The 72,089-nt window shown below is 35.1% G+C and overlaps 3 protein-coding genes and 1 long non-coding RNA gene across 4 annotated transcripts; all 4 read left to right on the top strand.

Moving 5' to 3' along the window:
• Positions 1 to 15,660: 15,660 nt before the first annotated feature.
• On the top strand, positions 15,661 to 21,077 carry LOC123526697 (heat shock 70 kDa protein 12B-like). Its single transcript, XM_045305943.2, has 5 exons — positions 15,661 to 15,687; positions 15,983 to 16,279; positions 16,791 to 17,009; positions 17,293 to 17,428; positions 19,817 to 21,077. The coding sequence occupies exons 1-5, from the start codon at positions 15,661 to 15,663 to the stop codon at positions 20,869 to 20,871; spliced, it is 1,734 nt and encodes a 577-aa protein (XP_045161878.1). The 3' UTR covers positions 20,872 to 21,077.
• Positions 21,078 to 26,221: 5,144 nt separating this feature from the next.
• On the top strand, positions 26,222 to 38,145 carry LOC128559920 (uncharacterized). The gene is made up of 3 exons (XR_008372764.1): positions 26,222 to 26,363; positions 31,257 to 31,334; positions 38,113 to 38,145. It is a non-coding gene; the product is annotated as an uncharacterized LOC128559920 (long non-coding RNA).
• A 938-nt stretch (positions 38,146 to 39,083) lies between these two features.
• On the top strand, positions 39,084 to 48,112 carry LOC128546410 (uncharacterized). Its single transcript, XM_053516905.1, has 4 exons — positions 39,084 to 39,463; positions 45,391 to 45,509; positions 47,286 to 47,376; positions 48,006 to 48,112. The coding sequence occupies exons 1-4, from the start codon at positions 39,400 to 39,402 to the stop codon at positions 48,110 to 48,112; spliced, it is 381 nt and encodes a 126-aa protein (XP_053372880.1). The 5' UTR covers positions 39,084 to 39,399.
• A 1,967-nt stretch (positions 48,113 to 50,079) lies between these two features.
• LOC128559919 (tubulin-specific chaperone B-like) lies at positions 50,080 to 51,663 on the top strand. Its single transcript, XM_053553052.1, has 2 exons — positions 50,080 to 50,235; positions 51,468 to 51,663. Exons 1-2 carry the CDS (start codon positions 50,124 to 50,126, stop codon positions 51,593 to 51,595), a joined length of 240 nt encoding a protein of 79 aa, XP_053409027.1. The 5' UTR covers positions 50,080 to 50,123; the 3' UTR covers positions 51,596 to 51,663.
• The last annotated feature ends 20,426 nt before the right edge of the window (positions 51,664 to 72,089 follow it).

Raw genomic sequence — 72,089 nt, 5'->3', positions numbered from 1 at the left:
CTTGATTGTATTACATTATGTGATTAGTTCATCTGTTTGTTAATATTGTATTTGTAGTGTGTTTAAAATGTTTCGCACATGCAATAATAAATTGATTAATCCAAGTTTCATTTATACACATAAGGTGAAGTAACAGCGTTATGCTATTCTGTTTTGAAAATAGGTAGAATTGTTTAAATCATGAAAAAGTAGTCGATGGATTAACCCATGTTTTACATTTGAGATAAACAGACTATGCTTTCCTAATACATGAATTATGGATGGATTTATCCATCTTTTTCAGTTTTTTTTTTTTTGCATTGTTTGAAAATGGCTGAAATAGTGAAAGGATTAATCCATGTCTTTGGTTTGGTTGTCAAGGATGGTTTGTCAGTGTTTTTTTTCTAGAAAGAATGGGGATTGATTTATCCATGTTTTTGAATTAAAATTCAACTGTGTGTATATTTTCATTGCGTATATATAAAAGTAGTCAATGAAGAATCGATTAATCCATGTTTTCGTTAGTTTTTATGTTTTACCTTACAGTTTTGCGACAAGATGCAGTAATGCATGTCTTTGAATTAAAACTCGACAATGTTTCTTTTTTTTACTGTCCTGTCTATACATACATATGTTTTTCAGTTTTTATATTTTACCTTATACATGTAGTTTTGAAAACATTCAATATGACTAGATAAATTAATCCATATTTTTGATTTTGCGTTTGAGGTGTTAACCAACAATTTTTCTGTATGAATCAGGGATGGATTAATCCAGTTTTTCCTTTCAGTTTTTATATTTGAAAATATACAGTGTGACTAGATGGATTAATCCATGTCTTTGGTTTTGCATTTGAGGTGTTAACCTGCAACTTTTCTGTATGAATCAGGGATGGATTAATCCATCTTTTCCTTTCAGTTTTTATATTTTACCTTATTGTTTATATATATAAAGTGTTCAATAAAGGATGGATTAATTCATCTTTTCCTCTCCGTTTTTATACTTTACCTCATTGTTCTGAGAACAAACAGTGAGACTAGATGGATTAATCCATGCCATTGATATTGCATTTGAGGCGTTAACCAACACGTTTTCTGTATGAATCAGGAATGGATTAATCAATCTTTTTGTGTCTGAAGTTCTATTGTATGCATTAGATTATAAAACAGATGAAATTACAGACGGATTAATTCATGCCATTTGTTTTATATTTGAGATGGTCAGCAATCATTATATTTTCTGCATGATATAGGGATAGATTAATCCATCTTTTTTCAGTTTTAACAACACATGTTACAGTTTTGCAGAAATGAGAATGGATTTATCCATGTACATTTGATACGTTTGAGTTGCTCTAGAAACTGTTTATGTTATATGAAAAAGGGATGGATTAATCCATCATTTTAGCAATAACAAAAAATGCATGTACCACTTTGGAAAACATGGAAGAGAGTGGATTAATCCATGTGTGTGTTTGTTTTTTTTTTTCAGGCGCCCTCGAAAGGGGTTACCCCATTTATTTTTCCCGTCGATGGCGTGATAGGGGTCGGGGAGCCGCCTATCAGCCTTACAATAAATAAATCATTATCAATACACATACATAATAATGCAAGCAATAAAATTACATCACAAATGAAATGTAACACATATAATTTCATATCTCCAAGAGAAATGTTAAAGTAATACGGAAAAATATAACATTGAAATGTAACAATTCATAAGCGTATCAGGTATATGTTATGTAAAAAACATCATTTCAACAAGCAGTATCAATAGTCGCCTTTTAAATCATGCTTGTCCGAAAGCGAAAATGACAAGGTACATAAGACGAATAAGAGTTGAATTACTTCCCTTAAATTATCTGAAAAAGTTTTAAAAATCGTGGAACGATGTTGTCCTCTTTATCAGAAAAGTTGAAATGAATTTGATCACAGATATTAGTAAAACGTTTTCTATAAAAACTTGTTCTTGATTGTATGTTATTATTGAATTTGCAATTATTTCGGTATTTCCAAATAGCCCATTTCGTTTCAAAAATGACAGTGTTTATTAGTAGATTAAGGTTGGTATGATTATGTTCATATAATCCAAAAAGTACCGCGAGTTTAAAACAAGTGATATCAATATTTAACTGTATTAAGTTATTTTTCAGCCTTTCTTCTATAAATTTCCAAACATTTTCTGCAAAGCTACATTCCCACATTAAATGAACTAACGTTTCTTCGTATAATTTACATATGCAACATTTTCCGTTGGACAGACTCATAAGAGAAAGTTTGTGTTCTGTAAAAACAATATTGTGAACGAATTTCCACTGAAATTGTTCGGCTTTATTTGATGCGAAAGAATTAAAATTTGTGCCCAAACATTTGTCCATGGCAACGTGACGTTTAACTTATTTTCCCATTTATATTCTACCTTAAGTTTTGATTCTTTCTGGTTCCAAATATTGGAAATTAGCTTAATCTTAAAATGTTCCGGTTTTATAAAGTGTCCAGTCTTGGAACTTAGTCCAGTGCCATTTAGGTTCATAGGTAAAATATTCTTAATATTGAAGTCATTTTCCTTCAAAGCATTTATGTACTTTTTGGGGATACTAGATTTGATAATTTGCCATTCAGCGATCCAGTTTCGTTTATTTTCTAACATATTTAACAACACGTCTGTACTAACGAAAGTATTGCGCTCAAAATCCCAAATATCTCTTAAAAACAATATGTTACTTTTTATGTAAGAACTAAAAAATAGGGGTTTATTTCGGTACTTGATTTCAGAATTACAAAATATGTATGTACATTTAACATCAGATATCGACAGTGGTTTGAAACAGTTTCTAAAACGGACCCAATGTTCAAGAGCGATTTTGTAAAAGTTACTTATTTTCAATTTGTAAGGTAAGTTTTCAAAAGATGAGCATTTGCAGAGAAAATAATTTTCATTCACTTTTCGATCATAAAGGCGGAAGAAATATTTCCCTATATCATTCCAATTTTGTTCCTTTGAGTGCATAATTTATATAACAGTTTAACGTTAAAACTAGCATACATATTTGATATATTGCACATATTAAGACCTCAGTCTATACTGTCGCAAACGAGTTCACTTCCATGGGGGGTAGGTGGTCTACGAATGTGCACATCGCAAACTATATATCAAAATGTTTGTAAGAGTCTTAAGTTTCCAAAACCAGTTGATGCCAGAATGCAAGTGGTGGGCAAAGTGCTCAAATTCAAGATGGCCGCCAATATGGCCGCCGAAAATTAAAAATCATACTATACATATTGACTAGACAATGTATTTCAAATTTAAAGGCATCGTCCTAGTCTTATACTAGTTTCTGTTGCAGAATAGATTAAAACATATTATATTTCATCTTTAACTAAATTGAAATAAATTCTTACAAAATATGATGGATTTTGCATGCAAAATGATCAGAAAAATTGTTGTTTTACATACATTCTTTTAATAATTCTACCACTTTTAACTACTTGATTATATTTTACAAGTTTTATGCTTTATAATGTTCAGAATTTCATAAACTATATCATAAGTATTTGACATGACAACTTTTAATTAAATTATTATCTGTTAATCCAGCAATCAATGGCTAAGTAAACAGCTTAGTGGGTGGGGTAAATCTATGTACACTTACATAAAATGTGTGTAATACTTTAAAATTCATATTAAGTAAAGGTGCAGGTTTTTATGCCCACGGCATCTACTGATGAGGGAGACATATAGTGATTGTCCTGTCCGTCCGTCCGTCCGTTCGTTAGTCCATCCGTCCGTACGCGGTTAACCAGATGGGACCGTTTCGTCTAGCATCAGTACCCTAACTAGAATGACTTGATACTAATGCAGACGTAACCTGTGACCATTCCTCATCTTCAGACATCACCTGACCTCAGTTTGACCTTGACCTTGAACTATTACATGAATAAAATGTGTCATATATACCGACATTAGTAAAACTAAGTTACATAATTGGTGTGGGTAATCAGTAAATGATGAAAATATATCATTTTCACATTATGATACGGTTCGAACTTTAAGTTAACATATGTTTGCTAAAAGTAACTAAAACAGGCTGAAATGTAAATTCGAAGATTAAAACAGCATCTAATAGAATATTTCTTTAGCAATTACATAAAATACTGATTTAAACTTATTAACTGTTTGCTAGTCGTTTTCTTGTAAAACGAGAAAGTAAAAATGATTAATATACAACATACGTAATAATGTCTTCACATTTTATGTTCAGTTGTAAGCTTGTGAGATATGATAATATCAGTAAAATATGGAATACTGCTCTGCAATGACATCTTTTTAAGATTTGAATAAATAACCTTTAGAATGTTATTACATTCTAAAATAAAAACATACACTGAACACATATTGACTGATACAAACTGACACAATATGATTTAAGTAATCTACATGTAAGTCATGGTTTTGAAACAGCAACATCTTAATTTTATTTATTTGTTATTTAAGAAAGCATATGTTTTCTCATACTTTGTAGTATGAGGTAACTATAGCAGAACAAAATGTAAAAAAGCCTTAAATTGAAGAAGGTCTTTGAGAACATATGCAGGAAGCTATCTAGGCACTTTTTAATGGGGTATCTTTGTATACGTCAAATACGCACAACTCATACATAAACTGTATTTGCGATTTAAAGTTTACTTGTAAAACGTAAGTAGTTTCTGTAAAAATAAAATGCTTACTTACATCTGTAGAAATGAGTTCATCTTCGGGATCGCATCACGCGAATATTCAGAGGGGCCAAGCCCCCGCCTCCCGTATGTCTGATCCAGCAATGCATACATCTTCGAACCTTACGGGTGGCACGAGGGATCATACCCCTTACCGGAATACAAATGAAATTAGTTCATCTTTGGTATCGCATCATGCGAATATTCAGAGGGGCGAAGCCGCGCCTCCCGTATGTCTAAACCGACGGGGCAAGTACCTCCGCCTGGTACGAATACGCCCTCATGAGCTTTTGTGTCAAGTTATCGTTTGGGTGGTTCCGGGGATGTGCCCCGCAGCAGGGTACAATTGTACCAGCATCCAAGTATATGCCGTTTTATCCTATGAGTGGGAGTGGGGTACTTGACCCTCATCATGGTACAGCTGTACCAGTTTTGGGTACGGTACAATAATCTAAGGCTAAAATATGGAATAGGCTGTGACCGCCCGACATAAAACAGTCCACTTTGGTACAACCACCCAATTATAGGGGAGGCACAGGGCTGCAGGGCCCTACAACTGGTTCAAATGTGCCAGGAACTGTGCTCGCACTACATCTTACAGGTGGCACTTGGAATCAATCCCGTACACTTGACGGGGGCCAGAATGCTATTGTTAGACCACCCTACCATATGGATAGCATGGGCGATCACCCCCCTCCTATGGACACAAATGTACCCGCAACAGTTTCTGTACTAAAACCCACAAGTTGCATTTGGAATAATATCCGTCCACCTGATCAAAACGCTCTGGTTCGACCAGCCTACCCTATGGTTGACACCGGGGTTCAAGCCCCTAGAATTAGTAGAAATGTACCGCCTATGGCTCCTGTACCACATCTCACCGGTGGAACAAACGGTGGTTCGATCCTTTCCACATGGAGCTAGTGACCATGTTGTTGCACAAACACCCTACTGTATGAGTGGCACACTTAGTACAAATATACAAGCTCCCTCTCGCGTAGCGCAACCCAGGGGTAGTCATTTGTGTCAACCCCTGGCACCCGGAATGGGTATCGTTGGGGTTCAATCCATTCCAACCAGTATAGCTGGGTCCGGTCTGGCCTCAATCCCAAATACTACAGTTGCTGCACTGCCATCTTACCATACGACTGCGTCCTTTGCGCAAATGCCCGCTAATGTATCTTTAGTGGTCTCGACACCATACACTATGGCTCTTCAAGGCCACCTGATGCCGTGGCTACTCCCATGATCCACACCCAGCTTATGCAAATATGCATGCTAGGGCACCATTCCAAGTGCCTGCCACAAGGGCACAGATCTTACTTAGGGTAAATGTGTCGATTGCGGCTCAGATCATGTATCCTTGGGTAGGTTCTGGTCTGTTATATTCGGATTCAAGAGTTACAAGAGTTACAACCCCTTATGAACATCAAGTGAGTGCTGTGATTTACCAACCAATGGTTCCATCTTGAACCATGAAACCTGGGCCCCCATGGTCTATTGGGGACTCAACAGCTGGCGCATTATGTGCTCTCCAGTAATTCTGGTTTGCAAGACTATAATAACTCGGGTGTGCGGTTTATGAACCAAAATGGGGTTGCCCTCGCACAGCCTTCTGCAAGACCAAAAGAAAATTCCAAAAGAGGCTTTAAGCTGCCAAAACTGCAACCATATGATGGCACCTCAAGTTGGCGAACCTTCCGTCATAAGTTTGAAACATATGCACGTTATAATAAGTGGGGGAAGAACAGACCAAATTTCATATAGAATTGAACCTTTCCGGGAAGGCAGTGGTGTTCTCAAACTCAATCAGACGTAGGCCTAACATCTCCTATGCAGATCTAATTATAAAATTGGAACGGAATTTTGGGGATTTAACACCCCCCCACCCCCCGCCCACACACACACACACGCACTGAAAGATATCTAGTCAAAACTTCAGTCTGTTACACAACGCCCGGATGAGAGCCTTGACGATTGGTCAGATAGGGTGTTAGAATTGGCCACTGAGGCATTTCCATCCGTGGACCAGCCATTGATAGAATCACAGGCTGTAACCCGTTTTTGTTATGGAATGCGGGACGTTAGTGCAGCTGAACATGTGATCCACCTCAAACTAAATTCGGTACGCTCGTGCTAAGGAATTTCAACAGTGCCATAATGCATTACAGGGCAATCTGTCTCCGCATAAGGAATGTCCAAATATTAAGGCTAATAGGGAGTAAATTCCCAGACGTTCAGAGAGGTTTGCCTCCAGTGCAGAATCAGACAGTTCAAGTCCGACTATTAGTTCTAAAGTCGCTCCAACCCCAACGCAACATGCCCTCTCAGAGTTACTAAACAGTATGATTAAAGTCCAGGAGACCGCTAGCAAAAGCCAACTTAAATACCAAGAAAACGCTACTAAGCAGCGGACAGATTTGTTGAAAGCTATGTCTGAGATTACCGCCAAAGTTGATCAATTATTGTCTCCCTCTCCGTGTAGTCCCGGAAGAAATAAGTCTCGGGAAACCTGTCCGGGTTGATCAGGTAGTCCTTAGTCGGAATGGGGGAGGCTGCTTTAATTGGGTGGGAAGTCATTGGCAGAAGAATCGTATTTTGCCTAGATCTCCAGGGAGATGCTTTAGTTGTCAGGGAGATCACCTGAGAAGCGATTGCCCTGAACTGAAGGAGCAGAGTGATATGATGTAAGATATTAAACCAGGGAGGTTACCATTTTGTATAGTGTATGTTCTCAAGGATCTATTTCTCCCTGCATTTACCACATGGTTGGCAGGGAATGTCCAGGCCATTTTGAGTATTCACCAGGTCACCTACTGGAAATAATTAATTCCCGATAGTTTGTTAATGCTGGAGTCGAACGTTCAGTATTTTGTCCTATGGGGGTTTTCCGATTTGGCGGCCCACATTTGTTGGGCATTTTGTCCTATGGGGTTTTCAGATTTGCCAGCCCACATTCGTTTGGCATTTTGTCCTTTGGGGTTTTCAGATTTGGTGGTCCACATTTGTTGGGCATTTTGACCATGGGGTTTTCCGATTTGGCAGCCCACATTTGTTGGGCATTTTGTCCTATGGGGTTTTCAGATTTGGCGGCCCACATTTAATGGGCAGTTTGTCCAATGGTGTTTCCAGATTTGGCAGCCCACATTTGTTTGGCATTACTGCCCAGACAGTGGCAGAAATTACTGGAACGTGCACAACGGGTGTTTTGACCCTCACAGCCAAAAAAGCTCGGGCCCTTTATTTCCATTGGAAGAGCGGACAGTTTCGTTATTTCCCGTAACTTTGATGTAAGGGAACGATTCCCTTGATCTAACTAATTTAATTAAGCAGTGTTTATTCACTGTGTATTTGGTGTAGGGGAAATATTCATTTATTAGATATTTGTATATGAATATTTACATTTATAACCTATATCTGGTTTGTATGTATATACCTATGTTCTGTTTCGTTTATTTTATAAATGTCAAAAAAAAAACAATTACAGTTTACTCTATAAATCACAATACAATTAAATAATCAACATATGTACGACTGTTATAACGCAAAGAAATCAACAAGCTATAGCATATTCTTCAAAGGTGTTGCTGCCGGTATAAAATATAAGTCATAGCAAAAACATTGCGGCAGCCATCTTGGCGGCCATTTTTTAAATAAACTTGGTACGTTTCGTCTAAATATATATTTCGTACTTTATACATTGTTTTGATAATGAAACTATAGTATGATGTATACAAAACTGAAAATGATTATCAAATTGAATTTATTTTTTATTTTACCTGTTATTGGATATACATTGTATTCTATATTGAATTACCCCACCCACTTATAAATTATATATTATCAATAATTTGAATGTATCCTTTAACAAAATAATAATGTTATCACAATTTATTATCACTTGTTCAACACGGGATTGCATTGTGTAAGGAACAACAGTAAATAGAGGAAAACAAACAAAGTATATTGACCGTAAATAGTATTCATCACATTTAAGTCCATATAAAATTGGTATAAAATGTGTCAGAAAGTTGTATTTCATATCGATAAATGCATATAATTTTGCAGATTTATAACTTTAACATTTTTATAATAACTTCAAATTAATTCACAACAGTTAAATGCTTTTATTTTGCAATTTTATGCATTGGGTATCATTTTCATGTATCAGCGGCCATGTTGGCGGCCATCTTGAATTTGAGGACTTTGCCCAGTGACTAGAAACTGGCATCAGGCAATTCTGAAAACTACATATTCTGACGAACATTTTGGTATGCAGAAGTTGATGTGCACATTCATAGACCACCTACTCCAAGTTTTAAGCTATTTATTTGGCCATATTTGCAGCATGATAATTGAGTTAACAATATAGTGTCTTTGGACATAAACGGTCGTTTATCGTCCCAAAGAAATTTGCTCATGATAGATTTAAGTTCTTCATTGTACTTTGTTGGAATCCCTCGTGTTTCTATTTCAAAACTGATAATTGACATTACATATGTTTTAATATAAAAGCCTATCCTTAAATGTACATCCTCTAGATTTCCAAATTTGAAGACAATTTTTTTTTCCATCCATATTTCATTTGTGTCAAAATTATAACCATGGCATACCTAATGTTTTTATGTAATTTTTTGTCCACTTAATACGTTTAAATTTTGGTGTTTTTCCTTTTGACTTACCGATAAATATACCTGTTGTTTTATCTTTGTTCATTTTTGCTCCGGATGCTTTTTCATATATACACAGATTTTGACATATTTCAAAAATTGACTCTTCAGTTTTATAGAAAAATTGCGTGTTGTCAACGAACTGATTTAATTTTGCTTCAAGTTTTAGACCTTTTAGCGAGGGTAAAGTGTATATTAGTATCCTGCCTTATAGTACACGCCATAGGTTCAGCTTGTAAAATCTATAGGAATGGCGCGATCGGGCATCCTTGTTTTAGAGATCGAGATATTGAAAGATAGTCTGCAATAAAACCGTTTGTTTGTATTGTTGTTTTCGATCCTATAAGGCACATTTAAATCCATTATCTAAACTTTTCACCAATACCATATGCCTGCAAGCAAATATCTACCCATTCCCATTCCACTCTATCAAAAGCCTTAGTTTAATCCAGAAAAATAATAACTCCATCTTTATCTTCAAGTTCAGCGTAATCTATTATGTCCTGAATAAATCTATTTGCATCTGAAATTTGACGTCCTTTAATAAAGCCTTTTTGATCATTATGTATCAGTTTAGATAACATAGGTTTAATTCTTTCTGCTAAACATTTTGCGATAATTTTATAGTCCACATTAAGGAGTGTTAATGGGCGCCAATTTTTTAGGGTGTCCCTATCTCCGCTTTTATACAGAAGCGACAAAACGCCTTTATATTGTAAATCCGACAAACAAAAGGAATCGAGTATTTCCGAAATGACATCAAGAAAATCTGCTTTTATCAAATACCAGAATTTCTGGTACCATTCTGCGGTTATTCCGTCTTCCCCAGGTGATTTTAAGAGTTTAAATCCCATTATTACATTTTTCACTTCGTCTTGCCGGATGTCTAAATCTAATAAGATTTTTTCGTTATGATTTATACTTGTATTTAAGTTGGAAACAAGATTTTTCGCAGACAAAAAAATCAATCCCTTCAGATGTGAAAAGATGTTTATAGAAATTACATTTTTCATTTAAAATTGAATTGATGTCATGTTTTACCACACCTGATTCTGTTTTTTTTTTTACTTTGTCCACAGTTTTTGTTTTCCTCTTTTATTTTCTAAAATACCCCAGCATCATACAGAGAATGTATTGGCTTATTGTTTTTTAGGAAAATGTCATCATTGTCTAAATAATGAAAACCATTGCCTTTACAGTAATCAAGGATTTTTTTTGTTGACATATTTTGCGTCAGAATTCATACGCTTGACTGGAGCGCTACAGCCTATCCTCGGCATAATGCTGGAGTAAGCTACAGGACATTTAGGCCACTTTCTTCTGGCTAAAACAAGAGCACGCTTTGCTTTCTCTGCAACTTTGTTTTTCTCATGCCTTGTTATATCGTTTGTCCCTAAGTGGATTATTATGCCACTTATAGCACTATCCTTTGGTGGAATAACTGACTTAATTACACTTTCACAATTGTCGAGAGATAAACCTGGAACAGATTTATTTTGAATATTGTTTTCCCAAATGTGAAGCCTGTTCGTGTTCGAATCGCCAATTATAACGAAAGTTTCCATTTTTGGTGTGTCATTTAACACATTCGTAATAATGTGGGATGGTGCATTCTCGAGTAATGACGGAGATTTTGGCGTTTCATTCAGAGCTGAAGAGTTTCCATGCGTAGTTGATGGTGTGTCCACTTCCGGTGGAGAAAACGATTTGCCATTGGTTAATGTATTCCAAGGGCAGTCAGTAGCTTCCTCAATTGCGGACAAAAAATCTTCGGGCGCTCTAAAACGATTTTCCTCCATTTCGACTAAATTTTCATTCCGGCCTTCCAAAATTTCGTGCGCATATTCACCGTATCTCTCATTCGGGCACTCATTTTGAGAGTAACCTTCTTCTTTACAAAAACGGCAAATTATGCCTAACGGACAATCCCTTTTAACATGGTCATCACCTTGACAGTTATAGCACAATTTCTTTGAGTGATTTTCAGTAAGCCGATGCTCGGGTCTATATTCAGGTTTTTCTCGACATTTAAAGTACGGATGCCCTGTAGCGCCGCAGTATTTGCACGCAGTCCTATTATTGTCAGCAAATAGTCTAACGGCAAAATTACCGATTTCAATTACCGGTGGTAATAATGGAATGCAGTTCAAAATTTTCAAATATCTTGATCCATTTTCAATATCGGTGCCTTTTATTTTTCCATGGGTGATACTGTTTTCAATCACCTCCCCAAATTTTGACAGGGCTCGCGATAAAATAGAGTCAGGCATTTCAAAGGGCGCGTCTTTTATGGTCACACTAGTTATAATTTTCTCAACATTTGTTATGTATATATAACGGTTTTGTAAGCACAGCCCGTGCAGAATGACCTTATTTTTGACTTCTTCTGATCTCAATGTTATGATACATTCTTTCTCGGTGATTTGAATTAATCCATGTGTTAAAATTTACATTTTTTTTGCAGTATAATTTAGAATTTTCGTCAGTAGATGGTATGAAATGATGGATTAATCCATGTAGAGTTTTTCCCAGTGAAATGAAAAAAGCATGCAATTTATGTCTGTGCTTATAAATGCTTTGTTTCTAGAAGCATGGATTAATCCATGCGTTATAACTATTTTTATTATTTTTCGTTCATTTTGTAATTATACAAAATTCATTTGAACTGAATGATGGATTATTCCATGTTTTGTTTTCTGCTTATTTATAAATGATAGATACTTGATTTTGATTAAGAAAGAAAATATTGTCATTTATGAATTAATGCTCTACATGAAGATAGATTAATCCATGTTTTGTGTAATATTGTTACAGATGGAATAAAATAGTAATGAAAAACAGCTTGTTTTAGTGTCTTTATTGCATGTGCATGGACTAATCCATGTCACATTTTCTAAATATTTTGACAGTTTTAATCAGTTTCAAAAGTGTCCTCCGTTTTTTCCCCCCAAACTGGGATTTTTTTGTCAAATCTCTTTTTATAAAATCATCAGTTGACTGCTACTCGTGTAGTAATACAAAATGTCAATCAATTGTCATGTGATAATAAGTACCACAATGAATAATTATAAACCTATGTGACCCCCATTACCTGGAGAGGCGATAAAATAAGATAAAATGTACAATTCATAAACCTTAAAGGGACTTACCCATACATTTTAGGCGAAAATTATTTTCTCTTAAAAATCCATAAAAACTAAGTTCTCTGAAAATTGCAAGTGGAACAAATTTATTGACATAAGATGTTTGCAAGATATTCTTATAAATAACCAAAAACATTGAACAGAATGTAGTAAACCGTTGCAACCCTTTTGAAATAACTCTGGAAATTTGAATTTTTTCTTGCATTTTTACGAATATCTAACTTTTATTTTCACCCATTTAATCATTTTTCAGTATCATATATACATTCTATGTCAAACTTAGTAGAAACGAACATGTTGAAAATTTTCACCCAATCTTTGGGCGAGTAGCTTTAAACTTGTTTACATTTTATCTTTATTTACAGCTACGGTCGTAAACCTGGATATATTATCTGCCTTTCTGCTATTTTACGAAAGGAAGGTTTTTAAAACAATGATCGCAATATATTCACTTTTACCTAAAACAGAAAGAACCTATATATCTATTGAGTTGGCATCTTAGTTTCATATGACGTTCTTAATTTCTATGTAAGTATTTCTAATTGAATTGTTCACATCATTTTTTTTTTGCAGAAAGAAATTTAAAATCTTATATTTCAAAGAGAAAGAGGAAGTAAATTAAATTAAATTGGTAATATTTGATTTATCTAGTACTGTAAAGAAGTGTGAATGTTAAAATTGTTAAGAAATGCTCATGGCATTTGACTTTTATCAATAGATTAACACAAGGGATTCCTTAGAAAATGTTGTACTTTCGTTTTAGTTGTTTATAACAATGAACAAAACATGCCCAAGATATTGTTTAAATAATAATGAGTACAATGTATTTGCTTAAACACAACACTTATAGTATTTAAAACTATTAAATTCTTATGTATGAAACAGTATTTGAAATTGCTAAAATGCTAATGTAAGAAAAAACACAACGTTGTGAGAAGATCACCATCATATAAATACGAAAACAATAATTATTCAGTTTCAAATTGATCAAATAAATAAAACTATAACAATCCTTGACAACCGATGCTTCAATAGACAACATATCTACCCATCGCATGCCAAAAGAAACAAGTAAACCTAAGTCCTTAATGCCGACCTATGCGTCATGAATAATCTGTAGTTAATGTAAGTGACCGATAGAGATATTCCATCAAACAATACTTGTTGCTCGGGGGAGTACAGAGAATTGCTCTTGTCTACCTGTCCGTCCGTCCATTCGTCCGAATTTGTGTCGTGCATATCTCAAAACATATTTGATTTAAAGTCATCAAATCTCAATGGATATGTTATCAGCATATACACATGTGGTTTTGTTTTGAATTTCACTCAGCCAGACCAGAATTACTGCATGACTTAGTCAAAAATTTAAACAGCCGTCCGAATTTGTGTCGTGTATATCTCAAAAACATATTTGATTTAAGTCACCAAACCTCGTAGAATTGTTGATCAGCATGAGAAGTTGTGCACTCGGGGTTTTGTTTTGATTTAACTCATGGTTTTCAGAATTATACCCTTTGACTTAGTCGAAATAGGCAGAAAAGGAGCAAAAAGTCTGTGTTGCATGTATATAAAAACATACTTGACCTGGTGTCGTGTCATGAAACATTATAGAAATGTTATTAAACAATTGCAGTTGTGCACCTAGGGTTTTGTTTGGGATTTCACTCTGTCAGGCCAGAGCCATGGCCGCTTAATTAGTAAAAATATCTGTATCAAAGAGCATGTGTCGCAAGAGTTTGTATCGCACGTATCTTTTAAAAGTGTTACACTTAGGGTCATGAAACATTATAGGAATATTATTGAACATGTGAAGTTGTGCACCTTGGAATTCATTCCAGCCAGATCAGATGTTTGCCCATTGACTTAGTCATAAATATTTATCAGGGCCTAAAATTTACGTAGCAGGTATCGCAAAACATTTGACATATAGTCACAAAACCACAAATGGATTTTTCAGCATTAGAAGTTGATGTCTTGTTTGGGACATCGCGCAGTAAGATCAAAGACATAACCCTTGATTGAGTCAAAATATGCACGAAAATCATAAATGATTGTGCCGCATGCATCTAAAAATCATTTGTCCGAGAGCCATAAAACATTAGTGCATTGTTATACAGCTTGTGAAGTTGTGTACCTTGTGTTTTGTTTGGGTTTTCACACATTCAGAAAGGAGTTATGGTCCTTGACATAGTGTAAAATACCTTAAATGCGTAGAAGTTTGTGTTGCATACATCATTTAAAAATACTGACCTACTACCATGAAAAAATTATGAATATTATTAAGCATGTGGCTTTATGCAAATGCAATTTTTCACCTTGCAAGACTAGAGGTATGGTCAAAGATGATATGCATTATAGAATGTCAATCCCGTTAAAGCAACCTTTTTGACAATTTTCAGTTTTCATATATTGTGTTAGAGTTCATTTATGTAACAAAAAGGCCCATTACGTAGAGTTAGATCCCTATATCAAATGTATATTTTATCACTTTTTGTGAAATTTTGAAATTACCTCCCTTTAATATAAAAGTATTTAAAAGGTGGTATATTTCTTTTGATTTTAGTGTAATTCTTAGTTAAACATTTGCATTAGATACATATTGAGATATTTCAGTTACAGCGTGTAGTTTTGGAAATCACCTTATCACACTGGCCATAGCTTTCCAAGAAGCGGTGGTTCCAACGCCGCGGCGGTGAAGGATTCGTCGCAGAAGCGGTGGATAAATATGGCCGGCTGACTACATTAAGGTAAGTTTTCTAATGAGTTTTCCTATATTTATTCACGTTTGAATGAAAACAACCAGTAAGACAGGAGCCACATGTATACTCTTCCAGCCACAAACACAAGACTGCGTTGAAATCACATTTTGGTTGATTATCTTATATGCCTGCAATAAGAATTCATCGATTACTAAGAAATAGTTTTTGTTTGACATTGTCATACATACAATTTGATGCAAACGTGCTCAGGGGTCGCTTTTTACAATATTTTACTATTTTTGATAGAAATTCTACAAAAAAGACAGTCTCGTCAAACTGTACAGAAGTGTATTCATTAATGACAAAGAATTGCACTGAAAAAGTTTTTGTGGCTGGAAGAGTACATATGTGGGCTCCTGTTTCACTGGTTGTTTTCATTCAGACGTGGATAAATATGCGAAAACTCATTAGAAAACTTACCGTAATGTATTCAGCCGGCCATATTTATCCACCGCTTCTCCGACGAAAGCTATGGCCAGTGTGCTAATTTCAATCTGTCTTGGTTGCGAAACCGAGATAGGCAAAGGGAGGTAATAATAATTTTATAAACTTGCATTTCTAATTAATTTTGGAAAAACATGTAATTACAAATCTTTGAAAACTATACTACAGTAGTGGTTATAGGTATATTATTTCTTTGGCAAAATTTGTTTATTTAATTTATACCAATGCTAACAGGGCTGCAATAGTCACACAATACTTATTTTAATTAACAGACGTTGACTGACTCTCACGTGCTTGCTGTAGCGTTCGACTTTGGTACAACATACAGTGGCTATGCCTTTTCATTTCTGGACGACCCTTTAACGATACGGACTAACCAAGGTTGGATTGCAGGCAGTGATCAGCTGATTTCGCTGAAAACGCCAACATGCGTGCTTCTAAATCCTAAAAAGGAATTTGACTCCTTTGGGTTTGAAGCTGAAAATAAGTTTGCAAGTCTTGCCGAAGACGGACAACACCATGACTGGCTTTTATTTCGAAGATTCAAGATGCTCCTTCACAGTAACGAAGTAAGAGAACAATTTATCATTTAAACTTGTGAACTGAACTTTGCCGAAGTAATGAGTTTGTTCTTAAATTGCATAAACTAAAACGTGAACGTTCCTTCAGTTCTAACCTTCCGTTGGTTAACGTGTCAATAAATACCGTTTGAAAGAAAACTGTTCAGGAGAAAATATCAAACAATTCCGGCAAACTTAATTGTCATAATCGGTTTCTACTCAAATAAACGTGATTTTCGTTAAAATGTTACAAATAGTGCCGTAAAACATGAAAACCGTTTAAACCTTTCGCCCGCTTCGCACACGTGAATTTCACATTTAAAATAAATTTGAATTAATGTAAACAAATAATAGAATGAAGATCGTAGCACAAGATGTGTCTATGTCATACATCAACACGTATCCTTAGTCTTATGTGGAGTGCTGCATGGGCGACTGCTTTCTTAGAATGTGGCTTTGTGTTTTGGACTGTTGTCTTTGTTGTTGATAAATAGTATTTAGTTTTATTGTACACAAACAGAATCTTTCAAGAACGACAACAGTTGAAGATATCAACGGGAAGTCAATGCCAGCAATGACAATTTTTGCCATGTCTATTGGATATTTAAAGCGACATTTCCTGGAAGCACTTAACAGACAGAAAACTGGGATAGTGGACAGCGATATAAAATATGTCTTGACGGTGCCAGCTATATGGAATGACAACGCTAAACAGTTTATGAGAGAAGCTGCCGAGCAGGTACACATCTCTCATTTTGGACAAATAAAGTGACAAAATTTACTCTGTAAAAATCCTATAAGCAATATTTTTATTTGTCGTTATTTAATCTATTTAAACATAAATGTTGAAATCAAATATCTCTCAACATCGAATAGATGTGAACAAATACGTTCCGGGCCACAGGGCACATAACAGACAGTCGGACCGTTATCAACAATAACTAATTATCGCGGTTTTGAGCAATTTTGGCTACGTTTTTGTTTCTGTTTTTTAATCCACTTATGGATAAATCTTATCACAGGCAGGAATAGAAACCAAACGCTTGAAGCTGTCTTTCGAACCAGAAGCAGCCTCGATTTGGTGTCAGATTCTCACGACGGAGGCAAAGGAAAGTCTTTCCAAGTCGGGAACTCAGTACATGATCATTGATCTTGGAGGTAATAATCTTTTCTTCGGTTGGAAACAATAAATAATTGACAATGATATTATGTATATGTCCTCGATATAAGTTAAGCATTTAAATAACGATGTCATAATCAGAATATTTCAAGATTAAAACAATATTCAGGTTCATACATAAGGGTAGAGTCCGACTGAAACGAATATGTCTAACCAAGTTTTGGTCATACATGTACGCATTAAATGTTTATTCTAATATGCTTGTCTCTTAAGGTACCGCCTCGGTAGCCTAGTGGTAGAGCGTCCGCTTCGAGAGCAGGAGGTCGTGGGTTATTTTTGAATTATTTGACCATGATTAATGTGAACCGAATATTCCCCGCTAATTATAAGACATTATTTTGAATTATCTAACATGTCATATGTTTCCATATAATATTTTAAGAAATAGAGTAACAGTGCCATTTTAATAAATTTACCCACAGGTTGTCATTAATTGATAGAATGATTTTCATTTCCGTATGCCGAATCTAGATAAATGACGTTACGCCATCACTTCTGGTTAGAGACCACCAACTGTTTTCCCATAGACTTACATTGTAACATTATGGCGTGTACGGCCTTCCATACATCGAAACATGTATATCTAATTTCAAGTTTTTCAAGAACTATCTTAGTTCTACCAAAATATCGGACGAAAAACATATGAATAGTGATACTTTATTTCAGTAATTTTCGTGTGAATGAGATGACCCCCTGTTTACATCATTGACATGGCGGGAGAAATTCGTTTGATAAAACTTTTTTTCAATACACATAAAATGTAGCAAATTTTGTCAGAATGTATAATAAAATACTGTAAATGCAGTGAAAAAATATCAATTTTGAAAAAATAATCACTTCCTGGGTTTGTTTACATGACTGACCAATCAGAACGCACAGATGTTACCTTATTCCCAGGTATACATTTACCTCATTCCCAGTAAGTTCCCTGTACTTTTTTGAATTGGTGGTCTCTGACCTATAGATGAATGTTTTGTGTCACATTTTCCAATTTTACAGTGATATTGTGAAACATGATCCAATACCAAATGTCTTACAAAGTTTCATCAAGAAATGTTCAGTTTTAAGAAAGATATGGACAGTTTACTGAGGTCACCCCCTGTCGATTTATATGCCCAGACTCAGTCCATGTCGTCGTCAGATTGCAATTTTTCGTGAAAATTTCAGTTGTCTGCTATTGATTTGACTTGGAAGCTGAAATACGATTCATTCCGTAAAAATAGAAATAAGGTCTAATAATTTTGATCATTCACTTACATTACAGAGATAAAAATGGTCCTTTTTGTCAAAAAAGCTCAGATAAAAATGGGCACACCTGTTCAAACAAGGGGCCAAAATTAAAAAAAGTCAAAATTCGCGCTTATTTTTGCATGAAAACGTCTTTCTACATCATTTACAACAGATCTGTGGCAATTTACATTACCTGTGATGACTTCCGACGAAAGTCATGTTTTAGCTCTATTATAGGTTAGAGACCACCAATTGTTTTCCCATAGACTTACATTGTAACATTATGGCGTGTACGGCCTTCCATACATCGAAACATGTATATCTAATTTCAAGTTTTTCAAGAACTATCTTAGTTCTACCAAAATATCGGACGAAAAACATATGAATAGTGATACTTTATTTCAGTAATTTTCGTGTGAATGAGATGACCCCCTGTTTACATCATTGACATGGCGGGAGAAATTCGTTTGATAAAACTTTTTTTCAATACACATAAAATGTAGCAAATTTTGTCAGAATGTATAATAAAATACTGTAAATGCAGTGAAAAAATATCAATTTTGAAAAAATAATCCCTTCTTGGGTTTGTTTACATGACTGACCAATCAGAACGCACAGATGTTACCTTATTCCCAGGTATACATTTACCTCATTCCCAGTAAGTTCCCTGTACTTTTTTGAATTGGTGGTCTCTGACCTTCTGGTTTTTCAAGCGTGCAGAACTACCATAAAACACTCTTACGCTAGAATGACGTCACGATAACGTTCAGTGACATGAAAGTTTTTGTCGCGACAAAGAAAGAGCGTTTCTATATTTTATCTACTGTGTTAGATTTAGGGCAAATTATAATCGAAATAATTCATAGCAAATCTGTGTTTTACACTATTTATACACTTGGGCGGTAATACGTCGTACAAATAATTTCACTCGGGCTGCGCCCCCGTGAAATTATTACGCCTGACGTACAACTGCCCATCGTGCATAGATAGTGTTAAAGCACTCTTTTGCTATAAATTATTTCTTAGATAACGAGTGTCTGACAATATCAACATTCTGCATGAGAATTCACACGTGGTCTTGATCTCAATTCAAATCTTTTATCATACACCAATTTTGGATTATGTTTGCATTTCAGGTGGAACAGCTGATATCTCCGTACATGAAAAGCAGATAGATAATACATTGAAAGAGCTGCACAAAGCTAGCGGCGGGCCGTGGGGAGGCACAGTCGTTGATGATAACTATTTAAAATGGCTGAAACAGATATTTGGAAGCGCTACCATGCAAAAATTCAAAGAAGAACAGATGGAAGACTATTTCCAACTCCTTAGAGAATTTGAAACAAAAAAGCGAAGCATCACACCAGAATCCAGCGGAAAAATCACCTTAAGACTGTCTGCTACACTAAAAGAACTTTATCAAAAAAATGAAAAAGTTCAGTTGGACGACAAAATCACCTCCTTAGGATTAAAGGACACGGTAAAATTTGCTGGTGACAAGTTGAGAGTCGACGCTTCAGTTATCAAGGGGTGGTTTGATGCCCCGATCAACAGCGTGATCACGCATGTACAACGCGTTCTTAAAGAACCAAACATGCAGAGAGTCAATACAGTTCTTATAGTAGGTGGATTTGGCGAATGCAAGTTAGCACAAGACCAGATTCAAAAAGCGATACGGAACAAGTGCATCATTATCCCAGAAGGAGCGGGTCTTGTTGTTCTAAAGGGAGCTGTTCGCTACGGGCACTCCCAAGATATTATATCATCGAGGATTATGCCTCGCACATATGGCATATGTATTTTAGAGAAATTTGATGAGCAAACACACTCCAGTGCTAAAAGAATGAAATTCCTAGACGGCGTGAAATATGCTAATGATGTTTTTGTCACAATCATACGAGCTGGAGAAGGGGTACAAATAGGAAAAATGATATCTAAAGGCCCATACACTCCAACTGATCCAGATAAAACAAGTTTTGCTGTTTACTGTACAGAAAAGGTTGATCCGAAATACACTACAGATCCAGGGTGCAAACTGTTGGGAAAGCTTATAGTTTCACATTCTAATGGTCGACCCCGCAAAGACAACACATTAAATGCTTCATTCGTATTTGGTGACACTGAACTACTGGTTAAAGCTGTAAATCTTAGAACTGGAGAAGAATTTGCCACATACATTGATTGTCTTTAGAATGTGTTTGGGACACTTTCAGTTAAATGGAATTACTGTTGAAGTGAACTTAAAGTGGAAATATGGACATTTTCAAGTAAAAGTCAAGCTAAAATAGATGTGTGTGTGTGTGTGTAAAAAGGGAGGGAGGAGGAAATTATAGCTTTTAACCCAAAATACCAATCTCTTCATGTTACCAGTACGAAATAATAACTATCTAAATATGACATTTCTTATTTTGACTGGGGCAGACTTTTGAAGAAAAGTCGAACTGCACGCAGGAGTTGCTTCCCTTCAACTTCAGAAATCTCTACCTATAGGTAAGAAAGATCACTGTGTGGAATATTCAAGAAAAATTATTTTATTTGTCCGATTTTTTTATTTATAAAGCATCATCTACAAATGCTTATGCGGCATCATCGTTAATTTGGGACAGCAACCGAAAATTGCTTTAATAAAACATTCACACAAAAAACCGTGCAATAGCAGTTAAAGTATCTCTTATCCCTGACTCCAACGACTGGACAAGTGCGATTTTAACTTTGCAGAATTTTGTCTTAGAAACAATCACAATGAAATCGAAAACCATTGCCAATTTGATGATGATGTTAAATTGCGTACATATAAAAAAGTTTAAGGAGAAATATTTGGTCGAGTATTGTTGTACAATGATTCTCCCTCGCACGCATAGAGCTGCGATTGCAAATTTTAGAACTGGTACTGCCCCAATCAGAATAGAAACTGGACGATATGAAAGGTTAAATGTTGATCAAAGGGTTTGCCCTTTTTGCACCAATCAGGTAGAAAATGAGTTTCCTGATTTGATGAACTGTCATTCATATGATGATCTGCGTGAAACTCTATTCACATAATTATGCGTCGAATAATCTTGAAAATTTCACGACCCTAACAGAAGAAGAAATTTTTTAAAGAAATTTTACAAATAAGATATAACTATTGAAATTTATAGCTGGTGTTAGATAATAGGACTGGTGTTTTATTTATATCTTAATAACTTATTTTTTAATGTATAAATAAGAAAAGTTTAGTGAAAGGGACTCTTAATTTGGTAAGACTAGCACTAATTTATATGAGTGCAGTAATCAGCCTACCACATGTTTGATACAGTGATAAATGTTTTAATATTGTTTGGAAAAAGCCTGATGTATTTTAATAGTACACACCAACCTTTCATTTTAGATAGGGTTTTAACTGAAACATATAATGTCAATAGTATGAATTTACTTTAAATTTCTTGTAAGAAAGAATGGCCATTTGCATATATCGATGCTATTGTGTATTCCTATGATTTCACTGATGTTTGTGAATGGATCATCAATGGCCTTCACATTTTGTATAATGAAGTACTTGCCAATGATTACTTTTAATTACCAGTGGAATAGGGGAGGTGTTAATCAACTTTACTTTAAAAATCATTTATAAATATAAAATCTTTAAAATGTAAATAAAGTAGAAATGACTAATCATAAGCATGTTAAAAGGTGTAATAATTTAGAAACAAGAAAATATTAATAGCGTATTGTTATGTTAACTCGTATTTTAGATGCAGTTACAGTAATAATCTGTAACACAGTTAATATTTGACCTGTATGTAGAAAGACGATTGATGATAACAGAAACCAAGTGAACCACGCCATGAGGAAACCAACATAGTGAGCTTGGGACCAGCATGGATCCAGACCAGCATGCGCATCCGCGCAATCTGGTCAGGATCCATGCTGTTCGCTTCCAAGGCCTATTGCAATTAGAGAAACCGTTAGAGAACAGCATGGATCCTGATCAGACTGCGCGGGTGCGCATGCTGGTCTGGATCCATGCTGGTCCCAGACGCACTTTGTTGGTTTTCTCATGGCACGGCTCAAATGTTGATCATAAATGGGAGAAAATTTATTAATGAAATCACACAATCTATCAAAACAATAACTAGTGGTCAGTGTATCAAGTCACTTTCAATTAGATATTTTAATCATAGTTTTGCACTGTCTACATAATTTCAAGAGAGGTCTCCGTGGCCGAATAGTAAAGGTCTCTTGTTTCTAGCATTTTGCCATTTTAGGTTCTAAACCTCAATATGGTGTTTGAATTTTTCATGCGCGAAAACCGTGCAGGTGGCTTATGGAATGCCAGAGGATAAGCCCTGGTGCAGGTGGCTTACTTTTTCATTATATGTAATCTAAGACATACTTTTTGTGCAGGTGGCTTATGGAATGCCATAGGAATGCCAGAGGATATGCCCTGATGTCTGCCCATGCCTTAATGCCTGAATGTGCACCTGGTGTCTTCCTGTACTATTTGATACCGTCATGTAACTAAACTGTAACAGTGTGACTCTACCCATACCCACAACCAAAACAAAAAGAAAAAAAAAAAAACATTTAAAAAATATCTACTTAATACAATACTGAATTATAGATTACTTCATGTGTCAAATTCAGAATTTATACTAATGTATGTCAAGCACTACATGTACTTAAAATAACAGTTTGTTAAATTGTAGTTACATTTATTATTGTTTCTAAAGGAATTTATCGATCCTATTTTTCATACATGATATTCATTCAGACATTCGTGTAAAGGAAAGTTTTTCTTGGAAAACGGTAGTTTATTTAGTTTAAATTTCAACAGTATGCATAGTAAAAAGGCAAAAATAGCGTTTTATTAAAATTGCTATTGTAAAATCAATCTCCCTGGAATTATAATTACGGTTTCGGTTTTATGTGATTTTGTATTTTGAACATGGCTTTCCTGAATTGTCGTTGTCCTTGTTTTCAGCCTGATGCGATTTAAATACGAGACACTATCGGTATACAAATCTTAAGACAATGCAATGAATATTATGTATCACTTTGGATTTAGTACCGATCAATGGGCCATATATATAACAAAACCACAAGAACGTTCGTTATTGCATGATGATTTGTGCTTTTTCATTATATGTAATCTAAGTCATACTTCTACATCTCTGATGTTTTTAAATTTAATGCTGAAAAGTTCATTGAAATTCCATGAAAGGTAATTGGATGATAACACAGAGGATAGACAGCATCGCCACTATCTCTCAGATGTGTGATTATACTGGCCTTTATTATCATCACGACCTCCTAGCTTAACCATGTCAATTATTTTTTCAGTTCGATTCAATGCGAAATATGGCAGCTACTCGGGGAATTTTCAGAAACGCTTTTCAGTGTTTCCCACCCAACTAGAGGTGTACTGGTCAGGAACCCTGGCAATCCTTGCATGTATCAGTGCTATACACTGGGCACGTTAAAGAACCAGAGTAGTTAGATACATGGGGTTTTTGGCATTTTAACCCCCCCCCCCCTGACCCCTTGTCCCAATTCTATAAGTGGACTTTAATCTTACCCTAAAATTAAAATACTAACTTAGTACCCTTGATACCCTGAAATTTTTTTAAATCTTTAGTTAAACCGAATGAAAACCTTTGGTTTAACCAAAAAAAAAGATTTAGTCTTTGGTCCGGACTGACCCCTTGTCCCTATTCTAAAAAATCCAATGCCGGACAATTTAAAATCCACAGGCTTTATCAAAGATACAAGCTAAAATAAAATTGACTTAAATATCAATACAGTACACCGTAAGGTATTTACTTCCTGATTGACAGTGCATATCAAGATAAAGATCAGGTTTCAGTTTAACTGGAGAACAAATACTACGCTATAGTAAATACAATTCTATTGTGTATTGAGAGCTTGTCCTACTTGTAAGACACATACTTGTCCTTTATGTACCTGTTGTGTCAAAGGTAAATCAAGTGCATTTTTTAAAAATGATTATGCGGGAAACCACAAATTCAACCAATCAAAAGCCTGCCATTTTTCTGCCAACTTGGCAGACACTGCCACATTCCTGCCACTTGGCAGAACTTTGGCAAAACTTTGGCAGATTATATTATATTATATTTATTAATAAAATGTAAAGGTGGGTCTACAACCCCCGGAGACAAAGCCTCTGGTCTTTGATCTTATCTTCAATTAGTAAGTACATTATTAGGGTACACATAGTAATTAAACTTTTAATTAAGCTTTTAATTAAGCTTTTAATTAAACCTTTAATCCAAAAGTCTGTTTATACCATGGGATACAGGTTCATCCGATATGTAGAATCTGATGTGACTACCCATCAAAAGCATAAATGTTAATTCTGTAGATTCCGAATCGTCATAAGGGTGAATATCAAACATTGTTCCTTGTTTTAGATAAATTTTAATTTTTTTCTTATACATAGATATTAACTTATCAGTGTCAAAGTCCTCAGCTGCCTCAGCTGTTATATTTACATTATCAAATATATCAAAAAATAAAACATCATCCTGGGGCCTTGGATTCCGCCACCTAAATATAAAATGTGATATTGGGCTTTTAGTCGGTTTATACGGTTCACCCGGGGAGCTCGCACCCTTTAAAAAATCTTAATATCTATTATATAAGTTCCGGTTTTCCGACTATAGGTAGCAATCAGCCTATAATGGAGGTTTATATACATACATATATTCATAAACCTGAAAGATATATTTCAGAAATGTAACACCAGTAATGACTATATTTAAATGTAGTCATGTATATTAAGACCAGACTTGAGATAGTCAAAAACTGATAATGACAAAGTTGTCTTTGTTTCCCAAGAATCTTTTTGATGTAGGTTATAGAACGATTTTAAATCTTTAAAAAGTACTAGTAATGTAAATTATCATAATATTGATCATGATCTTTAATTGTACATTGATGCTTTGGCTTGATAATTGTTCTTGTTTCTTCCAGGAAAGCCTACATGCGAGCGGTGTCACTTTTGATGTTGTCTCAAACATTCCAAAGGTAATCTTATACTGGCAGAACTTTACTTAGCTCCAGCACTATCTCATTTATTGATAAGCTGGTGGGTTTAGTCTATCATCATGGTCTGTTTGGAGGAAAAAATATGTTTAGTGTAATGGCTACAAGCTTTATTAACCCACTGCCTCAGCTGTTGAAATATACAGTAAGTCATTAGAGCTATTTTTAAATCCACCCTTAAAATGGGAAGTTTGAAACCAATTTTGTACTAGATACAGTCAGACTTCATTCGCTCAAACTAAAAGGGGCCAGCAGAATTTTTGGTAGTTTGAGCCATCAAACAAAAGTACATTGTACAGGGATTTGGACGGGAGCTGACAATGAATTTAAGAGAAGGGTGGTGTTTGAATTAATCCACATCAAATGAACAAAATTTGACTGTAGTAAGTTGATTGGCAGTACTTAGTATTCAGTATATTTGAATCAAACTGTTGATAGAATACTGAATTGTTAAACCAAATTTGCCTGCAAATTATTTCCAGGTATCTGAAGACTTAGAGCACATGGAAAGTCTTGCACAGATGGCCGCATCACAGAATGAAGTGAGTGCCGCTGACGGGGAGACAGACGTGTATAGAGAAGTACATCAAGGGCGTGTCTGCAGTAGAGAGTATACTCACTCTGGATAGGCTGAGACAGGTCAGTAACCTTGAGTCAAAGGTCATAAAACTGAGGACCTTCCTGATGGGGCAAAGATCATAAAACTGTTGACCTTCATGATTGGGTCGAAGGTCATAAAATTTTTATGCCAGTGAAACAAAGAGGGAAGTCAAACATTATAAGATTCTTTCACAAGTTGAATTTCCTGGCCTCGAGGTCAACTGTCCAGGCAGTAACGAGGCTCTGCCTAGTTACCGCATAAACAGGATATTCCCGTCTGCAGCTAAACCAGTAATAGAATCTTTTTCTTGCATACCATATTCAAGAAATAGTAAAAATAATAATAAAATCAATCGAAAAGCTTTCTTTTTAGAACTATCCTAAATCCTTGTCTGGTATGCAAGAATGTATATTCTGCTTTAAACAACAGATGATGCATGTACCAGTGAGAGAACATTATGATACCAGTTAAGATGTCAGAGGGCCATATAATTATTTCAGTTCATTACTACTCGGATGAATAAAGTTTAGCGTTATGTTGACATACGATACGTTCCTCAATAATTAAGGTTATTTCTTACTTTGACATCGTGCGTACACAATTTTTATGAGTTTACTTACCTAACCTATGTATGTCAGGTTAGGATACACCAGAAAGTAAAATACCATATTCAACCGCCTTGGTAGCCTAGTGGTAGTGCGCCCGCTTCGAGTGCGGGAGGTCGTGGGTTCGATCCCCGGCTGCGTCATACCAAAGACGTAAAAAGTGGTACTAGCAGCATTAAGGGGATAGTGTTAGGACTGGTCAGCCCAGTGTCAGTATAATGTGACTGGGTGGGGTATCATGCCACGTGTCTACGGCATAATATTCCAGTGAGGCAGCACTATAAAGTTGGGCATTGTGCTACCTGCTACAAGTAGACACCGTCATTTATATGACTGGTAATTGTTGAAAAAGACATTAAACCTGAACACACAAAATACCATATTCTACTTCTCTTTTTCAACTTTGTATATTTTACCACACACAGAGTGAAATAATGAGTTTGGCGGTCAGATTCTTGACTGGATGATTTGTCACATGTTTTCGCCACTTCACCTATGCAGTCAAGACAGTCATATGTGACCTTTAGCTGGAACATTGAAAAAAGTTCACATGTCACAGACTTGAAATACAGTCTCAAAATATGAATAGCTTCAAATTTATATGAAGCATACCTGCATATTGTACATCTAGAATGTTAAACCATGCTTAACTATGATAAAACAAGAGATCACAGAGTGATCTTGGCGCCCACCAATGTGCCATTTTTGAGTGTTCCAAATTTCAAGACTTATTGACTAGCTCAAGGTCAAATTTCATTTCCGTACACAACACTGTGCATGTGGTCCAAATTCGAAAGCTGTAGCTTGAGAAATGTGAAAGTAGGTCACTAGATCAATTTCAAGGACAAAGTTCTTTGTACACTAAACTATGCATGTGCATCAAGTTTGAAGGCTGTAGTTTGAGAAATTTGAAAGTAGATCACTAGGTCAATCTTAAGATCAAAGTTTATTTAGGTACACAAAACTATGCAAGTGGTCCAAATTTGAAGGCTGTAGCTTGAGAAATGTGAAAGTAGGTCACTAGGTCAATTTCAAGGACAAATTTCACTTCAGAACACAAAGCTATGCATGTGGTCCAAATTTGAAGCCTGTATCTTCAAAAATGTAAAAGTAGGTCACTAGGTCAATGTCAAGTCAAAGTTTGTTTTGGTACACAATCCTATGCATGTGGTCCAAATTTGAAACCTGTAGCTACAGAAATGTGAAAGTAGGTCACTAGATCAGTCTTAAGGTCAAAGTTCATTTCGGTACACAAAACTATGCAAGTGGTCTAAATTTGAAGGCTGTAGCTTGTGAAATGTGAAAGTAGGTCAATAGGTCAAAATCAAGGTCAAATTTTATTTCTGAATACAGAACTATGCATGTGGTCCAAATTTGAAGCCTGTACCTTCAAAAATGTGAAAGTAGGTCACTAGGTCAATGTAAAGGTCAAAGTTTGTTTTGGTACACAAAACCACGCATGTGGTCCAAATTTGAAGGCTGTAGCTTGAGAAATGTGAAAGTAGGTAACTAGGTCAAAATCAAGGTCAAATTTTATTTCGGAATACAGAACTATGCATGTGGTCCAAATTTGAAGCCTGTACCTTCAAAAACGTGAAAGTAGGTCACTAGGTCAATGTAAAAGTCAAATTTTGTTTCAGTACATAAAACCATGCATGTGGTCCAAATTTGAAGGCTGTAGCTTGAGAAATGTGAAAGTAGGTCACTGGGTCAAAATCAAGGTCAAATGTTATTTCGGAACTTGAAACTATGCATGTGGTCCAAATTTGAAGCCTGTACCTTCAAAAATATGAAAGTAGGTCACTAGGTCAATGTCAAGGTCAAAGTTCTTTTCAGTGCACAAAACTATGCATGTGGTCCAAATTTGAAGGTTGTAGCTACAGAAATGTGAAAGTAGGTCACTAGGTCAAAATCAAGGTCAACTCATGTCAAGGTTCATCTTGCCACTCAAAACCATACATGTCCAAATTTGAATGTTGTAGGTTATTGACAAGAAGTTCTTAAAAGCTTTTCCCAATATAAGTCTGTATGAACCATGTGACCCCCATGGCGGGGCCATATTTGACCCTAGGGGGATAATTTTAACAAACTTGGTAGAGAACCACTAGATTATGCTACATTACAAATATCAAAGCCCTAGGCTTTGTGTTTTGGACAAGAAGATTTTCAAAGTTTTTCCCTATATAAGTCTATGTAAACCATGTGACCCTCGGGGTGGGGCCATATTTGACCCTAGGGGGATAATTTGAACAATCTTAGTAGAAGACCTCTACATGATGTCACATACAAAATATCAAAGCCCTAGGCTCTGTGGTTTTGGACAAGAGGTTTTTCAAAGTTTTTCCCTATATAAGTCTATATAAACCATGTGACCCCCGGGGTGGGGCTATATTAGACCCTAGGGAAATAATTTGAATCATCTTAGTAGAGGACCACTAGATGATGCTTCATACCAAATAGCAAAGCCCTAGGCTCTGTGGTTTTGGACAAGAAGATTTTCAAAGTTTTTCCCTATATAAATCTATGTAAATTATAGAAATAAACAAAGGGCCATAACTTAATAAAAAATTGTTGAACCAGTCTGATTTTCAGGGGGTCACAACTAGGGTACCAATACATCATTCTGACAAAGTTTGGTCAAAATCCCGCTGGTAGTTTCTGAGGAGATGCGATAACGAGAAATTGTTAACGGAAGGACGGACGGAAGGAAGACGGACCACGGACGCAGAGTGATTTGAATAGCCCACCATCTGATGATGGTGGGCTAAAAACTGATAATTTTATAATAATATATATTTAAAAATGATATATAAAAATAATCATTATCCTCTGTTTGCTGTTAACTGTGAAGGTGCCAAGTACAAAAAAGGGGACAAAGACATTAATATATATTGTTCTGTAATTTCAGCAAGAGGTGACATGTGTTATTACAGACTGGTAATAAATATCAGTATAGATATTTAGTTATCGGGGAATGCTTTGATCAAGCTTCTCTTTGTACGGAATATACTCTTACAGAGATATAACAATCATTCCCATATTGTCCCCCATCATATTTATCGAAAAACAGCTAGCAAGAAATATGACGATAGTCGAACTCAGTTATTCCCCTTAACAAAAGGATCTTCAGAACAATATTATATGGCAAAGGGACCAACTCTTTTGTCATTTAATACCGACAGACAGTATTACTTCCAGACAGGAAAAGTACAATAACTTTCTGTGTCAGACGTGGAGTCATTTAATTCAAGATATTTATATAGGAAATTGCGTTGGCCGTAATGAATCATGGTTGTTTCAGTCTGAGAGTCTTTTTATATCTGAGGGAGTGGGGTGGAGGGTGTCACCCATATGGCCTAGTCTGTAATCACAAATTCAAGGGGTTAGAGGGGTCACTCGTACGGTCTAGTCTAATCATACAGTGTTATTTTAGCTAAATTTAATTCAATAAAAACAACCTCTTTTTGTTTTCTTAAGTTCAAAATAATGTAAATACATCATGGATCTGTCTAATCGAAAAAATCTGAATATCTCCTTAAACTATTTTCATTCAGACATATTGTTGGATGAAGAAAACATTTTAGGTAGTTTGTAAAAACATTTTTGTCGAGCCCACTTGCGGTGGGCTCGATATAGTTGTCACTTTCAGCGGGTTGATGTATGTGCGTCTGTGCATCCGTCGGATTTTGTCCAGACCATAACTTTGACCAATCTTGTTTATATTTGGCATGAATGTACCTCAATGAGAAGGCGTGTTGTGTGCTAACCCCATGTTCCTGTTTCAAAGGTAAAGGTCACAGTTGGAGGTTAAAGGTCAAATTGAAGTTTTCCGGACCATAACTTTGACATGCATAGGCCAATCTTGTTTATATTTGGCATGAATTTTAACCTCAATGGGAAGGAGTGTCGTGCACAAACTCCATGTTCCTATCTCAAAGGTCAAGGTCACAGTTGGAGGTCAAAGGTCATATTGAAGTTTGTCCGGAGCTTTCTTCTTCATGCATGGTTGGATTTTGATGTAACTTGGCATGAAGATTCACTATTATGAAATGAGAGTTTCATGCACAAGAACTAGGTCCCTAGGTCTAAGGTCAAGGTCACATTTAGAGGCCAAAGGTGCTGGCGGGCTCCACATTCTGCCCTTGGGCACACAGAATGTATTTCTAGTAGAAAAAAGTAGACAAGAAGCTATGTGTTGAAAAAAACTGACATAATTCTTCCTTCAATGCAAATTGAAAGCAAGCGTAGAAAGCAACAAATAACTATTCCAAAGTGTGTCATGCATACCCCGCTACTTAATAAATTTGATCATCTTTCATTTTTCAGGAGGTAGCTGTGAAAGAATTAATTGCCAAGCAAGGGCAGTCACTCCGTAAAACCACAAGTGTTCCAAATATACACCAGGTATAAAATTTGTAAAAAGCTGTTTTGGGTGTAATATTTAAAAAATAAACAAAAAGTTAAAATCTGAATTTGCAGCTTATCTTACGAGAAAGAAGGGAGGGAAACTTAGACTTTTAGGGCTTTCTCTAGGTTGTCGAAAAAAATATATGAGCGGCGCCATAAGAAAACCAACATAGTAGCTTTGTGACCAGCATGGATCAAGACCAGCCTGCGCATCCAGGCAGTCTGGTCAGGATCCATGCTGTTCGCTAACAGTTTCTCTAATTCCAATAGGCTTTGAAAGCTTACAGCATGGATCCTGACCAGACTGCTAGATCCATGCTGGTCGCAAAGGCACTATGTTGGTTTTCTCATGGTGCGGCTCAAATACCTTTTTACTGAAGCAGTATTTCAGAAATTAACAAGAGGACCATGATGGTCCTGAATCGCTCACCTCTTCCCTCATGACCCAGTTTTGAGTATGAAGTCGTTTTTTCTATTTTTTGACATAGTGACCTAGTTTTTGAGCTCATGTGACCCAGTTTTGAACTTGACCTAGATTATCAAGATAAAAATTCTGACCAATTTTCAAAAAGATCCATTGAAAAATATGGTTTCTAGAGAGGTCACAAGGTTTTTCTATTATTTGACCTATTGACCTAGTTTTCGAAGGTACGTGACCCTGTTTTGAATTTTACGTGATATCATCAAGGTGAACATTCTCACTAATTTTCATGAAGATCTCATGAAAAATATGGCCTCTAGAGAGGTCACAAGGCTTTTCTATTTTTATACCTACTGGCCTATTTTTTGACCGCACGTGACCCAGTTTCGAAACTGACCTACATATCATCAAGGTGAACATTCAGATCAATTTTCATGAAGATCCATTGAAAAATATGGCCTCTAGAGAGGTCAAAAGATTTTTCTAATTTTAGACCTACTGACCTAGTTTTTGACCGCAGTTGACCCAGTTTCAAAGTTGACCTAGATATCATCAAGGTGAACATTCAGACCAACTTTCATACAGATCCCATGAAAAGTATGGCCTCTAGAGAGGTCACAAGGTTTTTTAGCTCACCTGTCACATAGTGACAAGGTGAGCTTTTGTGATCACGCAGCGTCCGTCGTCCGTCGTCCGTCCGTCCGTCCGTGCGTCCGTCCGTAAACTTTTGCTTGTGACCACTCTAGAGGTCACATTTTTCGTGGGATCTTTATGAAAGTTGGTCAGAATGTTTATCTTGATGATATCTAGGTCAAGTTCGAAACTGGGTCACGTGCCATCAAAAACTAGGTCAGTAGGTCTAAAAATAGAAAAACCTTGTGACCTCTCTAGAGGCCATATATTTCATAAGATCTTCATGAAAATTGGTCAGAGTGTTCACCTTGATGATATCTAGGTCAAGTTCGAAACTGGGTCACGTGCCTTCGAAAACTAGGTCATAGGTCTAAAAATAGAAAAACCTTGTGACCTCTCTAGAGGCCATATATTTCACAAGATCTTCATGAAAATTGGTCAGAACGTTCACCTTGATGATATCTAGGTCAAGTTCGAAACTGGGTCACGTGCCATCAAAATCTAGGTCAGTAGGTCAGATAATAGAAAAACCTTGTGACCTCTCTAAAGGCCATATTTTTGATGGGATCTGTATGAAAGTTGGTCTGAATGTTTATCTTGATGATATCTAGGTCAAGTTCGAAACTGGGTCAAGTGCGTTCAAAAAATAGGTCAGTAGGTCTAAAAATAGAAAAACCTTGTGACCTCTCTAGAGGCCATATATTTCATGAGATCTTCATGAAAATTGGTCAGAATGTTCACCTTGATGATATCTAGGTCAAGTTCGAAAGTGGGTCACGTGCCATCAAAAACTAGGTCAGTAGGTCAAATAACAGAAAAACCTTGTGACCTCTCTAGAGGCCATATTTTTCATGGGATCTGTATGAAAGTTGGTCTGAATGTTCATCTTGATGATATGTAGGTCAAGTTCGAAAGTGGGTCACGTGCCATCAAAAAGTAGGTCAGTAGGTCAAATAATGAAAAAACGTTGTGACCTCTCTAGAGGCCATATTTTTCATGGGATCTGTATGAAAGTTGGTCTGAATGTTTATCTTGATGATATATAGGTCAGCTTTGAAACTGGGTCAACTGCGATCAAAAACTAGGTCAGTAGGTCTTGAAATAGAAAAACCTTGTGAGCTCTCTAGAGGCCATACCCTTGAATGGATCTTCATGAAAATTGGTCAGAATGTTCACCTTGATGATATCTAGGTCAGATTTGAAACTGGGTCACGTGCCTTAAAAAACTAGGTCAGTAGGTCAAATAATAAAAAAAACATTGTGACCTCTCTAGAGGCCATACTTTTCATGGGATCTGTATGAAAGTTGGTCTGAATGTTCATCTTGATGATATCTAGGGCAGATTTGAAACTGGGTCAACTGCGGTCAAAAACTAGGTCAGTAGGTCTAAAATTAGAAAAGTCTTTTGACCTCTCTAGAGGCCATATTTTTCAATGGATCTTCATGAAAATTGATCTGAATGTTCACCTTGATGATATCTAGGTCAATTTCGAAACTGGGTCACGTGCGGTCAAAAACTAGGCCAGTAGGTATAAAAATAGAAAAACCTTGTGACCTCTCTAGAGGCCATATTTTTCATGAGATCTTCATGAAAATTAGTGAGAATGTTCACTTTGAGGATATCTAGTAAACAGGGTCACGTACCTTCGAAAACTAGGTCAATAGGTCAAATAATAGAAGAACCTTGTGACCTCTCTAGAGACCATATTTTTCAATGGATCTTCATGAAAATTGGTTAGAATTTTTATCTTGATAATATCTAGGTCAAGTTCAAAACTGGGTCACATGAGCTCAAAAACTAGGTCACTATGTCAAATAATAGAAAAAATGACGTCATACTCAAAACTGGGTCATGTGGGAAGAGGTGAGCGATTCAGGACCATCATGGTCCTCTTGTTTATTATTTGACCTACTGACCTAGTTTTTTAAGGCAAGTGACCCAGTTTCAAATTTGACCTAGATATCATCAGGGAGAACATTCTAACCAATTTTTATGGAGATCCATTCACAAGTATGGCCTCTAGAGAGGTCACAAGGTTTTTCTATTTTAAGACCTACTGACCTAGTTTTTGACTGCACATGACCTTGTTTCGAACCTGACCTAGATATCATTAAGATGAACATTCAGACCAACTTTCATACAGATCCCATGAAAAATATGGCCTTTAGAGAGGTCACAAGGTTTTTCTATTATTTGACCTACTGACCTAATTTTTGATGGCACGTGACCCACTTTCGAAACTGACCTAGATATCATCAAGATGAACATTCAGACCAACTTTCATACAGATCCCATGAAAAATATGGCCTCTAGAGAGGTCACAAGGTTTTTCTATTATTTGACCTACTGACCTAGTTTTTGAGGGCACGTGACCCACTTTCGAACTTGACCTAGATATCATCAAGGTGAACATTCTGACCAATTTTCATGAAGATCTCATGAAATATATGGCCTCTAGAGAGGTCACAATGTTTTTCTATTTTTAGACCTACTGACCTAGTTTTTGACCGCACTTGACCCAGTTTCGATCTAGACCTAGATATCATCAAGATGAATATTCAGACCAACTTTCATACAGATCCCATGAAAAATGTGGCCTTTAGAGAGGTCACAAGGTTTTTCTATTATTTGACCTACTGACCTAGTTTTTGATGGCACGTGACCCAGTTTCGAACTTGACCTAGATATCATCAAGATGAACGTTCTGACCAATTTTCATGAAGATCTTGTGAAATATATGGCCTCTAGAGAGGTCACAAGGTTTTTCTATTTTTAGACCTACTGACCTAGTTTTTGAAGGCACGTGACCCAGTTTCGAACTTGACCTAGATATCATCAAGATGAACATTCTGACCAACTTTCGTAAAGATCCCATGAAAAATGTGACCTCTAGAGTGGTCACAAGCAAAAGTTTACGGACGCACGCGCGGACGGACGACGGACACCGCGCGATCACAAAAGCTCATCTTGTCACTTTGTGACAGGTGAGCTAAAAATTGAGACCAATTGTCTGCATTCATAAAGTTGCTTCTTTACAGTATATGACACAGGATCTCTGATAGAGCTGTCAGTTGAAACAACATATGAGCCATGCCATGAGAAAACCAACATAATGCATTTGCGACCAGCATGGATCCAGACCAGCCTGCGCATCCACGCAGTCTGGTCAGGATCCTTGCTGTTTGATTTCAAAGCCTATTGGAATTAGAGAATCCGTTAGCGAACAGCGTGGATCCTGACCAGACTGCGCGAATACGCAGGCTGGTCTGGATCCATGCTGGTCGCAAACGGACTATGTTGGTTTTCTCATGGCACGGCTCAAATGTGCTTGTTAGTGTACTAAATGTTAGTAAAATGTTACTTGATGAGGGCTTTTTCCGCTTGAATGCTTTATAAGCTAAGTGTAGGAGAAAAAGCCTTTTCTACTCATTGTGATATAGGTAGACAAAATCACCCTTTTGAATTTTGTGTTTCGTGCAAAATAACTTATTTTATAGTTCACCAGTTGTAAACTTAATAATTTATTGAACTTCAAAATTTCATGATATTTGTAAAACCGTAATGAGGTGATTTTGTCCACTAATGTTATAATGAACAGAGAAGGGTATATAGTGGACAGGGGATTTAATTGTACTTCACTCAGAAATCATTCATATAAAGTGAATGTTACAAAGCACAAAAGTATGGATTGTCTTATTCAGTATCCATGGTTACGAAAAACAGAGGTAAGATTTCTCAATGTATTAATTGAGGCTAGTCTTCTTGTGAGAAGTGCCGTGAAAAGTTAGCTCACTTAAATTGATCATAATACAGTCACAAATATGTATAATCAGTCACAGTTTGAAAATGAAGTGTGAAAAATTAACTTTTGGTTTGAAGTGTGATTTTAAAATCTTGAATTTCACTGTGATGTGCTAATACAGAAAATTACTATCACACTATGCAGTCGGGTATTTCTACCTGTTTGTCTTTTCTTCATGCTTTTTAGAATGCTATTGGTGATTTTCTCATTGTAAAAAGTACCATGTTCGAGAAATAGCATTTTATCTTCAGTAATTCATGAATCCCAATGCACCCTGTTGTTTTTGAGCTTGCTTTGAAAAAAGTTGTTTTAAATGGCAAGGTAGAGAGTCAGTGAGCCCTTTATATTTGCTCAAATAATGTATATACATTAACTTTAGAGAAAGGGATTTTCACAAACCATTAGTTAGGTCAGGTTAATATAGATTTAATAATTTTTAATTCACTGCTTTTTGCTGCTTAAGTAGTAAACTTAATGATTAAAATAGTAAAAGAAGTCAAATGATAAATTTGTTTTGGACCAGTGAAAAATATCAAGTTGATGGTAGATTTTACTGTGGCAGGTCTCGTATAATTTTCACTTTTGTGACTTCAGGCTACAGAATGTTTACTGCTTTCGTCTTTTGCTTCTCAATCTAAGTTTGTGAATAAACATATCGCTTCTTATTTAAAATGTTCTGAAAGACTCTCCACATACTATTATACTTAATAAGGCACTCATTGAAAAGTGCTTGGACCAGACTAAATTTGAGATGCGCCATGAGAAAACCAACATAGTGGCTTTGCGACCAGCATGGATCCAGACCAGCCTGCACATCCGTGCAGTCTGGTCAGGATACATGCTGTTCGCTAATGGTTTCTCTAATTGCAATAGGCTTTGAAAGCAGACAGCATGGATCCTGACCAGACTGCACAGATGCGCAGATCCATGCTGGTTTAAAAATGCACTATGTTGGTTTTCTCATGATTGTGTTTTCTATGGTAAACTTGCGACTGCTCAGAAAGTATATTTGAAATTGCCTATTTTTAGCTAAACTTTTCAAAGAATAAAGAGGGTTATTTTACTTCCCTCCAACATCAGTGATCTTTCCGGTTGAGGTTTTTTATGGCAAGTTTGTCATTTTCAATATATCTTCTTAACTACTGCCCTATTATCCTCGCGTAAGGATTGGTGTTTGCAAGGGACAGACATCATTGGTGTTTGGTACCCCAAAAGTGAAGGTCCTGGGGTCAATTTTGTAACAGTATGGACAGTTTTGTGTCACACATTATAAATTTTTCTGTATCTAAACAGTAGTTCAGTAATTCTATTTCATTTTCTTTTATCTCTCATTTTCACTTGAAGTCTCTCTTTGCAAACTTTTTCGATTAGTCAAGCAAACTGTCCTTCTGGCAGCTCTTTCTATTTTATTAATACTATTTTTTGCAAGTACTTTTAGGAAATTTTGAATGTCTCGAATTTCTTTTGCTTTAAAGTCTTCTTTCTTCCAACCTTCTGAAAACTTCAGCTCCTCCTTTTCTAAGAAGTGCAGTTGAAAAGCAGACGGACAAACTCCATATCTCTTAACGTGAAATTTGTGTCATGAAGTTCCTGCTTTTTAAAGTGCAGTTTGCATATGACCGTGCCATGAGAAAACCAACATAGTGGGTTTGCGACCAGCATGGATCTAGACCAGCCTGCGCATCTGCCCAGTCTGGTCAGGATCCAGGCTGTTCGCTTTGAAAGCCTATTGGAATTGGAGAAACTGTTAGCCGAACAGCATGGATCCGACCAGACTGCGTGGATGCGCGGCTGGTCTGGATCCATGCTGGTCGCAAACCCACTATGTTGGTTTTCTCATGGTACGGCTCAATTGTAGAATAAAAGGATAGCTTTGTATATGGGTAATGATGCTCCCGTTTGTATTTTATTTCCACAGTTCATGACTACACCACCAAGATTAGAGGGGAGGGTATGTGATTGCTTAGCATTTTAGAAAATAGGAACGTTGCGCTAAGAGTTTAAGTTAATCTTCAATTATATTTCTATCCATCTTTTCTGTAACATAAAAGATTGAAAGATTTTTATCAAGTTACCGGCTCATTCGAAACTTAAAGGTCTGATAACTTACACTTATTTATGATCTGTAAGTGCTGAAAGCATGTAAGATTTTCACAAGAGGTATTTTTAAGATAAGATTTTTCTGTCCTGGTTTTCCCAGCCAATTAAAAGTTTTAGAATAAGTATAAATTGGTAAGTAATTTTGTCTTAAAATTGTGTGAAGTAAGAACAATAGTATTACAGTTGACATTATTTGCATTGACAATTATATGTGAAGTTGAAAAATTCATTAGATATCACCCCCTAGTGGTAGAGCGCCCGCTTGAGTGCAGGAGGTCGTGGATTTCGATCCCTTGCTGCGTCATACCAAAGACGTAAAAAATGGGACTAGTAGCTTCCTTGCTTAGCGCTCAGCATTAAGAGGATAGTGCTAGGACTGGTCATCCCGGTGTCAGTAAAATATGACCGGATGGGGTATCATGTCACATGTCTACGGTATGATATTCCAGTGAGGCAAATTATAAATTTGGGCATTTGCTCACTGCTACAAGTAGAATCGTATTTTTATTGACAGAAAAATTGTTGAAAAAGACTTAACCCAAACACACACTCTCATTAGATATGCAAGTTTATGAAATTATTATTACTTCCCTTTTGCCCATCTTTGATGGAAATAAAGGAACTTTGAAGCCACATGCAGTTATACATTTTTTTTTACCTCATAGTGTTGAAATATTCCTACATCTGTCAAATGGGAAATGTAAAACTAAAAGTTATATTAAAATGAAAAGAAATAGTCTCTTAAATATTGTCATTTTAAAAGGGAGGTAATTACAACAGTTTATAAAAGTCAGTAAAGCTTATTTACATTTCATCTTCTAACTGAAGCACAAAAATCTGCAAATTCATCACAATTTTACATTGAAAAGTATTCACAGAAATCAGCAAATTTGTCATGAATTTCCATTGCAAGTCTTTCACATTTCAGATCTTTCACATTGCAAATCTCTCACAGAAATTAGCGTAAGTTTGTCATGAATTCACATTGCAAATCATATTACAAAAGCCTACAAATTCATCATGGTCAAGATTCTATAAAATTTTTTATGAAAACATTTGAATATTTGTATCTGAAAAATAAAGTTTTGCACACTTTGTATTTCAGATGAGATTTGAGAGTATACAGGACCTGTCCATGCATGATACAAGCTTACGAACAGGAACAGCAGGTGAATAGCTCCATATTACTTCAATAAATATTCTGTATGCTATAAATATGTAACTTGTATGGGATTTTTATCCATTTTAGTAATGTCTTGGTCTGAGCTTATAAAACTTGAAGTTTGAAGACCAGTCCAGAAACTCTGTCTTCTGATGGCTGTTTTCGAGTACAAAATTGACCAATGACATTGTTGCGTTGTTAGATGGTCTCAAAAACAGAGTTTTATACCCTTAGAGTGTTAAACATAGTTTTCATGAAACTCTTCGGTAGTGGTATCTTCATTAAAGGGTTGGAATGACGGATATGTGTTTACAGCACAAACACGTTTCATTAGTCGTCATAATTTTAGTTTCTTTAAAGTATATTCACTCCAAAGGCAGAGTTTTCCTTGGACCACAAGACAAATGTGGAAATGGCTGTCCTTTTTACACAGGTTATACGCATTTTAAGGGTCATGTTAACATTTGGGAAAAGCATCGTCAAATATTCTTTTTCTTTCAATTAGTCAATTTGAGATTTATAACTTAAAAAAGAATTCAACATTGTATCAGTTAAAAAAACCATTGTCAACAAGGAAGAAAAAATCAAAATATATGTTAATAATCTTCATTGGAGTATAAAATACATTGGATGTATTTAAAGTATGCATAGAGGCATTGGTCCTGCACACCCTTTTAACATGCCCATGTATTTCATACACATATGAAACTTACTATACTGTTAATCATTTCTTAAATAAGTGAAACTCTCTCTAGTTTGAAGTTTGGAATTATATATAACTCATGAAAATGGTAAAAGCACTTATTACATACAATGGTACCGGAAACTTCAATATTTTTTCCATACACTGATGCCTGATTTTTATATCTGGTGTGTGACTATTTAATGTGTGTCATTGCATTAATCCTTTTATTTAGTTCAGTATTGTTAATCTAATTCAGGCTATTGAACAAATTCATAATACTTGCATCACATTTAAAAGTTTAAATATATATGAGCCGTGTCATGAGAAAACCAACATAGTGGGTTTGCGACCAGCATGGATCCAGACCAGCCTGCGCATCCGCGCAGTCTGGTCAGGATCCATGCTGTTCGCTTTCAAAGCCTATTGCAATTAAAGAAACATACGCGCAGTCTGGTCTGGATCCATGCTGGTCGCAAAGCCACTTTGTTGGTTTTCTCATGGCGCGGCTCATATGTAATAAAAAGGTTATTATCTTTGCATTGGGAAATATGCACTCGTTCTTAAGCAGAATGATACTGCGCTCCTAAAGTTGCATAGTATTTCTGCTGCAGAACTTGTGCATATTTCCCGATACAAAGCAAATAACCTATAAAAACTGGACACAGCATTATATTCCAAAAGAAGTTGGATAGGAATTTACACAGAATTTCTTCTATATCATTCTTTGAAACTGTTTGATGTGTTTTATTCAGGTGTTGTATATTTGAGCCGCAACAATGAGAAAACCAGCATAGTGCATTTGTGCCCCGCATGGATCCAAACCAGCCTCCCACATTCGCACAGTCTGGTCAGGACCCCATGGTTTCTCTAATTGCAATAGGCTTTGAAAGTAAACAGCATGCATTAGCGAACATCATGGATCCTGACCAGACTGCGTGGATGCGCAGGCTGGTCTTGATCCATGCTGGTCGCAAATACACTATGTTGGTTTTCTCATGTTGTGGCTCAATTTTAAATGACAGTTGAGCTGTAAAATTGAACATATCATCAGCTTGTTCTGATCTCAATGTTTCTACCCCACCTTTATAATTTGCACATCTTTCTTCATCTTTGTGACCACATTTATGTTTTTTATCAGAAGACATTGCCTGAATTCAGTGATTCTGATTACCTGACAGTGATAGGAAATGGTTAATTAGCTAACAGAAAGGTAAAACATATTAAAAACTAATAGGCAAGGGTAGATATAAGTTTGAATCAAAAATTTGTTAAGAGATGTGTGCGAATTCAATCATATGTAATGAAACTCTGGTATTTTATTTAAAACTGGACACACATTAAAATTTATATGCTAAGAATGAAAAGGTTATTAGATATAAAACCTTCCATATTGATACTAGGTAAAGTAAAAGTTAAATGCATCTTTATTCTATGCAGTAAATTATGTTGCCCTGTTATGGAGCTGAAATTTAAAAAAGAAATTGCTAGAAATTAAAGCCAAATTTTTACAAATCTAACTGTTGTACATGTGTTTTACAGTGAAAAATAGGTATTTATAAGAATGGTAATCTTTGTTATTCAAACTTGTTAAATTTTTCCAAGCATTCTGGACAAGCGATTGCGTAAAATGTTACCGGTTCATGTATGTTTATCTTCTTTTCGTATCGTCTATCTCACTGTAATTTGGATTGTGTAGCTCATTTTATGCTGAAATCACTTCCCAATCAATTTATTTAGCTTTTTTTTGCTTGAGAAAGTTTTCTTTCGATGATACTTCTTAATTACCTAGCTTCTTTCATTTATTTTTCTGGGAAATGTGAATTAAATTTTGGTTTCTAATCGACTGGTAGGGTTATGAATAGTTACGAAAGCACAATACAAAAGATGAAAAAGAAGTGGTAATATGTTTGATCACACTTGTTCAAAATTTCTATTTTAATGTTATTTGTTGTTTCCATGGATACCTCTGTTTACCATTGAATGAAAGAAAACATAGTTCTGAAAACTTCTGGTGCATGTCATTTTTAGTTCATAAATAAATACTCAGTAGAGAAAATTAGGTAGAGATCATGCTGCACTTCTCAACCTTAACATAACTTTAGGAGACAACTAAATCATTAGCACAGCCTCAGCTTTGACAAGAAACAAAACCCTGTTTAATGACATTAGTTGAAATTTTTGTAAACATAGATTTCCTTGCAAAAATACACCAGTAATTAAAACTGTGAGCATGGTAGAAGCACACAAGAAAATATTCTACGAAATCATGATTTAAAAAAAAAATTCTCATTGTGTGAATAGGTAAAAATACTTTTTGATAAATTAAGGTTGATGCTTTATAATCTTTACTACTGCAAATTCGTCATGACCACGCAAATTAAGTTATATTGCCATGATACTTTACAAGATGTCAAGTTCAAGGTCGCAGTAACCTTGAGACTGAAAACAGTTTCTGTTCAATAACTAAATAAAGCTTTTGCCGAAAAAAATGCATTTATAGGGTGATTGCCTGTGGTCTGTAGATGACCCCTATTGTTTTGGGATATAATAGGTCAGAGTTCAAGGACACAGTGACCTTGAGACTGAACACATTTTCCTTTAACACTTGGGTCATAGTCGTCAGACTTCATCAGATGATTACATTTGATCAGTAGATGACTTGTTTTGTTTTTGGGGTCTGCAGGTCAAAGGTCAAGGTAATGATGACCCCAAGACTGAAAACAGTTTTTGCTCAATAACTAAAAACACTTTGGCCTACAGTGTCAACCTGCATAGATGGGATGATTACCAGTGTACAGTAGATGATCTATTGCTTTAGAGGTAGTAGATCAAAGGTCAAGGTCACAATGTCCTTGAGATTAGAACCGTTACAGCCCAAAAACTTTTTTCATAGGATGTTTGCTGTGGTCAGAAAATGGCCCCATGTTGTATTTGGGTCAGTAAGTTAAAAAGTAGTTAAATGTTTTACACAGTGTAGTATATGCCTTTAATAGCACAATTCTAACTTCATTGTACCCATTACATTCACATCCTTAACACATGATAACCACATTTTTGGTAGGCAATATATGCAACAATGGAATTAAAGATCTTACTTTTTTCAGAAAAGTACTTGATTGGCAAGATTATTGAAAATGTTTATGAACAGTTTTAGGGTACAAAATATTATCATGAATGAAATGTTGATATAATTTCATTTTCTGATAAGAAATACAGAAATTTAATAAAAGTCCCTGGTATATCAGGCCATTGAATAACTTGTAGCAATAAGTTAAATGATTGTTAAAAATAAAATATTTTGTCAGTTCAAACATACTTATTAGTGGTCATTACTTTCTAATACATTCTGTGATTTTACACTCGTCCAAGCTTTCTAGATTTGAAACTGCCCTCCCTCAATGGAAAACATAGACTACTTTCTAAGCCTGTGCCTTCCCCCTTTTTCTACTATGCTTTATGTGCAGTTTTTAGTTTTGTAAAGAATCGTTTTAAAGAGACATTTGTACAATTTTTTTTTTTACAATTTTTTTTTTCATTTGTTTTGCAGAAATTTTGTGTATGTTTTTGCTGTGCTAGATAGATATTTTTGAAAATTATAGTGAACCTGTGTTATATGTCACCTGATTTGTGAAATACCACTATGTCTTGGTCTGAAAGTTTTGTTCCACAATTTTCGATTCAATAATGTTAAAAAAAAAGTATTGTAGTTTTCTTGTTAAAAATGTTGAAAGTATCCTTTTCATGTCTTCATTCAAAAATACTGGAAATTCTTATCTCGAATTCAAGAGGAAACAGGGAGACCTGTTTTCTCTCTCCAACCATTTTTATCCAATTAACTTTGCTTTCCCAGTGTAAGACAACATATGTGTGATAAAAAAGAAGCCTTTCTAACAATAGTGTGACTGTATTGTGTTAAACACAGGTTTGACCCATGTAAAAAAACTGTTGGCTTTAATGTGGAAAGACTCATTGTAAGATAAAGCAAAAACATACTGTAAGTTTCAATAAGTTGTAAGTGGCATCGGGGAGTGTGTAAATACTCACTTTACTCTTGAAATTTGGGTTGGGGGTGGAGGCAGGTGTTTTTTATGTACAGTTTAACCTGCCTAAACAGTCACCTGTATTATGCAACAACTTGCCTTTAGCAGCCTTTCAGCTAACTTCCCAGGTTAACTTTTTGTTCTAATTTCAACTGGTCTCAAGCAGCCACTTGCCTTAAGTAACTATGTTGTGTCGCTGCCTTAGCTGGCTGCTTAACACAGGTTTTACTGTATGTAAAAATAGAGTTATTAAATTCTTGGGCATGGTGAATGTTCTTGTCTGGTTGACAAAGGACATTATGTCTTTAAGTCATTAGTCCTCCATCGCTGATGTGATGGGGAAGTTGTCAGTTACTTGTAGAGAACATGTTAAGACAGGTACATGTCTGTCATCGCATAATCTAATTGTGACAAATGGCATTAATTCAAAGTGGCCCCTCTTTCTCTGATCCACGTATCAGCAATCAAATTATAATAACACAAGGTGCAAATCAGATAAAGTGAAAATACAAAAATTCTATTTTACAATGAGTCAGACATTTTCTGTGTGGTTGAATGTATCTTGAAATACAGATATGTTAGAAATAAATTCTGTTTCTAGATGATTTTCTACTCAGGAAGGGCATGTGCAAAGTTCACCTCCTACTTTCATAATATCTTTAAAGGCAGCAGTACAGTGTTCCAAAATGAATGTTACACTTGTTTTGTTTCAAGGACAAAAGTTATTAGATCAGTTGTTTAAAACTTATACCCTTACAAACTTGTTACAGTGTAAAAAAAATCTCAAAGCTAGAAAAACATTGTAAATGATGGACAGTGCTAGTTCTTTAGATAGAAAGCATGAGTTGTTATTTTTGACACTGGATTTTTCTGTGTTTTGTACTCTTGTTTTCTTAGTGTTAGAAAGTGAAGTAGATCAAATTGTTTGACATAATTTACAGAATTGAAAATACAGGGCAGAAAAAATCATATATATTTATTAGTTTATAATACATAAATAAGATTTCACTATTTAATGCAATTAACATAATTCCCTTTAACTATATCTTTTATGTAGTCTTGTAAAATTGTTGCTTTCTGAAATGTATGAATACACTGCTAGTTAGAAGTCTGTTATCACTAGCGCAAAAAAAAAATATGTAACACATTTCTTTTGACACCGAAAATTCATTGTTTCAGTGAAGGAAAAAAAAAATTTCAATTTTTCAGTGACCCCCAAGTTAGCCCTTAGCCCTTTGACAGCAAAATTGAGCGGTGGCATGAAACCCTTACAGACACTCAGAGAGGAACATCAACGTGAACAAAAACCACTCCTGGACACTGACGAGGTAGGGTCTGTATTCAAAATGCTACTTTAGATGTGTATTGATAGACCCTGTAGGGTCTGTTTTCAAAAAGGCTACTTTAGATGTTTATAAATAGATCTTGTAGAGTCTGTATTCAAAAAGGCTACTTTAAATGTGTATAAATAGATCTTGTAGAGTCTGTGTTCAAAAATGCTGCTTCAGATGTGTATAAATAGATATTGTAGGATCTGTATTCAAAAATGCTACTTCTAGATGTGTACAAACAGACACTATAGGGTCTGTATTCAAAATGCTACTTTAGATGTGTATAAATAGATCTTGTAGGATCTGTATTCAAAAATGCTACTTCTAGATGTGTACAAACAGACACTATAGAGTCTGTATTCAAAATGCTACTTTAGATGTGTATAAATAGATCTTGTAGGATATGTTTTCAAAATGCTACTTTAGATGTGTATAAATAGATCTTGTAGGATATGTTTTCAAAATGCTACTTAAGATGTGTATAAATAGATCTTGTAGGATCTGTATTCAAAATGCTACTTTAGATGTGTATAAATAGATATTGTAGAGTCTGTATTCAAAAATGCTACTTCAGTTGTGTATAAATAGATCTTGTAGGATATGTTTTCAAAATGCTACTTAAGATGTGTATAAATAGATCTTGTAGGATCTGTATTCAAAATGCTACTTTAGATGTGTATAAATAGATATTGTAGAGTCTGTATTCAAAAATGCTACTTCAGTTGTGTATAAATAGATCTTGTAGGATCTGTATCCAAAAATGTTACTTTAGATGTATATAGATGGTCTGTATTTAAAATGCTACTTAAAACATGTATAAATGGGTCTTGTAGGATCAGTATTCAAAATGTTACTTTAGATATGTATAAATGGAATTTGTGTGTCTGTATTCAAAAGTGTAGACCTTGTAGGGTTTGTATTCACAATGGCGCTTTAAATGTGTACACATAGACCTTGTAGGGTCTGAATTCATTGCAAATGTGCTACTTTAGGTATGTATTAATTGACCATATAGGGTCTGAATTCTAAAGGTTAATTTAGGTGTGTGTAAATAGAACCTGGTTGGTCTACTTCAGATGTGTATAAATAAAAGATTCAGTAGCAACTACTTTAGATGTGTGTAAATAGACCTTGTAGGGTCAGTATTCAAAACCTTACTTTAGTGGTGTATCAGTAGATTCCATAGGGTCTGTATTCAGAATGCAACTTTAGATGTGTTAAAATAGATTGTGTAGGGTTGTAGGGCTTGTATTCTAAATACCACTTTAGATGTGTATAAATAGATTCTCTAAGGTTTGTATTTAAAATGCTACTTTATGGGTCTATATCTCTAATGTTTATTGATTAACATTTTCATTTTTCTATGAAAAATGCTACTTTGTAAATAATTATGCACAATTTATAAGACTATGACTTTGTAAGGTCAAGATGTTTACATATAAATAATCTTATAGGGGTTGTATTAAAAAATCTACTTAAGATGTTAACAAGACTGCTTTAGATGGGTATGACTGATGTTACTTGATATACATGTAGATTGACATTTTAATACTAATTAAAATTTCCATTTGAATCAAAGAAAATTAAGCTCCCTTAAGACCATTTCAAGAAATGCCATTTATTTTACATTGATTGAATTCCAGGTTTAGAGCAATTCCTTTGATTAGCTGCTTTTAGAGAAATTAACTAATCTCAATTTAGATTGAATTTTAAAACTTCAGCGTGATGTTTGAAAAAATAGCTTGAAATCAAATGAACTTTGTTTCCTTTAAGGAAGATGAAGACAGCCCTGTGAAAACCAGACCAAAACAACCTGATTTTAATTGTTCAGTTCAAAATCTTAACGACTCCAAAACCTCTTTAAGTAACAGTGCTTCAAAACAAGAACTTCTTGAAAATAAACAAGATTTGCTTAGTTTAAAAAAAGAATTGAAAAATTAAAGAAAAGTTTATAGAACCTGACCCAGCAAATGCATCATCAGATGATTTTCAAGATTTTTGAATCTTACGAGAGTCAACAAAGTTCCCAAAAAAATTAGATTCTTGTAAAACCATCAGAAAGGGGTTGATGTGAGAAAATAGGCGAGGGGGGAAAGGTATCATTAATTTCTCATTCTGGAACTTGCGATAGCATTGCTGAGAGTCATGGAAAAGGTTACACACCAAGCATGACCTCCAGTGGTTTGGGTCACAAGCTGTTTCAACCTTTACCTTGTCGTCAGAGGATTCGTTGAGTTTAAGGAGTAATGAGGATTCAGATTTTCATAGAATGTCAAACGACCTGGAATTGAGCATTGCAGTGCGGCGACAGTGATGGAGATGATTCAGCTTTAAAGTCACTCTAGTGCAATAAGGTCAGAGGTCATAGAGGAGGTCGAAGGACAAGTTTTAAAGGCTTTGAATGAAAAGTTCAAGTAATGAAAAATTTAGAAAAATCTTTTAAAGTAGACACCATAATGTTTAAGAGATTACTAACAGTATGAAAATGAAAAGGTGGAGGAAATGTTGAGTGTAATGCTGCAGAAATTTTGATAAAGTTCATGAAATCTGATCTCACAGAGGAAGATGATGATGACAAGGATCTGTTAAACTTCACATAAGTGAAGAAGATCTGAGTGCTGCCAAATAAAGGAGAACTTGCTGATGGAATGCAACAAATCTAAGTCAAGATAATGTGCAATGTTTAAAAAAAAGTGCAAAATTTAGATAAAGAGGGAAAGTGGCTATTAAAGATGAAAGAGTGGAAACTTTGTAGATAACTTTGATGGAGATAAATGTGATAAATATGAAATAGAAAACCAAAACCAAGTTAGAAATGTTCAAGATCAACCAAAGGCAGTGATAGTTCTTCCAATCATCAAGAGGAGCTCTTTATTCTGATAGTGTAGATCCATATAAGTCTTGAGGCAGTGGAAGAACTGGAAAAGTTAGGTGATGAATTTGGCCCTGATTTAAATTTAGAAATTTTTCTCAATGAAAGAAACAACTGATAGTATAAAAGAAAAAAATGAAGAAAAGATAATCATTCTGATTTTAGCTGGACCTAAAACAGGAAGGGGTTAGATGATTAGTAGATACTAAAAAGTGGTTTGAATATGAAGCCCGAAAAAACAAAGTACACCAATTAAAAGGGAAGGGAGAGTGTCTGGAATAAATTCTGAGCCAAACAAAGACCAGTGTCTTGCATTGTTATGTCAGATAATGATTTACTGGAAACATCTCTACAGGAGAAGAGTAAAAGGGAAAAGTCTAGATTTCTCAGATGAGCATTTGTCAGGTAAGTTCTGCCAGTACGTTGATTTTGGTAATAAGTCATGGCTTTTACTTTGGCAAGGAAAGTAACTAACGACACTGGGTGGTTAATGCATTTATGGACACTGGTAGCCATGTTATAAATTTTAAGTTTTTTTCGACATGCTGTGATAAACTTTTTTAGTATGCATTAGTCTTCTTTTGATAAGATACTATAGTCTATCTTATCCTGTTTAAATTTTGTTTATGCCGGTAGTATGAAATTGTGTTTTAAGGTAGTTGTAAAGATGAAATAAAGTGAAGGATAGTAAATGCTTTTCCTCTTGCAAAATGATCTCTTTTCATTATGTTTTTCAAGTAGTGGCAAAATTTATATTGGTTGTTCATAACTATGATAAAAAGTGACAAAAAAGGAAGCATTACATGGTGCAGTGCAACTTGCATCAACCCTTAGCTTGCTGGTGGCAAGTGATTCTGCCTTTGCGACCAGTGCAGACCAAGATCAGCCTGCACATCCGTGCAGTCTGATCATGGTTTGCACTGTTCGCTATTCAGTCAGTAAATTTTTAGTAAACACCCCTTCAAATGATAAATGGTACTGCCCAAATTGGAAGATGGACCAGACCATTATAGAAATTTAGCATGGTAAGGGTTAAGAGATTACTCAAGAGGAAGGCGGAAGTGGTCTCCACACAAAAGGTTTTCTTAATACCATATAAATTTTTTTCTAACAAACCAAAAAATGATATCTTAATGGGAAATGTTGTCTCTTAAGAGTGCCATCTCTCAAGCAGATTTAGTTATAATTCAAAATCATACAATTTTTTTGGCAGGGGCCTGTGCAGCTGGTTGGGTAAGTTGCTGGCTTCAAACCCCTTGCCCCTCTCTGCTGGTTGATTGAAACATGCTTTGCGTGTAGAATTCTTCATTTGAGGAAACCTCCGAAGGTCGGGGGTTCTACAGAGGTGCCTACTTATGCCAGAAACCGTACCTTGAGGGGCAGTCTTGGTTTATCATCAAAAGCTTAAAAAAAATGGGTTTCCACACAGCTTAAAATTGTTGTTGGTATGACTTAAAAACCCAAATAAAAAAAATTTGCGAATGTAAATTTGTGGATTTTAAGAAAATGTCTAAAGAAAGTTTTTGGACTAGATTTTGTGACTTGATCACAGATCCACAAAAATTAGTTCTCATAAATAATGATTTTCCTAAAAGTTTCCATTATGATAATTTTCTGAAAGTGTGTATCTGTTTCTTGCAGAAGACTCTTTGAGTGTGTGTTTCATTTGGTTCCCGGGCAGATCTGGATGATTATCTGAGGTACCAGTGCCATCATGGATTCAACCTGGTGAAAGTGTTATGGTGACAACATCAAAATCAGCCTCTAGGATGACTGTTGTTGTACAGTTTGTTGGAAATGTGGAATTCGCCAGTGGTCCTTGGGTAGGGGTTGAGCTTGATTTACCAGAAGGTTTGTAAATATTTGTTTGAACCTCTGTATAGCAAACTGAGCAAATCAGTGAACACTATACCTTGTCACCTCACCCCTTCTGTCTGTCAATCAGTGAACACTATACCTTGTCACCTCACCCCTTCTGTATGTCAATTAGTGAACACTATACCTTGTCACCTCACCCCTTCTGTATGTCAATTAGTGACATAATCTGGCATCCTGTAATAAATTCTAAAGTACAAGATATTTTTGTACATGAAACTTGGTACATGGATAAATGACAGTATGGAGAATATGCACATCTATAAATTTTATTTCTATGGCAAAAAGTGTGGTTGCTGTGGCAGCTAATAGTAAAAAATGTGACAAAAAGTAGATTCTGTGGTAAGTTATAAAGGACGATATTTTTTTAATGACATTTGAAGTTAATATTGAAAACACACAGTTTATTTATTTTTTCCATTTGTTAATTAGTTCATGCACCTGTTCCATGTATCAGTCATTCACAAATGGTAGATTTTCTTGTAACTTAAAAACTGCATGAGATTTTTTTGTAAAGTCTTGGATGTAAGTAGAAGGCAGTATGTGGAATGTACAGATCATTTTATTTTTATTCTGTCCATTCTTCCATTCTGTCTGTCAATCTGTCAGTCACAAAAGTTAGATCTTTTGTGAACTTTCTAATTACTAGAACTTCTATAAAACCTGTCCTAAAGATGGTAGGTTATTGGGAGAAAATGCAAGTTTTTCTGTTAAATTTCAATACAAAATAAATGTTCTAATGGGAAGCATCTATGACGAATGCTCTTCTCTGGTTAGATACTTTAATTGCTAGGCATTAGACTTTTTAAACAAGTATGTTAAGCTAAAATGTTGTATACAAATAATTTTAGAGCACATCACACATGCTTCAGTGGTTAATATGCACTTATTGCTTTATACGATTCTGTACAGTTTCCTGGTAATGAATTTTGCTTGTGGCTCTTGTCTTCGGAATGGGCTTCGTCTTTATACAGAATTTGACCTCGGTTTCAGTTAATACAGTCAATGTTTAAAAGTGTTTACAAATTACAAGTCTTTTCTTTTTATTTAGAGAATTATGCAGAAGTATTTTTAGTTTGCTTTGTACTCCTTTGTCAGAAAGACTGTTGGTTCCTGATACCTCTGATTAAGTACAATTTTGAAAAAAAAAAGATTGTTTTTCTAATAGTATAGTAAATAGATTTATGAATTTATTTCTCCTTTTCCAGGAAAAAACAATGGCTCTGTAAATGGGATACCTTATTTCCGCTGCCGGCCACGGCACGGACTGTTAGACACGATAAACTCATTATGGATAAGAAACGACGAGGGTCTAGAAAAAGTGCTGCTCATTTGATGAATCGTAAATCTGTTGGACATGGGTCAGGAAATAGTCCATCAACCAAAGGGAGTGCTTCATCCGCCAAGAGAAATAGTTCACCACTACATTTTAAAGAAAGTAAAAAGAGATTTTTTTTTATCAAAAGTAAAAGTAAAAAATAAATATGTGATAGTTCAAAATGTTTCATCTTCTTGCACCTGGCTGAAAAAGGGATACTGCTTATACTTGGTATTTTCCTGTGACATTGGATACCTGGTTGCAGGTTATTAAAATAGAATTGTTGTACAGGAACAGTTGAAAGACATGAAATTTTGAGGAATGAATAATTCATATTAAAGGCAATGGCATAAAGACAAAACTATGTTTTCTTAAGGAGTGATATTGACTTTCCAGCATTGCTAAAATATTTACATCTTTTTTTCTGATATATATAACAAAGCACGTTTCATCTATTTGTACACAGGAATATCAAAAATCTTAAAATAGATATCAATATTCATAGAAGGTCAAGAATTCAATCTTAAGTCTGAGTTTTCTTTGCTAATAATTATTCCTTCTGTTTAACATCAGATTTCCAGTGCTTGGCTAACAATGTGATGGACAGTATTTATTTTATCTGCTGTAAAGTAATTGATATAAGTAGGAAGGCTACATTTCATGTATTTTGCAGTTACATCAGTTCATAAAAATTGCAATTAACAGATGAAATTCCCTCTCTTTTTATCTTTAGAAGTTGAAATAGTGAAATTATGTACCTGCAAATTCGTGTTTTTTGCTAAAAACACAAAATTTCATGCCCACAGAGTAACTTCTGCTGTCTGTATTTTAAGAAGAAAAGTCTATGGACAATATTAGTCAAGCGCAGACACAGTTTTTAGCTTATCTGCAGCTTCTTACGATTTTGCTTCCATCTCTTGGCTGCTGAATAGGAAATAAAAACAGAAATTTACAGCCATTATTTGGGAGGGCGGAATGTTTATGACAAATGTGGACTCTTGCCTCAGTCTTTCTCATTTTCGATTTTGAGACAAGAGTCAGACTGGATGGTAGAGGGGAATTTCATTTGGAACTTTCAGTATGGTCTGTTAAAACTTCTGTCGAATGAACATGATGGTTAAAATCAAATGGAATAGTTATATTTTAGGCCAGAAGGAATTAAAAAATGAAAAAATAATTTGTAATCAGAAAAGTACTTATAGAACATTATATTTAAGATGATGGAAATAATTGGAGTGAAATTATTTTAGGATGAGAAAAGATCATTTTTAGTTTTTTATTGCAAGTAGAATGAAGTTTTTTATTGCAAGTAGAATGAAATGGCTTAATAGAGTTATTACTAGACAGTGGTATGGTAGAACAAAATAGACTGTGTACATATTAAACAAAAGAATACATATAGCTAGACTGAACTCAAGAATTCATAGCTAGATTATTTATGCTGAAATTTATTTATTGTTTTAGGTTGTCTGAGGTCAAGATGTCTCGTATATATCTATCAACATACATGTGTGAACATTTATTTAACTTATTCTAGATAGAGCATTTAACATACATGTTACAGTGCAAAAAGTGGTTAACTGTCAGTCACTATTTACGCTGATTTGATGACTTTTGTGAACATTTTTTTTTCACATTCTACATGGCTGTGTCATATACAGTAACAGGTTGTTGTGTCAGTGATGTTTTGTGTTTTAGTAAAAGAATGCATCGCATGTAGAGTATCAGATTTGTATGTACAGTTATTCCAAATGAAAAGATTGAAATAGCTATGTACAACGGCTCTGTTGAAATCATTATTTGTATAAGATAGTTTTCTGTTAAAAGGGGCCCCACCTCTAGATTTATACACAACTTAGAAAAGCTTTCTGTAGCTGATAATTGTAATTAAAAAGTGAAAATAAAGTGGATCTATGATTTGTAGGATAATATATACAAAAACACGTGTTTTGGCGAATTTTAGGCATTATGTATATATTACACGTGTTTGGATGATTTTAGGTATTATTTATTTAATTTTTTTTAAACATGTTTTGGTTAGTTCTTGGCATTATTTATATATAAAACACGAGTTGGATTGATTCTTGGCAGAATTTAAAAATAAAAAACACGAGTTAGGATGAGTTCTTGGGCGAATTTAATCTATAAAACACGAGTTGGGATGAGTTCTTGGCAGAATTTTTTTAATAGATAAAACTGATTTTGAATGAGTTAGTTTTATGAAGTACCGGTATGAGTTTGGATGAGTTCCAGGCAATTTTCTATGTGTAAAACATGAATTTGTACGATTTCTAGGCAGTATTTATTTATTTAAAACACGAGTTTAGTTGAGTTTTATGCAGTATTTTTTACTCACAGGTGCTGCTTGATGAGTTTCCATCAAACTTGTTTTTAGCATCATTGTTAGGTCCTCTCCCAATTTTGTTCAAATGGGGATGCTTGGCCTGTTTTAGGGCCACTGAACCTAGAAGTAGAAATGTCTTTAATTAATGTCTTTTCACGAACCGCTTGATAAACATTCATCAATTTTGGTCTGTAGCATCATTATAAAGTCCTCTCCCAAATTTGTTATAAGGGGGAGGGTGTCACTAGAATGAAATACAGAAACACCTTTAACAGATTCTCTTGAACCCTTGGATGCAAGTATTACATTATAAAGAGACCTTCCAAACCTCAAATGGTCTGCTCCAGTTTTGTGTGTATTTTTCCACCCAAATGCAAAGACCTAAGAAGCATAATAAATTATTGTTTTTGAACTTTATCAGTTGTCACACTATGTAATCAACTTCTACTGCCTCTAAGCCCGCCCGCTTAGCTCAGTAGGTAAGAGCGTTGGTTTACGGATCGCGGGGTCTCGAGTTCGATCCTCGGGCGGGGCGTATGTTCTCCGTGACTATTTGATAAACGACATTGTGTCTGAAATCATTAGTCCTCCACCTCTGATAATTCATGTGGGGAAGTTGGCAGTTACTTGCGGAGAATATTTAGTTCAGTATAATAATTGTCAATCTTATGCACTCGTTCTTTAGCGGAAGAATTTTGCGCTCCTAAAGTCACACAATATTTCAGCTGCAGAACTTGTGCATATTTCCGAGACAAAGCTTATAATCTATAAGTATTATCATTTTATTTAATGTAATTTTTCATGTTGTCACCTTTAAATATTACTTTCCTGAAAAAAATGAACGATGTCAGTAACTGAATCTTAAATCAACATGATTTCAAAATTTTTGACCTCCACCTCTGATGCATGTGGGGAAGTTGGCAGTTATTTGCGGAGAACATGTTTTAACTGGTACAGAATCCAGGAACACTGGTTAGGTTAACTGCCCGCCGTTACATGACTGAAATACTGTTGAAAAACGGCGTTAAAACCAAAACGAAAAATCTACTGCCTCTGGAACTTTCAACCTTAAGTATATTTTGGATCAGTTCAAGGCAGTAGTTGTGCAAAAAAACAAGTTTAGTTAGAGACAGTATACACTAGTTTAGTTTTAGGCGGTATATAAAACAAAAGTTTGGAGGAGTCCTAGGTAGTATTCATAATATAAAACACGTATTTTGTGTAATGGTTTTATAACAAATATACTGATGTCTGTTCTGTTCATCTGGAGGTGTGCCCCTTTAAAAGCCCTTATTACATGTTTTAGTCACATAATTTTTTGTTTTTTTATTTTTTTTGTATTTGTTGCACATTATTAGCACGTGTTTTAGATATTTACATACATAAAGAAATTGTTTATGCTAAAATTGCTTGTTAAAGGTACTGATAGTTGCAGAGTTGTAAAGGGGCTTATTTCTCAGCCATTGTGTACAAGAGTGTTTACATAATTTATTATTATTATTATTTAGATGAACCAATTACATTTTGTGAACCAACATGTACATATGCTAATTATATGTAAGCCTGTGTATGCTAAGCTTATTTCAACTTCATTGTATATACATTTGAGTTAAAAACATAAATACATACCAACCATATCACATACACATTTTTCAGTATCCTTGTATGTGAAGACATAATATTTCTATATATCAACATGTAAAGTTTCATACAAGTTGTGTACCATTAATAAATTAATTGTAAATGTGTAAGTATTGAAAAAATTATTAGTTTTGTATCAAGAAATACACTCAAGGACTTAAAATATGCCCCATCTATGTGTTTGGAAAAGTTCATAAAAGAATATATCTTTACACTGTTAAGACTGGTTAACAAACTGATCAGTTCGTTCAATAATAGAAGGATAAATAGATTCCTACACTGCAACACTCCAAAGAAAGTGACATTGACGTAATTTAAAAAGTTCACATGGTGGTGTCAAATACAGAACTCTAGAGCTGCAGCTTGTCTAGTATAATTTTGGCAACTCTCCCATACCAATATAACTGGTTTGTGTTTGATATTTTCACTCTATAGCATTTAGATAAAAGATCTTGAGAAACTACCTAAAAGTCAATAATGACTTTTATAAAAAGATCTTTAGTTAGATAAAGTTTGAGAATTTTTTATGAAAATGTTGTTCATGAGTTTGTAATGCAGTAACATATAATTTTTTAATTGCCAGCTGTGAATTTCATCTTACATGAATTACAGCATGAGCCACACATGCACAGGCGACCAACAGTCACGTTTTAAAGTATCACAAAAGAAACCAACTTAGCAGATCAGATTTAATGAAAAATGATCAATGAATATAAAAATTATCGAATACATTTTGCAAGAATGAAATAAATATCTTATATAGATGAGGAGTTTTTGAGTGCGTGCAATCTGTCATGGAGTAATATTGCCCTCCTAAAGTCACACAGTTATCTCTGCTACAGAACTCTTGCACATTTCTTGATACAGATCTAATAATCTATATAAATATATGAATGATATAATCATATTTATGAGTTTATATGAGCTGAGCCATGAGAAAATCAACAATGTGCGTTGGGGAACAGCATGGATTCAGACCAGCCTGTGCAGTCAACCCTATTGCAATTAGAGAAACTGTAAGCAACCAGCATGGATCCTGACCAGACTGCGTGGATGTGCAGGCTGGTCTGGATCCATGCTGGTCGCAAACGCACTAATAACTATGTTGATTTTCTCAGTGCAGCTCAAATGTACATTAGGTAATTACAGTCTTTCAGTTTACTTTGTTGAACAAAGTGTGTCAGTTAGATATAATGGCAGATTTAGTTGAACAATATCAGTCATGTGTTCTTGATTTCACCATGCATAATCATGTAAAAAATGTTAAAGATTTATGATTAGAAATTTTAGAAATGTTGACATTTTGTGGTCCTAGTTGTTTTTTAATTCAAGTACTGCATGTGTCATTAGATTTTTGTCATGTCCAACAGTTTTATACATTGGCAGATTCAGACTTTTGGGTTATCTGGGGTCAGTTTTCTAGAGAGGTCCACTTCTGTTCTCTGTTGAGTTTCTTTAAAGAGATATATACAGTAAATGATGTACCCTTTTTATGCCCCCAAAGGGAGGCATATAGTTTTTGAACCGTCTGTCGGTCTGTCAGTCTGTCCGCAATTTTTGTGTCCGGTCCATATCTTTGTCATCCGTGGATGGATTTTCAAATAACTTGGCATGAATGTGAACCACAGTAAGACGACGTGTCGCGCGCAAGACCCAGGTCCGTAGCTCAAAGGTCAAGGTCACACTTAGACGTTAAAGGTCATTTTTCATGATAGTGCATTCGTGTCCGGTCCATATCTTTGTCATCCATGGATGGATTTTCAAATAACTTGGCATGAATGTGTACCACAGTAAGACGACGTGTCGCGTGCAAGACCCAGGTCCGTAGCTCAAAGGTCAAGGTCACACTTAGACGTTAAAGGTCATTTTTCATGATAGTGCATTCGTGTCCGGTCCATATCTTTGTCATCCATGGATGGATTTTCAAATAACTTGGCATGAATGTGTACCACAGTAAGACGACGTGTCGCGTGCAAGACCCAGGTCCGTAGCTCAAAGGTCAAGGTCACACTTAGACGTTAAAGGTCATATTTCATGATAGTGCATTGATGGGCGTGTCCGGTCCATATCTTTGTCATTCATGCATGGATTTTAAAATTATTGGGCATGAATGTGTACCACAGTAAGATGACGTGTCGCGCGCAAGACCCAGGTCCGTAGGTCAAAGGTCCTAAACTCTAACATCGGCCATAACTATTCATTCAAAGTGCCATCGGGGGCATGTGTCATCTTATGGAGACAGCTCTTGTTTAATTCTGGAGCACAAATATTATTTTACGTCTAAGCTGTCACAAATGTTAGCTTTTTATGTTTGAAATAATTGAAATAAATTAACAGGCAGCCCCATCTCAACAGTTGAATACAAACATGTATGTTTCTTCAAAAAAATAACTTTGTTTTAAAAGATTTGGAATTTTGTTATTTATCATCCACTATTCAGCTTGAATGTCCCTCATATATTATATAAATTACCGTATAACCCCGTTTAAACGCCCCCGGGGGCGATGCATTTTACGAAAAATTTGATCCAAACAATGTCAGTAACTCGTATAAACGCCCCCCTATTCATCCCAATTCATGCACTGACATATTAACCCGATACGTCATCGTACTGGGAATCTGTGTAAAGTCGCGCGCTGAGTGACGTGATCCGAGTTAAATTCGATCAATACTGTAGCGTTTATAGCCCAGATGTTTATGTGGATTTACCTGCACGTAGCATATTCAGTACTTACACACAGTAGATTTATTTGTGCCATGCCTGTTGACGTGTTTAAAAGTTTGTGTTAATGAAGTGTGGGTTTTTTTGAAATTCATTTGTATTGTTATGGAATTGTTATTATCTGGATATTATTGTGTTGGATCTAGGACCAGTTCTTGAAGGTAAGATTTTTTTATTTTCCCCAAAAAACGTGGGGGGGGCGTTAATTAGAGGGGGGGCGTTAATACGGGGTTATACGGTATTTAAAATATCAAATCCATGGCATTGTAAATGGCATGATACAGACAAAAATTTGAATATCTAAGGTAGTTACTTTTGTGGCATATATGGTCATATCATATCAACAAATACCATCTACATTACCTCTAGGTGCAAGAAATTACTGTACATATTGATTTCATTTGATATTTTGTCAAGAATGTTGTTCCACCTATTTCTTTCTGAAAAAGCTTTTATGGAGGTAAATGTGGACTGTTTCTTTTAAATGGAGGTAAATAGTTTTTACAAATTACTGAAGTTGTATTGCGAGTAAAGGAGTTTTTTATGAATATATCTTCTTTAGAATATCATAGTAAGAATATCATAGAAAGAAGTGCTTTACTTGAAACTACTCTTGGGAAAAGTTTTACTTACTAATTAAGAATACTTTAGGAAATTAGTTTACTTTAAAGCATTTACCTTGGGAATGGGTGTTTACTTAAGAATGGTATGGGGAAGAGTATGATAAAATCTATGAGAAGATCCTTTAAGAATGCAACCAAGAAAAATTATAGCAGACTGAGTCTGTTCATGAGAAGTTTTGAAATGTTTTATTTTGTAGATGATGAATGGATCCCATGATCCCAATGGACCAGAAAATAGAACAATACTGCATCCAGATTTGAAGAGACATGTTATGGCAGTCACACAGCACTTAAAAGGTTGCTGTTGTGAAAGTTAATAAAGTATAAAACTTTGTAGTGATATGATTTTTTTTCTGCTTTTCTGAATGTGTGTTGTAAAATATCAGAGAATATTTGTCATAAGTGAAATTTGAAGATAATATATTTAGGAAAACTGTTGTTTCTGTTATTTATGTTAAGTTTAGCAGCAGTCTCTACCTCAATGCTTGTTTCATTTTTATTTCATTTCTAACATAAGAATTATTTACAATTGTTCTCGATATCAAAGACTTACACAGCTTAAAACATATGAAATTTGTCATTATTATAAACTTGGATACAATTTCAAACTGCCATTTTTTGTTATGGTTGAATGTGTTGAAGTATGTTAACTTTTTTTGTGCTATAGAAAGTCATAATTTTTTTGTCATTCCATTGTTTAAGAAGTATGTTGATTCTGAATATTTTAGATGTATTTATTAAGGGAGTGGGGAGCAAAATGGGTCTAAGTACAATTGCATCAAGAACCACTTACACCTTTATTGCTTTTACCTTTATTAATGGAGTGGGAGCAAAACAGGTCTAAGTACAATTGCATCAAGAACCACTTACACCTTTATTGCTTTTACCTTTATTAATGGAGTGGGAGCAAAACAGGTCTAAGTACAATTGCATCAAGAACCACTTACACCTTTATTGCTTTTACCTTTATTAATGGAGTGGGAGCAAAACAGGTCTAAGTACAATTGCATCAAGAACCACTTACACCTTTATTGCTTTTACCTTTATTAATGGAGTGGGAGCAAAACAGGTCTAAGTACAATTGCATCAAGAACCACTTACACCTTTATTGCTTTTATCCCTCAATATTCCCTTTTTGCATACATTTGACCATTGGTCTGCATTGAAGTTACAACATTTTGCTTTTGTCATGCTTAAGATATATTTGGTGCAATAACATTATTGTATAGCATTCCATTATATCATCTTTCACTATGTTTATTGAATGTTAGTTAAGTTAAGCACTAGAATATATATATTTTAGAATTATAAAATCAAATAGGGGCAAGAGATGAGTATCACTGTGGTACAGATTTATATACTTCTTTGTGTACAGTCATGTCTGTATAATAAAGAACACTCTTCGAAGGATAGCACATAAATGGTCTTTATGGACAGATTATCTTTATTCATGGAATAAAATACTCTCCAAATGTTTAAATAGGAAATGATACATGTGGTTGTACTATCCAGTCAGTCTCTTTTACAGACAGTCTTTTGTTAAGGTTTGGCAAATTAACTGTGAACCTTAACTATTTATAATCATTACATATACCTTCAGTACAGCCTATTGTAATTATAAAGATGTAATGTTTGGTTGAACACACTTCATTTAGCTGTAGAGTATATTGTTTTGATGTATGCTCAAAGGTTATAACACTCAGTTTAGTGATATTTTATTGTCCTTGGTCAGTGTCAAGTTCATGCTCAGAAATGTCCAATAAAGGTCAAAAAATATGAAACAGTTTGATGGTTAGTCATTGAATTTAAGCCTGTAATTAGTACTAATACATTCTTCCAGGCTTCAGCAGATAAAATTGATCTGTAATTAAAATACAATTCTTTGAAAAGTAAGAAATTTGGGATGACTAAGGAATAAAATAATTAAACTAATTGAAAGAAAGCATATGTTTTGAAATCATAAAAAGTAGCTTAGAAGGGTAGGTTGAAGGGTAAGTTTTCTGCCATTGTGGGCTTAAATTTTCTGTCTCAAAATTGTGCTAATCAAAAATCAATTTATTCATTTAAATGGGGACTTCAGAAAGATCATGAAACAATTGTTCAAACATACAGTCCAATAGTTACTACATGTGGGTCCAATAGTTCCAACAATTAGTCCAAACATACAGTCCAGTAGTTACTACATGTGGGTCCAATAGTTCCAACAATTAGTCCAAACATACAGTCCAATAGTTACTACATGTGGGTCCAATAGTTCCAACAATTAGTCCAAACATACAGTCCAATAGTTACTACATGTGGGTCCAATAGTTCCAACAATTAGTCCAAACTCACAGTCAAATAGTTTTATAAGTGTGGGTCAAACGCACAGTCTACTAGTTACAAAAACCAGGTCAAACACAAGTAGATCAAACTCTATGTCAGATAGGCCAAAACGTACAGTCAAATAGTTTTATAAGTGTGGGTCAAACGCACAGTCTACTAGTTACACAAACCAGGTCAAACACAAGTAGATCAAACTCTATGTCAAATAGTTTTATAAGTGTGGGTCAAACGCACAGTCTACTAGTTACAAAAACCAGGTCAAACACAAGTAGATCAAACTCAAAACGTGTCAAATAGTTTTATAAGTGTGGGTCAAACGCACAGTCTACTAGTTACAAAAACCAGGTCAAACAGAAGTAGATCAAACTCTATGTCAGATAGGCCAAAACATACAGTCCAGTTATTAGTCCCCTACTGGTTGAAAACCAGTTTCGGGGTCTATAGGAATGCACTTTCCCGTCATTCCGTCCGTCTGTCCGCAATTTTGTGTCCGGTCCATAACTCTGTCATCCATGAAGGGATTTTAATATTACTTGGCACAAATGTTCCCCATGATGAGATGACGTGTCATGCGCAAAACCCGAACCCCTAGCTCAAAGGTCAAGGTCACAATTGGAGGTCAAAGGTCAACAGGGCTTTTTTCCTGTCCGGTCCACAACTCTCCCATCCTTGAAGGGATTTTAGTATTACTTGGCACAAATGTTCCCCATGATGAGGTGATGTGTCATGCGCAAATCCCGGACCCCTAGCTCAAAGGTCAAGGTCACAATTGGAGGTCAAAGGTCAAAAGGGCTTTTTTCCTGTCCGGTTCATAACTCTCCCATCCATGAAGAGATTTTAATATTACTTGGCACAAATGTTCCCCATGAGGAGACGATGTGTCATGCGCAAAACCTGGACCCCTAGCTTAAAGGTCAAGGTCACAATTGGAGGTCAAAGGTCAACAAGGTTTTTTTCCTGTCCGGTCCATTACTCTCCCATCTATGAAGGGATTTTAATATTACTTGGCACAAATGTACCTCATAATAAGATGATGTGTCATGCACAACTTTCAGATCCCTAGCTCAAAGGTGAAGGTCATACTTAGCAGTCAAATGTTACATAGCATGAACAGGGTTCTGTTTCGTGTCCGTCCATAACTCTGACATCATTAAGAATTTTAATATCACTTAGCACAAGTGTTCCCATGATGAACGACGTGTCATGCGCAAATCCCAGACCCTAGCTCAAGGTCAAGGTCACAGTTGGGGGTCAAGGTCAACAGAGTTTTTTTTCCTGTCCCGTCCATAACTCTGCCATCCGTGAAGGGATTTTAATATTACTTGGCACAAAATGTTCCCCATGATGAGACAACATGTCATGCGCAAAGCCCAGACCCTTAGCTCAAAGGTCAAGGTCACAATTGGAGGTCAAAGGTCACTAAGGTTTTTTCCCTGTCCCATCCAGAACTCTGTCATCCATCAAGGGATTACAATATTACTTGGCATAAATGTTTCTCATGATGAGACGACGTGTCATGTGCAACACCCAGTACCCTAGCTTAAAGGTCAAGGTCACACTTTGAGATCAAAGGTCAAGAGGATTTTTTTCCTGTCCGGTCTATAACTTTGTCATGCAAAGCAGGATTTAGATATCAGTTGGCACAAATATTCCCCTGGATGAGACAACATGTCATGCGCAAGAACCAGGTCCCTAGGTCTAAGGTCAAGGTCATATTTAGAGGTCAAAGGTCAAATTCAAGAATGACTTTGTACGGAACATTTCTTCTTCATGCATGGAGGGATTTTGATGTAACTTGGACCAAATGTTCACCACCATGAGGCACCCTTGTTTTTAGAATTATGTCTCTTTGTTGTTACTATAAATAGATTTTATTGTAACTTTCTTATTACTGGCGGTAGAGAAAAATCGAGACCACTTTTCTGTGGTACAGCATGCATGTTACACCCAGTTTTTAGGTGTATTTTGACCTATCTCTACCTGGTAAAGAGTTACTTGTGGACTTATATTATATAGATTTTTTTTTTTTTTAAAGATTAATTTCCCTTTGTTGTTACTATAAATAACTTACATGATAACATTTTTATAATCAACCAAAAAAATTTAATATGAAAACAACTGTAGGTTTTTATATATATAAATTTTAATCCAAGTGTTTTGTTATAACATATTGTATATATAGTACAATATTGTTTATACATCATTGACAGATATCAGTTCATTATGTTATACTGCAGTAGAGAAAATTAGGTGCCTTCCAGTAGGGGACTTTGTATTGCATGGCAATACTTCATTCACTTGTTTCAACAGGTAGGCCAAACGCACAGTCCAGTAGTTTGAATAAGTTGGCCAAACAAGAAGTCTGATAGTTTCATCTTGTTGTTAATCAGTCATGAAAATGTGCAGTTATTGAATATCTCCTTTATAATTAAATATGTTTGTAAACTTATGGACATATTATACTTTCATTTTTAGATTGTTTATTACTCAGCCCTTAGAGATCTTTGTTCCAAAAGACTTCGCCTACCTATAACAGAGTAAATACGATCGATTGTTCTCCTAAGAAGTTGCCATTTTGCATTTATGTCAGTTTAGATAGACACTGTCGATATGTTTTCTACTGGCCCGATAGAAATATGGCATTTGCTTTTCACTCGAGAGTCAGTAACAGCATATGCTTTTTAACTGCTCTTTACAAATACGGCATTATGCATTTTACTAGCTCTTAACAAACATAGTATATGTGTTCCACTCGGCCGTTTGAAATATGGTATATGTTTCTACTAGGTTATTAGAAATACAGCATATGTTGTATAACATTGCCGTTTTATTTTTTGCCATTAGAGATAGGGTGCATTGTTACTGCTCAGAGTGTTATTATATTGAAAACCTTTCTCAGTTTTCTTTTTGTTTTGTTGGTTTATGAATTCAAGTGTATTGTACAAGCTTTATTGATACTTATATTACTAGAAACTCACATGATCATTTTTAGCTCGACTATTCGAAGAATAGTCTAGCTATTCTACTCACCCTGGCGTCGGCGTCGGCGTCGGCGTCGGCGTCACACCTTGGTTAAGTTTTTGCATGCAAGTACATACAGCTATCATTTAAAGGCATATAGCTTTGAAACTTATTTATTCTTTTTCTAGGTCAATTACCAACCTCTCTGGGTCAAGTCCCATAACTCTGACATGTATTTTGAGCAAATTATGCCCCCTTTTGGACTTAGAAAATTTTGGTTAAAGTTTTACATGCAAGTTACTATCTCCAAAACTAATGCAGATATTGAATTGAAACTTCACATGTGTCTTCGGGGTTATAAAACTAGTTGATAGCACCAAGTCCCATAACTCTGACCTTCATTTTGGCCAAATTATGCCCCCTTTTGGACTTAGAAAATTCTGGTTAAAGTTTTGCGTGCAAGTACATACAGCTATTACTAAAAGGCATATAGATTTGAAACTTATTTTTCTTTTTCTAGATCAATTACCTACCTCACTGGGTCAAGTCCCATAACTCTGACATGTATTTTGAGCAAATTATGCCCCCTTTTGGACTTAGAAAATTCTGGTTAAAGTTTTACATGCAAGTTACTATCTCCAAAACTAATGCAGATATTGAATTGAAACTTCACATGTGTCTTCAGGGTTATAAAACTAGTTGATAGCACCAAGTCCCATAACTCTGACCTTCATTTTGGCCAAATTATGCCCCCTTTTGGACTTAGAAAATTCTGGTTAAAGTTTTGCGTGCAAGTACATACAGCTATTACTAAAAGGCATATAGATTTGAAACTTATTTTTTCTTTTTCTAGATCAATTACCTACCTCACTGGGTCAAGCCCCATAACTCTGACATGTATTTTGGCCAAATTATGCCCCCTTTTGGACTTAGAAAATTCTGGTTAAAGTTTTGCGTGCAAGTACATACAGCTATTACTAAAAGGCATATAGATTTGAAACTTATTTTTTCTTTTTCTAGGTCAATTACCTACCTCACAGGGTCAAGTCCCATAACTCTGACACGTATTTTGGGCAAATTATACCCCCTTTTGGACTTAGAAAATTCTGGTTAAAGTTTTACATGCAAGTAACTATCTCCAAAACTACTACAGATATTAAATTGAAACTTCACGTGTGTCTTCGGGGTTATAAAACTAGTTGATAGCACCAAGTCCCATAACTGACATGTATTTTGGGCAAATTATGCCCCCTTTTGGACTTAGAAAATCCTGGTTAAAGTTTTGCGTGCAAGTACATACAGCTATTAACAAAAGGCATATAGCTTTGAAACTTATTTATTCTTTTTCAAGGTCAATAACCAACCTCACTGGGTCAAGTTCCATAACTCTTAACATGTATTTTGGGCAAATTATGCCCCCTTTTGGACTTAGAAAATTCTGGTTAAAGTTTAACATGCAAGTTACTATCCCCAAAACTAATGCAGATATAGAATTGAAACTTAACATGTTTCTTCGGGGTTATAAAACTAGTTGATAACATCAAGTCCCATAACTCTGATATGTATTTTGGTCAAATTATGTCCCCTTTCGAACTTAAAACTCTTTTAATATTTAACATTTTGGGTAATAATTTCCTGCTTCTGTGACAATATTTCGAATAGTCGAGCTTGGCTGTCTTACGGACAGCTCTTGTTTAATTGTTAATTGTGTAGAAAATATTAAATATGTAAAAGGGACTGTCATGTTTTGGACTAAATAAAACATTAATCAGCCTGTGAGTTGGCTTGGTTGTGAGTCTTGTTTTCATTGTTAACTTATTTATTTATCTGACCGTTTTTGGTTATTTTTTGGCTCCCAGTTTTGTAGATCTGGGAGGCATATGGTGTTTGAACCGTCCATCTATCGATTACACATTCTTGTATACCAAACTCCTACGATTATTGTCCAGTTAAAATGAAATTTGGTGTACGTAGATACATCATCAGCATCTACGGACTTCCAATTCAGATTTTTTTTCGAGTTATGCCCCTTTTTTGGACTAAGCCATATCACAACTACAGTACCTTGTGCACTCATTTTGCGTATTTCAAATTACACATGGTTTAAATCGTCAGCATGGAGTGGAAATGTGTATATTATTTGGACTGGAGTTATGCCCCATTTTGGATATAGCCATATAATAACTACATCTGTACCTTGTGTACTTAATCCCTCTTACAGTTTCCATCTAATTGAAATGAAAGTTTGTATACATTGTCAACAGTAAGTGGACATGCACATATTCTCTGAACTTATATGCCTAATTATTGTTTTGTGACTTATGCCCATTTTTTGGACTTGGCCATATTATTACTGCATTCTGTACATTGTTTGTAATCGTCTCCTACATTTCACAGCCAATTTATTCAAATGAAACTTGGTATACATCATCAGCATGAATAGACATGCTGATTTGGTCATATTGTTAGGACTTCCATGTCCAAAATTCTTTTGGGGGCCGTCCGTCCATCAACATTTTCTAAAAAAATCTTCTTGAAAACCACTGGGCAGAATTACATCAAACTTTACAGGAATGATCCTTGGGTGGTCCCCTTTCAAAATTGTTCAAAGAATTGAATTCCATGCAGAACTCTGGTTGCCATGGCAACCAAAAGGAAAAACTTTAAAAATCTTCTTCTCAAAAACCAGAAGCCCAAGAGATATTATTAGATATTTGGTGTGAAGCATTACCTCGTGGACCTCTACCAAGTTTGTTCAAATCATGACCCCGGGGTCAAAATTGACCCTGCCCAAGGGGTCACTTGATTCTACATAGGAAAATCTTAAAAAAACTTCTTCTCAAAAACCAGAAGGCCTAGAGCTTAGATATTTGACATGTAGCATTGACTAGTGACCTCTACTAAAGTTGTTCAAATCATGACCCCAGTGTCAAAACTGACCCTGTCCCAGGGGTCACTTGATTTTACATAGATTTCTATAGGAAAATCTTCAAATTTTTAAAAAAAATAAACCAGAAGGCCTAGAGCTTAGATATTTGACATGTAGCATTGCCTAGTGGACCTCTACAAACTTATTCAAATCTTGACCCCCGCCCCAGGGGTCACTTGATTTAACATAGGAAAATCTTCAAAATTTTTCTAAAAATAAACCAGAAGGCCTAGAGCTTAGATATTTGACATGTAGCATTGTCTAGTAGACTTCTACAAAATTTGTTCAGATCATGACCCCAGGGGTCAAATTAACCCTGCCCCATGGGGTTACTTGGTTGTACATAGAAAATCTTCAAAATTTTCTAAAAATAAACCAGAAGGCCTAGAGCTTAGATATTTGACATGTAGCATTGCCTAGTGGACCTCTACAAAATCTGTTCAATCTTGACCCCCCCCCCCCCCCCGGGTCAAATTGACACAGCCCCAGGTGTTACTTGATTGTACATAGGGAAATCTTCATAAATTTGCTAAAAATAAACCAGAAGGCCTAGATCTTAGATATTTGATATGTAACATTGCCTAGTAGACTTCTACAAACTTTGTTCAAATCATGACATCCGGGGTAAAATTTGCCACACCCCAGGGGTTACTTGATTGTACATCGGAAAATCTTCCCAAAAATTTCTAAAAATCATCAGTTTGACATTTGAAACATGTAGCTCATATTACTCAGGTGAGCGATCCAGGGTCATCATGACCCTCTTGTTTTAACTTCTCGATTACTTGACTCTTCCTACAGTTTCTATCCAATTCAAACATCAGCAAGAAGTAGACAAGCACATATTATTTGGACTTTCATGTCGGATATATTTTGGAGTTCACCCTTTTCTTGACATAATATTTTATTCTATCAAACATTTTCAGGGTGCCTGTGTCATACACTGTTGATGTTTTTTTTTTTTCTTTTTTTTTCTGTACATATCACATAGTCAGTCTTGTTGCAGTGATTACCTCCCCTAGCAGTACATAAATCACTGCCATTACAAATATATCAGCGATGAAAATTACATGACTATTTCAATAAAATTCAATTATTACGTATATTCGTTTCTATTCCCAGTTGAGTTACAATGGTACCAGACACATCAATATTTTTCCATACACTAAAGCCTGAATTTCATATCGGGTGCGTGACATAATCTTATGTGTGTCTTGCATTAACTCTTTTATTTAGTTCAGTATAATAATTGTCAATCTTATTCAGGCTATTGAACAAATTCATAATATTTACATTATATTTACACATTTAGATAAATATGTAATAAAAAGTTTATTGTCTTTGCAACGGAAAATATGCACTCGTTCTTTAGCGGAAGAATTTTGCGCTCCTAAAGTCACACAATATTTCAGCTGCAGAACTTGTGCATATTTCCCGAGACAAAGCTTATAATCTATAAGTATTATCATTTTATTTAATGTAATTTTTCATGTTGTTACCTATATAAATATTACTTTCCTGGAAAAAAATGGAACGAATGTCAGTAACTGAAATCTTAAATCAAACTATGATTTCAAAATTTTTGACCTCCACCTCTGATGCATGTGGGGAAGTTGGCAGTTATTTGCGGAGAACATGTTTTTACTGGTACAGAATCCAGAAACACTGGTAAGGTTAACTGCCTGACGTTACATAACTGAAATACTGTTGAAAAATGGCGTTAAACAAACAAACAAATCAAAATTCTGCTTGAATGCTTTGTGATGGTAAGGGTCTCTTTTTTGAAAGGGGAGAGCACTGCGAGGAGACTGATCACATAGTATGCTTGTAATTTCTTAAGATTCTTAAGAATGTTGTTGTTTTAAGATGATTTAAAAGTGCTTCAAATGTATGTGATTTCTGTCAGTTACAGAATAAAAGTTGGAAGGCGAATGTTAAGTTTTTAATGAAATCTTGAAAACCAATCACCAGATTATCCAGATTATATTTGACAGAATAAAGATGGAGCCCAAAAATATGTCATCTAGTCAATTACAAAAACAAAATGATGGAGGTGAAATTGGAAAGCCCACCTGCGTATAACCATAAAACCCTACTTGACTAGAATATGACCAAGAGACAAGTGTGTCAGCACCTGATTTTGTTTTCTGGTGTTCTGTGTATGATTTGACCCACTAACAAAACAGTTATGGTCCTTGAATCAATATTTTATTCACAATTCCGCTTGATAGAATGGTTTTGGTTGGTATGTCTGTTGATAGACCATTTGGTTTCTGATCAATATCATCTACAAATACTGTAGAGAATACTTTGGCCTACAACAGCTAAACTTCAAAAGGTGATTGGCTATGATCAACAGATTTTTTGCATTAATAAAAGGTCAAGGTCACAGTGACTTTCAGACATGTAATCAAGGGGCAGGACGTGAAGTGGTTGCACACTTGGTTCAAGCGAGCGAAATGGTCGCAAACTTACAAAATGGCGGATATTTAATGACATCTTCGCGTGTTCGCTTGCTTTTTTATCAGGTAAGTGTGTTTCTATGGTATTCTGAACTCTACGGGTATGTGCATGCACTAGTTCCATGTCTACGTCACACACGGTTTTGTGTTTCAGCGTCGTAGACATCGAATTCTCGAAGTTATTGAAGTTATAAAACGGTCATGTCAATGTTTTGATATTTGAAATGCGTCGTTTCTTGCCTATTTTTTCATTCTAATGATCAAACTAGCCTGTTTTGGGACCCTTAAACGTGACAAAACAACTCATTGTGAAGAACTCTATAAAAGTTTGGTTCTGCATGTTTTCAGGGGTAGTGCTATACCCAAATAAATCTTGTTCAAGCTCTTTTTTGTTGCACACTTGCACTTCAAGCAATTTCGGACGCAAACTTTTTCTGGAAAATAGTGTCCAATTCACGGAAAATGTTTATTGCGCAACTCGTGGTACATTTTTCTTCCTGTTTAGGTTTTAAAATTTTACATCGTCATACGGCCCTTTAATATTTTAATATAAATGTTTTGATAAAAAAAACATGCCATGTTTCAGTGAAACCTGGTAGGGAGTACTGCGCGACAAACAACTGAATGCTCTAATTTTATCAATTTCGTTGTAAATCAATAAAACGATATTATTACATAATAATTTGAAAAATACTTTTGATGTCCTTTTTGATATTTTAGGTTGAAGTCCTGCATACATCATGCCAAGATATAAAAAGATCCTTAAAGTTACAAAGCGAAAACCAAGCAAGTGCAATAAAAGACACAATGAAGAGGTACAGGATGTGCAAAGTTTAAAAAAGAGGTGTACTATTTCAACTCAAAAATTCTTAAAGTTCAGATCCAAATCCAAGGGGCATATGACTTTTTCTCCATCCAGAACCTGATTCTTCAGTAGGTGAACAAACCACGCTAAGACGTATATCAGAAATAACCGTTAAGTAAGCGTTAGTGTCGAAACTTCAGGATATACTCAGAAAAAAAAAGCAAATAAAAAGGTACATGTTGAACAATTCTCCTCTTTGGCGATCTTATCAGTACATCTACGGCACATATTCTGATAAGCCATCAGACAGCGCAACTGATAAATCCTATTCCTATACTTACATTGATTTATATAGGAAAATGATACATTTACCATAGAAAATGTCATAAATTACATATTTCTATTTATTCTATTATACCATCCCGGATATTTCCTTGAAAAACAATTCAATACCTTTACGACGGTATTTTTTTCTTCAAAATAAGTCAATATTTGGTTGCTTCAAAATTCGTTTGAAAAACGTCTCTCAAATTCATTATACTCTCTATACATATTTGGCAGAATTACACGATAACCCTATTTTTACTAAGTATTTTTGAAGGAAAAGTTAAAGTTAAAATACCATCCCGGATATATTTGGAAAGTCCTCGTCATGCACATTCTAGATATATATTTTATTATAAAATAAGTTATTTCTTTCTTGCTTCAAAATTCCTTTAAAAACTAGAGTTTCAACGCTTTCTGTATATTGACAAAAACGTGCTAAGTTTTACGATAAGATAGAGCTGTATCGGAATAGGAAATAACAAGAGTTTAGCAAGATTTTTGGGTGTTTCGTCTGACAAATGCTCTTTTAAAAAATTTTATTTCATGGCATTTTCCTTTGAAAATACTGAGATATGTTTTAAACAATTCGAAAATAAAAGTGTAAGCAGTTCTGTTGTTGCATTGTAGTAATAACCAGAATAATAAACAAAATATTTATTATGACTTATTTTGACATAACGATTGGGTGTTTCAGTAAAGTAGTTGAATTTGAATTCAAAATTTTTAAAAGTGTCATTTTGGTGAAGTAGCATCCTGTTTCTTGTATACATGTATATCTTCGTGGCACGGGACAGCGTATTGTATTGACAAGATATTAGCAATATAAATTTTATGGTCATGTGCCTTAAATCAGTGTACGCAAAATTTAAATTTTAATGAGTTAATTAAATTTTAAAGTGACACGTATGTTGCCATCGTAATCACGGCATGTATGAATGAAAGGTATAACATAGTAACACGTGCCGATGTTTTAATATAAGCTTTTGAATTTAAACGCGTGATTTACGTCAAAGTAGCGGATTGTATCAGTGAATTAGAATTAATTTACAAGATATATGTGAAATAGCAGCAAAATCGTTATTTCGAAATTGCCTGAAATGTTCTTTTTTCCGAAATCTAAATTGCTTTAATCATATTATTATGTAGTACTAAACTTAAATGCCGTTTAAAGAATTAATTTGATAACAGTTTTCTAGTGCGTGCCGTTTAACGTCAAAAAGATGTTTATCTCTTAATTAGATTATTAATTAACAGTGAACAGATGCACATGTGTTTTCATAATCAAGGAGGAATCGACACCTAATAATTACCACCTGTGTTCATTTGGGCCAACATTTTAAGTTTTATTTTTTTTCACGTTTTACCCATTTATT

This window comes from Mercenaria mercenaria, chromosome 10, assembly GCF_021730395.1.
Source record: "Mercenaria mercenaria strain notata chromosome 10, MADL_Memer_1, whole genome shotgun sequence".
Taxonomy (NCBI): Eukaryota; Metazoa; Mollusca; class Bivalvia; order Venerida; family Veneridae; genus Mercenaria; species Mercenaria mercenaria.
Note: the sequence above shows the minus strand (reverse complement) of the source record. Positions and strands in the feature narration are given on the sequence as shown.

Coding starts and splice junctions, on each gene's coding strand:
- LOC123526697 (XM_045305943.2), top strand. CDS start 15,661: ATGCGAAAACTCATTAGAAAACTTACC. Junction 17,010..17,292: donor TGAGAGAAGCTGCCGAGCAG/GTACACATCTCT, acceptor ATCTTATCACAG/GCAGGAATAGAAACCAAACG. Junction 17,429..19,816: donor CATGATCATTGATCTTGGAG/GTAATAATCTTT, acceptor TTTGCATTTCAG/GTGGAACAGCTGATATCTCC.
- LOC128546410 (XM_053516905.1), top strand. CDS start 39,400: ATGAGATTTGAGAGTATACAGGACCTGTCCATGCATGATACAAGCTTA. Junction 39,464..45,390: donor CTTACGAACAGGAACAGCAG/GTGAATAGCTCC, acceptor TCAATTTTTCAG/TGACCCCCAAGTTAGCCCTT. Junction 45,510..47,285: donor CACTCCTGGACACTGACGAG/GTAGGGTCTGTA, acceptor GTTTCCTTTAAG/GAAGATGAAGACAGCCCTGT.
- LOC128559919 (XM_053553052.1), top strand. CDS start 50,124: ATGGTGACAACATCAAAATCAGCCTCTAGGATGACTGTTGTTGTACAG. Junction 50,236..51,467: donor TGAGCTTGATTTACCAGAAG/GTTTGTAAATAT, acceptor CTCCTTTTCCAG/GAAAAAACAATGGCTCTGTA.